The following is a 72,089-nucleotide window of genomic DNA, read 5'->3' as shown; positions in this document are numbered from 1 at the left end:
AGCATTTATTTTATCAAAGTAGTAATATTTCATAGCAAACAACAAATAGCCACAATTCATAGTGTTTTAGAAGGACAGTCATCAATTAAAAAAAAACAAAAGAAAAGAGGAATCTGAATAGTTTAAGTTGTATGCTACTCAAACATAACCACCAGGAAAATTATACTCAACCAAATGTATATTAGTTAACCAACAGAAGTCACTTAAGAATACTGGAAAAGAAATTTTGAACTACAGGGAATTATATGGTGAGCCATGGAACATGGATATATTATTAACAGGAAATTGGAGCTTAGCGAGTGAAGACATGATATGGATAATGACATACAAGGTGATACACATAGAATGTAGGTAGAGTAAGATGTTTTAAAACAGTGCAATGGTTGAATCAAAGCTAACTACTAACAAACCAACATCCAAGTGTGGAACAATTCAAAGGATTTCAGGACTAATTTGTTAAGCATAGACAAACAGAGATGAAGAGGGGAATTACAGGATATTACACTGTGCATGAATCATTTGCAAATCTCATTTTTTCAATATGATGACTCACAGCTTCCTTTAGATCTTAATTCTCAAGTATACAGGATCAGTTTAGTCACACAAATCACATTTTAGGCCACTATGATCATATATTGATTCTACAGAACCTTTTGCAAACAAATTTGGACCTTTCGACCAATAAACAAAACCCGGACAGGACTAAACTCAAGATACGCATACCTAATTGGGGTAATAACATCATTAACATGCCCAACAGCTCCCTTAACCAGACTTGCGTTCGTGAAAGCATTGTTAACCGAACATGATTTTATCATACTCTTCAAAGTAGGACATACCTGTAAGCTAGCGACATGACTTTAAGACTATCATTACTAGTTAATACCTGATACACTTAGTCATACATATAAGCAAGTTCGATGTCTCATCTAAACCAACTATCAGCAAACAACATGATTAATACACTAAACGAACATAGGGCTACACTGATCAAAAAATTAAATTAAGCTTCACTAACCACAGAAAATAATTTGTATGAACATCAAATAAAGACCTTAAGCCATATTTTCAAACGAAGAACACTGAATATACTCAATGAGCATCAACCATTATCAAAAGATAAATATAACTCCCTATTTTATGACATCAGGTATAAAAACTTTATCGCAGCACCAACTTGAAATTAAAATCACTTTAAATATGCAAACAGAGAATCCAAACAGACATCAGAAATCAAAGCGAACCAAAAAGTGGAAGGAAGGATTGCACTGACCTTTTGTTGGCGCAGTGAAATGGGGCGTCGAGGCCTCAAATCTACTCTCGTATTGACAGATTCGAAACTCGAGTCAAAAATTAAAGTGTTTTAATCCGTGTCCGATCAGTGTTCAATTCTCGAGTTTTATAACTCGACTTCGAAATAATAACAGAGCAAACAAAAAATGAAATGTTTAGGATTTCTAATCGATGTCAAGCAACTGTGGGATTTTTTCCGATCCCTTCTTTTTTCTCCCCCCTTTTATGGGGAAAATTGAGGAGAAAAGGGAGCGGTCGAAGAGGATGAGTGGAGGAGCGGGTGATGGTGATGGTGATGATGAAAGGGAGAAAGAGTAGGGTAGAGAGGAGGGAGGCGGCTGAAGTGGAGGAGTGGGGTCGGCGGTGTTGAGTGGGGCGGAGCGGGTGAGGAGCGTGGGAGAGAAGGAGAGGGAGGAGAGAGAAGGAGGCGGAAAAGAAGGAGAAAAGAAAGAGAAAGAGGAGGGAGAGCTGCGGCTGGTGAAGGAGATGTTGATGTAAGAATCTTCGGGCGAAGAAGTTGATGTAGTAGCCAATTTTGTTCTGACCGACAAACATGAATTTGAGAAAATATGGGTCAGGAGAATTGGTGGAAAATATTAGGAAGACCGAAGGAATTATGGAAAATTATGGCCGAATCTCAGTTTCGAGTTGCTTACATATCTCGGGCTGCACGAGAATCAGGCCATGTGTAGTTCGAAAGTTTTTGTGGATTCATAATCTTGCGGGGATTGTAGACAGGTGACGAGAACGTTTAGGAATGGAACATATGCTTATACCCTCCTAATTATAAACGTGGCGCGCAACACACCTTTAAGTAGGACTCTACTAGGCATGATGTAAATTCTCCAAAAATGCCCCAGTGTTGAGTTATGGAGACGCTGGGGATGTAGAAAGGAATATGAGATTGTGGAAAGAGTAGATTTAGTAGAGTTTTAGCGGAGGATGTGAAAGAGAAATTAACCTACGTATCACGTGTTTGTGGACATAGGTGGAATTGAGTTCGAGAGTAGATTTGTGACCTTTGCTTGTGAGTTTGATATTCCTCTTCAGCAAATTTGCCCCAGTTCACTGCGTAAGATAAAGTTCCACGTTGTGTTGCGTTTCTGCAGGTTGTACTTTCTGCCAAAACTGAAATTCCTGTCAAAATTAGTAATAAAGTTGAAAGTGTAAAATTATAAAGAGTGTAAAATGATAGTAAATATGAGTGCGGGAATGAAGATGAAGTTGTGTGGCCAATGTTCTCTCTGGTTGTCTCCAGGGACTTGAATGAATGCGTGATGCGTATGCTGAGGATGTGATAATATCTCTAGTTGCATTTGAAGATGATAGTGATAAGGTCTCCGGCTGTCTTCCGGAACTCGATGATAACTGATATCTGCGAATTTTAAGGTAAATTCATTAAAGTGGTAAAGTAGATGATGAAATAAAGGAATGAAGTAAAGAGTAAAATAAGTGTATAGCCGTTTGGCTTTATGCAGGTGAGGCCGTGTAGCCATGCGATGTCTCCGGTTGTCTTCGGGGACTTGATGATATGTCTTCGGTTGTCTTCGGGGACTTGATGCTGTCTCCGGTTGTCTTCGGGGACTTGATGATATGTCTCCGGTTGTCTTCGGGGACTTGATGCTATGTCTCCGGTTGTTTTCGGGGACTTGATGATATGTCTCCGGTTGTCTTCGGAGGCTTAATGATATGTCTCCGGTTGTTTTCGGGGACTTGATGCTACGTCTCCGGTTGTTTTCAGGGACTTGATGCTATGTCTCCGGTTGTCTTCGGGGACTTGATGCTACGTCTCCGGTTGTTTTCGGGGACTTGATGATATGTCTCCGGTTGTCTTCGGGGACTTGATACTATGTCTCCGATTGTCTTCGGGGACTTGATGCTACGTCTCCGGTTGTTTTCGGGGACTTGATGCTAATCCTGTAAAATTCAAGATAAATATGTGAATTCTTATTTTAGGGTAGAATGCCCCAATATGTCCTATTTTAGGGTGGACGAACCCAAGTATCCTATTTTAGGGTGGAAGAACCCGATATCCTATTTTAGGGTGGAAGAACCCAATATGTCCTATTTTAGGGTGGACGAACCCAATGTATCCTATTTTAGGGTGGAAGAACCCGATATCCTATTTTAGGGTGGAAGAACCCGATATGTGCTATTTTAGGGTGGACGAACCCAAGTATCCTATTTTAGGGTGGAAGAACCCGATATGTCCTATTTTAGGGTGGACGAACCCAAGTATGTCTCCGGTTGTTTTCGAGGACATGATGCATATGCCGTGTGAGGCATTTAAAGAAATTATATCCTATTAAAGGCGGACGAGCCTAAAATGCCCTATTAAAGGCGGACAATCCTAATGTGTCCTATTAAAGGCGGACGAGCCTAAAGTGTCCTATTAAAGGCGGACGAGCCTAATTGTCCTATTAAAGGCGGACGAGCCTAAAGTGTCCTATTAAAGGCGGACGGGCCTAAATACTGTGCGTTTGCGAACAATGAGGTTGTCCCTTTGTCGGGCATTTGAAAATAATAATGCAATGCGATGCGGTGTCTTTGCAGTGCGGGCATTTGAAAGCAGTAGTGCATATGCAGTGCGGTGCTTTTGAAGAAATGATGTCCTATTAAAGGCGGACGAGCCTAAAATGTCCTATTAAAGGCGGACGAGCCTAAAATGTATAGTTATCCTCGGGGTGTGATATTGATGCCTCCAGCAGTCTTGGGAGATGCCTTCAGCTGTCTTTGGAAACTTAACAATGATTCCTGCAAAGTTCAGAGTAAAATGGTTAAAGCTGGTAAAGTATATGATAAAATAATTGATAAAGTATGGAGTAAAGTGGTGGAATAGCCGTCTGGCTCATGATGTTGATGGTATCGTGACAGGCCAAATTTAGGACACGTAATCCTGATTTAATTCGCCTTCTATCTCGTCAACCTACAAAAACAGGTGTATAAAGTTATAAAATTATTTTGATAAAAATAAATTAAAAGATAAGGTTGGAAGTAAAGCCGTATGGTTTTTGAGGCGAGGCCACAATGGCCCTGATTGATAGACTTGACTGTTGATCTCGCGAGTTTAAGTGCCTGCACTCAAAGAAAAATTCTTAGTTTGGGAGGGGGAAGTTGATTCGTGTTGACTCGAAGCTTGACGTTGTTGGCTGCTCCATTCGTCTTGTTTGTTTGGATCTTGTGATCTCCGTACAAATCTCGGTAGATGACCAGTGGTGAAAAATGATTGAAAGAAAGTATTTCATTTGAAAGGTAGGTATGTAAGTATATGTATAAGGAAATGTAACCATATGTATATAAGTTGTGAAATATGTATATGTAAATGTATGTATGTAAGGAAAGATATATATGCAAATTAGTTGTAAAATATTCTGCCAATTTCGGATTGTGACACTTCTAAAGTAATTGGTTCATTATACTTCATGTCTGGTAGCCTTAATCTTGTTGATGCACAACTGTCCTTTTGTCTATATTTTTTTCAAAACATGCCCCAGTTTTGGGCTCAGAAGAGTATGCTAAATTTATGTTGCGGTGTGACCGAACCTTGTATAGGTTGCCTACGTATCCTTCCAAGGGAATCAGGTCGGAACGTAGTTCGTACATACATAAAATGGTCTGAAGTTTTCTAATAAAGGGACCGAACCCGATGTGGATTGCCTACGTATCCCACCAAGGGAATCAGGTCAGCGTAGTTCTGTTATATAAAAAGATTTGTTGAATTTTATCTAGATCTGTGTGTTGATAGTCTACGAATCCCGCCAAGGGAATCAGACCCTGTGTGGTTTTCTTTGTGTAATGATTTTTGTATTTTCTGTTATAGCGCAACCGAACCCTATGTGGGCTGCCTACATATCTCACCATGAGAATCAGGTCAGAACGTAGTTCGTATGCATAAGATATTTTGGACTTTTTGTTCTAAATGCAACCGAACCCTATGTGGGCTGCCTACGTATCCCCCATGGGAATCAGGTCGGAACGTAGTTCGTAATATAAACGGTAAAAGGTTTGTTGGATTTCTACCTAAATGTGACTGACCTGCATGTTAATAGTCTATGAATCCCACTGAGGGAATTAAGCCATGCGTTGTTCTCCTTACATAAGGATTTTTGAATTTTCTGTTATAACGCAACCGAACCCTATGTGGGTTGCCTACGTATCCCTCCATGGGAATCAGGTCAGCGTAGTTCGTACGTGTTGTTAAAGGAAAGGTTGCAAACTAGGTTGTCTTTCCTAATGTCTTCGTTTGATCACTTCTCAGATTGCTAGCTTTCAGGCTTATGTTATCACCTATCGTCTATTTCAATTCTTTTGAGCGGAATCTCGTCTTGTCCTCGAGTTTCTTTGTTACTCTCTCGGGATGTAGGTTGTCTTATTCGCACATTTCATGTCATAATCGTAGAGTTGGCAGATTTGATAATTATAGTAGAAAATAACAATAATAGATGATTAAGGAAAATTAGAAATGCATTCATAGTTTTCACGATTAAGCCTCCAAAAGATGAAGCAAAGCAAACAAAAGTTTTGAGCATGATTCAAGCCTTTAAAAATAAAAGTTCACCACATATTCAGTCTACCAAGACTCCTGGCGAGTCAGGGACGGAGTACAAGTCCAGTTCCTCAGAGTCTCTCCTGGTTCTTCACCCTGGATGGTTGGTGTCTCAGTAATTGTAGCAGCAATCTTCATTGGCACTTGTTTTCGGATCATTCCCACAGGCGCAACGAACGTTGATGACATGCCTCTCTCCATCTTTTCCAATTGGCGCAACGGCCTCCTTCCGATTTTTAACTTTTCGATAATTATCATGTTCACGTTGACGTTTTCGTGAGTAGGAAAAGGGATGGTGATCCCTATCGGGTCGAGCTCCAGTGAGCTGGATTGCCCCTTCCTTAATCAGGGCTTCAATTTTGTTTTTGAGGCCATAGCAATCCTCAGTGGCATGCCCAGCAACTCCAGAATGATATGCACAACGCTTGGAGCCATCGAACCATTTTGGAATAGGGTCGGGAATTTTCCCTTCAATAGGTTGTGCCATTCCTGCGACTTTCAGTCTTTCGAACAATTGAGCCAAAGGTTCAGCGAACCGAGTGTAATTACGGGTGTTTTTTATGACAGGGTTTGGACGGGCTCTATGTGTGGTAAGTGGTCGATTTTCTCGAACATGTGGGTTTTGATAGTGAGGTGCTCGAGGTTGGTGGTAATTTGCTTGGATGTTGTAGACAGGGTAATGGAATAGTGGAACTTAGTAGGGTTTGGCGTAGTGGTAAGGATAGAAAGGTTGTTGTGGATGGTCAGAGTATGTAATGGCTTGTTTTAGCGGAGTAATTGTAGGTGGTGGGTTAGTGTTGATGGGTAAAGGAATGTAAGGAGTATGACCTAGTGATTGGTTTGGTGGGTTGATGGGTGGTGGATCAGGACTAGCATGGGTAGTGCAGGTTGGAGGTAAGTTGTTGTGGGTAGGTATAGTGTTTTGCGGAGGAAAATGTTCAGGGGCTGGAGATTCAAGTGATGGAAAATGAGGCGGGTTTGGTGTGACGTTCCTAGGTTCAGGAGGTGAATTTTGGAGTGTGATGGACAAATTGGTCAAGTCCCTAACCCAATTTAGTTCTCCACGTAGATTCTCAATTTCTTGAGTCAGACGGGCGATATGTTCATCCCGTTGAATAGTAGTTCCGTGTTCGGAAGTCTCGGGCGGATCGCTAGAGATCACGATGTTTTCTACACCAGTTGGAATAGATGCGGCCGGATCAGACATAGTAATTTCATTTCCTTGAACAACCCAACTACGTTCAGGTAGCGATGACGTCTTTGACCTTGTGATGTAAGGATGGTCGGCCATCGAGTGTCAACACGAATCAACTCTCTTTTGGGAATAAGATAAAAGAAACATACAGTATAAACGATGTTAGTCTCATGAACATATCTAGGTAAAGTCATGATCACGTAAAGTCCAGTAAGGCATGTAGCAAATAATTTATCAAGTAGAGTTAAACAAGTTGTCAAACAGATGATTATATCAAAAAATAATAACGTGTCCTAAGATGTATGTGACCTCTTTGTGCCAGAGGTAGGCCTATCGTTTATTTGAAGGGTAAAGTGTGTCATAATACGTCATCCCATTGCTTTGATTGATTAAACAAATTCTATTTCCCCAAAATAAAGTACAAAAGTAGTGTAATATTTATTACATGTCAAATGAGTACAACATAAAGTGTTTCCTAATCTAAGTAAAGTAAATACAATTTCCTATGTCTAAATTTAAGCTCTGTTTTGTGATGTCATTGATCTTCGTCATTCATTGTATTCCAATGTAAATCCATACCTGTCATAGAAACGTTAATCATCCCTCCCTCCTAAAGCTTAATTAATTAAAGCAAATAGTCAATATTTAGGCACAGTTATCCTTCAAACATGCACATAAAGTATGACTAGTGTCACTCGGGGTCGTGAACCCGCTTGGACGTTTGGGTAAAGTCATCTAATGGATTTAATACACCAAGGGTATTAAACCTCCTAGGTAATGAAATGTATGCTCCTAATAAAGGGTGTTGGTTTAGCTCTATCTTAGGCTGACTAAGAGTGGGTTTACTAGACGTAAGGTTCCCGAGCGGACTACTCGAGTGAGAAGGCTACGCGGTCCCCGTTACTCGGGCACCCCGCGCATACGCCAACTCTCCTAAAATTTGAATTCTATGAAGAAATTTGCGGGTGCGCAAAACACACCTCGCGTGTACGTGTGATAGTGTGAGGTTTCCAGAAATGGAGGAAATATGAACGGAATGACAATTTATCAAAGCAGTAACACATAAACAGTTTATATCAAACAAACAATTGATAGCATGTAAAAAAAAAAAAAATAGTTAACAAATAAATAAAGTAATTTCAAATAAGCACACAAAGCCTAATTAAATCTAAGTCCGTTATGGTTAGAACCTAGGTTGATTCCCCAGCGGAGTCGCCAAGCTGTCACACCCCATTTTAACCTGAGTTAAATTAGAAGTACGACATATTGGAGATTCCTGTTTTTTGTTTATTTTGTTTTAAGGAGTCGCCACCTAATTATTTATGGTGAATTAGGACACCTAAAGTTTATTAAAGTTATTATCTAAAGTTGATATTATTGTAAAGTCTACCAAACCAAATGATTCTAGGTAAGGGTTCAATTAGTCTAAAGGGAAGGTATTAGGCATCCTTTAAGACCCATTAACAATGGTTAACCGACCGGACTTAGATTAATTAATTAAAGCTAAATATGTAGATGTAATATTTAAATATTTAAAAAAAATATCTTATAAGTATTGCTAAAGTTATAGATAGTAATAGAAAGTTATTTAAAATAAAACTTGTCGAAAAGTAATAGTCGTATAAAAGAGTTTAGTTATAAATGAGTTAATAGAAACAGGATGTGTAATGTTTATATGTATTTGAAGAAAATGACTAACAAATTTAAAAGTTATTTAATAAAGTTTTATAGAAAGACTATTAGTTCAACATATATTGTGCGAAGGTTGTTTTAAACAAATATGTATTTCAAATGTTAGAAAGGAACTAAAGTGAAAGAGTTATCCGTTGAAACTAGTTTGCCTTTCATTTTTTAGAATAAGCTAACGTTAGTATAAGCTTTGTGACGTTTTAAACTTCTAAGATAGTAAGCATGGATTATGATTCCTTTAGCCAAAATATGTAGTCGTGCTGTTTTTTTGAAAATCAATTGAAATAACAGTATAGGTATTATAAGTAGTTTTATCATAAAAAAAAGTGGAGATGAAATTTATGGAATTAATCGTTGGTTCTCCTTAAATTAACTACCCATGACTTCTAAAACTATCCATACTAATTTCCTACAATTCATCTAAGCTAAGGAAAAACAAAATAAAAGGAAGTGTTAGTCAGACAAACAAATACACCAAGATGATAGAATGGCGGAAATAGAACGGAGTTCAAATGGGTTTATCCCATTTTGGGATGTTGCTGCCTGCTGTTGTTGCTATGGGTTTCAGCTTCACCACTGTCGTATTAGATCCCGTTTACGCACAAAAGAATGCTGGATTAAGCCATGCCCAGTAGGCAATAGATGAAGATTGTGTGAGCAATGCAGGTTGTGGCCTCGAGTCCTAATAGAGGGACTCCTTGCGGCTCCATACACCATGTGAACAAAGAAAATAAAACAGGGAAAGCATTAGAGAAGCAATCTGATTGTCAAACACGAAAAAGAAAGAATGTAAACTAAAGCAAATTAGGACTAATATAAATCTTCAACTACCACATATATGTACTGACAATACATGTGAATGTAAGGAAGAGCAAACTGAGCGTTATTTACATAACAAAACTCAACGGATTTCAGACTTAATGACAGATTGAATATACTATGAAAACAGGACTCGGCAGATTCCAAACCAAGCGACAGATTGAAAACATTATGAAAGCAGCATCTTATAGACAGGCTGAAGCTCTAACTGAAAGCAAATTCAGGTCACACAAGAAGGCTACTACCAGGTTCATTCATACATCAAAAGAGAAAAAAAAAAAGATAAGGAATTAGTGTTCTAAACAGCGAACTGATACTAAAATTGATTTTGAACAAAACTAAACAACACAGATACATTTAGCTATTAGGCACCTGGTGTTAAAATACTCCAAGACAATCCACACTCTATTTTATCGGCTTTTAATAGAGTAGTAGGCTTAAGCACAAATCATCATTAAGCATATCTGAGAATATATTTAGGTTATAAAATAGAAGGAAAGGATCATACTCTATTCTAAACATAACCAGCATAAGAACTATCATATAATGACATTAGGCTCAGAAGGTAAACAAACAGACATGATAGATTGCTATAATTAGGATAGATTAACTAACATATAGCATTCGAGAGGATGAGAGAGGGAACAAAGAGAAGGGACTGGAATATAGGTAAAACAACCACAATCGTGAGAATTGGGCAGAAGGTTCAGCAGTTTATGTTCAGAGAAACAAAAGAGAAGAAGAACAATTGGAGAATATTTCTAAACATATGATGCATGATCAAAAGCAGGTCACAATACTAAGCAAGATGGAATGCCGTGGAGGCCATGTGATTGCATAGAACAAACATACAGTGTGTCTTAACTAGGACAAGAAGCAGGAGAGGAAATGGGACACCAGAAAAACAAGTCACAAAGGGGCAGGAATGCTATGCCAAAAATCAGAAGGAAACAGTAGCACAGGGCAGCATAGATGTGCAGCAGATTAGTATCATTTTTTCAAAAGAGAAACTTCAAACACAAAGCAAGGCAAAGCAGAGCATTCATCAGGGGATTGATAATCAACAAAGGTGCACAAACAACAGTTTTGTTTTCTTGATAAGCAATTTCAGTATTCTATCCTATTCTAATTCAAATAGCTCAACAAATAAGTACTGAGACTCCCTGATCACATAAATTAACATGAGCACCAATGAAGGAATCCAAACAGAGATGACACTAGTTAAAAGTTGGTTGAAACTACAGCAGTTCAAAAGGGCAGGGGACAGCAATTCAATACAAGACATTTATCAAGTAGGGCAATCTATTAACAATTTAGTGATTTTAATTTAATCAGGGACTGCCTATAGTTACTTAACAGCTTCTAAGCAAGCAGTAAGAAAAGAAATTAAACAAGTATAGTCGAAGTCATTGCAGCATACAGGGCAGTAACATGTACCAAACATGATGGCCATTTTGACCATAGGTAAGGCAGCTAATTTCCCCTCGAAGTGTAGCATTTATTTTATCAAAGTAGTAATATTTCATAGCAAACAACAAATAGCCACAATTCATAGTGTTTTAGAAGGACAGTCATCAATTAAAAAAAAACAAAAGAAAAGAGGAATCTGAATAGTTTAAGTTGTATGCTACTCAAACATAACCACCAGGAAAATTATACTCAACCAAGTGTATTTTAGTTAACCAACAAAAGTCACTTAAGAATACTGGAAAAGAAATTTTGAACTACAGGGAATTATATGGTGAGCCATGGAACATGGATATATTATTAACAGGAAATTGGAGCTTAGCGAGTGAAGACATGATATGGATAATGACATACAAGGTGATACACATAGAATGTAGGTAGAGTAAGATGTTTTAAAACAGTGCAATGGTTGAATCAAAGCTAACTGCTAACAAACCAACATCCAAGTGTGGAACAATTCAAAGGATTTCAGGACTAATTTGTTAAGCATAGACAAACAGAGATGAAGAGGGGAATTACAGGATATTACACTGTGCATGAATCATTTGCAAATCTCATTTTTTCAATATGATGACTCACAGCTTCCTTTAGATCTTAATTCTCAAGTATACAGGATCAGTTTAGTCACACAAATCACATTTTAGGCCACTATGATCATATATTGATTCTACAGAACCTTTTGCAAACAAATTTGGACCTTTCGACCAATAAACAAAACCCGGACAGGACTAAACTCAAGATACGCATACCTAATTGGGGTAATAACATCATTAACATGCCCAACAGCTCCCTTAACCAGACTTGCGTTCGTGAAAGCATTGTTAACCGAACATGATTTTATCATACTCTTCAAAGTAGGACATACCTGTAAGCTAGCGACATGACTTTAAGACTATCATTACTAGTTAATACCTGATACACTTAGTCATACATATAAGCAGGTTCGATGTCTCATCTAAACCAACTATCAGCAAACAACATGATTAATACACTAAACGAACATAGGGCTACACTGATCAAAAAATTAAATTAAGCTTCACTAACCACAGAAAATAATTCGTATGAACATCAAATAAAGACCTTAAGCCATATTTTCAAACGAAGAACACTGAATATACTCAATGAGCATCAACCATTATCAAAAGATAAATATAACTCCCTATTTTATGACATCAGGTATAAAAACTTTATCGTAGCACCAACTTGAAATTAAAATCACTTTAAATATGCAAACAGAGAATCCAAATAGACATCAGAAATCAAAGCGAACCAAAAAGTGGAAGGAAGGATTGCACTGACCTTTTGTTGGCGCAGTGAAATGGGGCGTCGAGGCCTCGAATCTACTCTCGTATTGACAGATTCGAAACTCGAGTAAAAAATTAAAGTGTTTTAATCCGTGTCCGATCAGTGTTCAATTCTCGAGTTTTATAACTCGACTTCGAAATAATAACAGAGCAAACAAAAAATGAAATGTTTAGGATTTCTAATCGATGTCAAGCAACTGTGGGATTTTTTCCGATCCCTTCTTTTTTCTCCCCCCTTTTATGGGGAAAATTGAGGAGAAAAGGGAGCGGTCGAAGAGGATGAGTGGAGGAGCGGGTGATGGTGATGGTGATGATGAAAGGGAGAAAGAGTAGGGTAGAGAGGAGGGCGGCGGCTGAAGTGGAGGAGTGGGGTCGGCGGTGTTGAGTGGGGCGGAGCGGGTGAGGAGCGTGGGAGAGAAGGAGAGGGAGGAGAGAGAAGGAGGCGGAAAAGAAGGAGAAAAGAAAGAGAAAGAGGAGGGAGAGCTGCGGCTGGTGAAGGAGAAAAGGAAAGAAGAAAGGAACCCTAGGGGTTCCCTTTTCTTCACGGACTCGGGTCGGGTCGGGTATAGTGGTAGTGGGCTGGTCTGTTGTTGTTTAGGATGTGGGCTGAATTATTTTGGGTAGGGGAATAATGTGGGCTGGTTATTTTAAAGCCATTAATTGGCTGAAAATTGTTGACCGTTCCTCCGCTAAAATATTTTGGGATTCTAATTTAATAAATGGTATAATATATATTATGTAAAGACAATTAATATGTAGAAGAATAAAGATTTTGCAAAAATATGGTCTTGTAATAAATTTAACGAGTCCAAACCCGAAAAAACGAAACGATGACTAACCGTTTAGAATCTGTGATAGAGTAATACTTATAATGTTGAAAAATAAAAGTAGCGATATTAATAGTAGTGAAAAATAAAGTATTTAGCTCGTCAGCAAATTTAGAAGCCCGAGTAAATAAAATTAAATAAAGGAGGGACAAAATTGGGTGTCAACAATATTGCATACTCCAAAATAAACTGGATAAGCAGTCACAAATAGAGGAAAATAGAACAGTTAATCGCAAGAGAAGAATGAAAATAAGAAGGGTAGAAATGCAACAAACATTCCCTTCCTTTCCCCTCCCTTTCTTGCTTTTGTTCAGATGGCTTTCAAGAGGGAAGGAGGAGTGAATTAAGAAGCAGATTCAAGCTCTATATTTCTTCTCGCTTCCCTTTTTCTCTCAGTTCGGATGCATTTTTTTAAGGAAGAGCGAGAGAGATGAATGAGAAGGAGGTGCAGATTTCAAGTCTAGCGGCAGTGTCGAGTCTTATAGCGAGACTGCTTGGACAGTGAGAGTGTTTTATGAAGACTTCATTTTTCTCCAAAGTGTACATGTAAAGGAAAAAAAGTGAAATAAAGATTAGCGATATAATCTTACGTTCCCGTAAGCGAACATAAAATGCACAACTAGTGTAATTAAATCACAACCACAAAAACGCTAAGGCATATTACCAATATAGGAGAAGATTCTTATACAAAATTTATCCCAACAAGATATATTTATTATTAAAACAACCTACCTCGTGTAAAGTCAAATTATTTGGTCATTAGAACAATTTGGCATGCCTTAAGTTAATAACCGAGTGAAGTACATATTATTTTCCTTACAGTAGTTGGATTAAAAAATGACAGGTTAGGCTCGACCTGAAATCTGAAGCATGAATTTTTATGTGAAAGATGAATCTAAAATACGACAATATCTTCCGCCAACAAAGAACACTTTCGGATTTTTCGCATACTAAACAAGACACATAACCCGTTCTTTCCATTCATGTTTTCCAAATTCAACTAGACTATGATGAGTAGGGCTGGGCATAAAATACCGAAAACTGAATTACCGAACCGAACTGGGGATTTCGGTTCGGTTTTCGAGAATAAAATTAAAAATACGGTATTTCGATTTCGGTATTCGGTTTTAGATAATAATACCGTTCGGTAATTCGGTAATTACCGAAATAAATAAAAGGCCCATTAAATTAATATACCCATCAGTGATTGTTCTGCTTCAGCCCATGCGTATTACTATTCAGCTTCAGCCCATACCTAAAAATTAAAATCCCTAATCTTTCAAGAACCATAGCTGACCGCCTCTCTCACACCATAGTCGACCAGTGACCACCCACCCCCACCGCCTTTCTCACACCATAGTCGACCGCCTCACTTTTGATGTTTGACGTGGTATATGTTATGCTTGCTTGTAGAAGAATAGTCTCACGGGGATGATAAATGCGGCCGTGTTTATAGAGACAATATTCATCCATTGATTTCTATTGACATTTCACTTGGTATAAGTTGTGGCCATTGAGAAACAGATGTGGCCATTGAGAAACAGACTCTCGATGTATGGTATATACGATTGCATTTTGGAGGACTCACACTGTTATCGAGCCATGCTTTTGTTCCCCTCAACCGATCCCAACAAAATAGTATTTAACTGGCGTGACCAGTAACTATGTTTGTAAATGAATAAGTTCTCATTCTAATGATTAAACTGCTAGTTGTAAGTTCCCCTTTTCACACTTTTGAGTCCTTGGATTTGCATTTCTCATTATGTTGGCTGTATTGAAGGTTCCAATATGATATATCTTAATTGCTATTACATGATGAACTGCAAGCTATGTTTTTGGAAAAGAAGGCTGCACTTGAAGCTAAATACCAGAAGCTGTATGAACCGTTGTACACAAAGGTGAAAAGCATAGTTAAACTTTGACCTATATCTGCATGTATCTTGACAATGAAATCAACTTCAATACAACAGAATTCGACTTCAATATGGTATTACCGAATACCGTACCATACCGAAGTTTGATTTACCGATTACCGAATTACCGAACCGAAGTTTGAAAGTTCGGTATTTGGTATCTACTTTCAATTACCGATTACCGAATTACCGAACCCGAAATTTAAAAATACCGAACCGAATACCGAACGCCCACCCCTAATGATGAGTTAACATTACGAGACAAAACTTAAGTGGAAGGAAACACACAGTTAATTAGACTAACACAAACAGAAATTTAAGAGCATGACTTCTAGCAAAACCAATGAACAAAAAATGATGGCTCCAACTCACAGTACCAAATATTTAAAATAAGCATGCTGGATAAATCTTTTAACGGAAAAATAGAAGAAACTAAAATCATATCACAATATGCACAGAGTCATAAATGTATCAAAAACTACAATCGGAAAAGAGAAGATAATTTGCTGACCTTTTTGTGGTGCAGTGAACGGGGCTTTGGATCTCCGATCTACGTTCGAACACGAACGATACTCAGATCCAAAGTCTTGACAGAGACAAAGAGGGAATGAAATAACTTAGTGCTTTGAGCAAAAACCAGGCAGTATTGAGAATGAAGAGGATTAATACTTTCAAATAGAGTGGAGGCAGCTCCAAAGCTTTTTCCAAATGGCTGCAATATGTTGGTATTTATAGACACAACTAGGGCTCTTAGAGTTGTGCTTTGGGCGGGATTTCGAAATAGAGTTCAAAATAGCCGTTTGAATATTAGCGAAGACAATGACAGAAAAGATGAAGAAAGTTCAGACGATCTCTGCCAGAGATTCAGTTTTTTGAAATATGGACGTTGTAAGATAGAAAAGAGCTTATCCATGTTGAAATAAGTCAAATGTTGCACGAAAATGGGGGAACCAACCTCTGTTCATGGCTGAAAAAGGTGAAATTTTTGTGTCAAAGAGGAAACGAGTGAGCTGGGACCATTTTCCAGAGAGGTGCGGCTGTTAGAGGAAAATAATGTAAACCCTAGAAATTGTTAGGGAATTCAAGGGTATAATGGGTATTTCGGATAGATTAGTGAGGGTAAAATAGGTAACTCATGATAATAAATTAAATATGGAAGAGGAGGGTGCTGGGCGTGTGCTGGGCATGTGTGAGGTGGGTCAAACGTGTGTATGGCGTGTGTTTATGACCGTTTGGCGCTTATATGGCACTTGCGTGGCGTCCACGTGGAAAGGAGGTATGAAAATGGGCTGTGTGGATTAGGCTCTTCTTTGGGCTAACATTGGCCTAATTAAGAATCAAATAATATATGGATTGGGTTAATGTGAAGGTCTTATAATCTTGGACTGAAATTACCTTCTTCCTTATATTTCTTTGGGCTTCTAAATTTAAATAAAAGGCTCTCTTTAATTAATTATATATTAACGCGTGCTAAAATATTACTTAATATAAAAATATATTTATTAGTACTCAAAATAAAAAATAAAATTATATGATATCGTAATAGTTGCGCTATAATATTTATAAAGTTTAAAAGTAAGTAAATGCAATCATTTAATTGCATATAATAAATGTAATGTCCTTTTGCGAAAGACGATTAAAATGTTAAAACGACATTATGATTATGATACCGAAATGACGATAATAAACACTAGTAATTATAGTAATGGTAATGGTAGTAGTAATAATAATAATGATACAACAACAACAACCCAGTGAAACCCACAATGTGGGGTCTGGGGAGGGTAGAGTGTACGCAAACCTTACTCCTACCAAGGTAAGACGGCTGTTTCCGAAAGACCCTCAACTCAATAAAAAGCATAAAAAGAGGTCAGATAAGGCTAAGAGATTCAAAGCGATATGGAAATGAAATAACACAAGTGACACAGATAACATAGGATAATCAAAGCACAGAAAATAACAGATAATAGCAGAAATCAGAGCACAAGAAATTATACTGCGATAATGCGACTACTAACAAGACAGGATAACGAGACTATGTACTAACCTTCTACCCTAATCTGGGTCCTCCAAACCCTCCTATCTAAGGTCATGTCCTCGGTAAGCTGTAACTGCGCCATGTCGTGTCTAATTACCTCTCCCCAATACTTCTTCGGCCTACCCCTACCTCGTCTGAAACCATCCATGGCCAACCTCTCACACCTCCGCACTGGGGCATCTGTGTCTCTCCTCTTCACATGCCCAAACCATCTTAATCTCGCTTCTCGCATCTTGTCTTCCACCGAGGCCACTCCCACCTTGTCCCGAATATCCTCATTCCTAATCCTGTCACTCCTGGTGTGGCCACACATCCATCTCAACATTCTCATCTCGGCAACTTTCATCTTTTGAACGTGAGATATCTTAACTGGCCAACACTCCGCCCCATACAACATAGTCGGTCTAACCACCACTTTGTATAACTTGCCCTTAAGTTGTGGTGGCACCTTCTTGTCACATAGCACTCCGGAAGCAAGCCTCCATTTCATCCACCCTGCCCCAATACGATGTGTGACATCATCATCAATCTCCCCGCTGCCTTGCATAATAGACCCAAGGTATTTGATTTATTACCAATTTAGAAGCTCGAAGAAATAAATCGAAAGAAAGGAGGGTCAAAATTGGGTGTCAACAGCGCACATATAGCTTTATGAAAAAATAAAGCAACTCGTTACTCCCTTCATTCCAATTTCATATGTCACTCTTTTAAAAGTCTCAAAACTTGACAACTTTTACTACTACACTAAATTGCGACATGCTTTCATACAGTCTAAACATCATAATATTTTAAGCTTCACACAACTTTCTTAAATGCTTAATATTATAATTAATACTCTTGGACATATAAAAGAATTCTTTTCGTCTCGTTTTAAGGCATTTAAGAGAGGTGATCGCACTAAAATAGAATAGAGGGAATAACATCGCATTGGGCCCGTTTTTAGCCTTGTCATGCACTGATCCCACATTCTCCTAGTTTTAACTTTAAATTTATATATTGTTAATTTATTATTTATCTCAGTCCCTTATATTGAATTCGCCACTGAAATTAATCATTTCTTTTATTTTGTGAGATGTTAAAATTCATGCGGATTGGCTAGAACACTATCTGGAAAAAATAACGAATAATTAAAAGATAGATTTTCTGGTACATGACGTTTGGAGGCTTAGCGCTCGTAGACTACCATTATTATTTGTGACTCGACATTTTGAATATTTTCTGGTGTTCATCATAATTAATTTGATGCTTCACAAACAAGGTTAGTTCCTTTGTCCATTATTCTTCTAATATTCTAATTCTCTGTTTGTTAGCCTTTTCTTTCATCTTGCTTGTTTGGAGTAGTTAGTTTATACTTGTTTTCCTTTCAAATTGTCATTTGCATGTTAAAGTTGTGTGTTATTTTCAAAGGTAAAAAAAAAATGGTATTCATATGGTATGAATGTAACTGTCTTTATTTCGTAGAGTCAAATCCTCTTGTTTAAAGGTTCTTCCTTTGTTTTTCTTTAAGTATAGATTCAAATATAGTACTTAAATTACTTTACTCTTTCCTCTATTTTCTCACCTAGAACAATTAGATAAATAATTAGTTTGCTTTATCACTTGAGTAGTTTAACTTATTCTTCATGCTTTAACGCTTAATCCCACATAGTTTTAAATCCGCCAGGACCCACATTTGTGGACCTCGAAAGGTGCTTAACACCTTCCTTTTGAGGTAATTTGAACTCTTACCCGATCTTTGGTTACGCAGACTAGTTTTAAACAGAGTTATTCGCATTAGTAATAGTAGTAGTAGTAGTAGTAGTAGTAGTAGTAGTAGTAGTAGTAGTAGTAGTAAATGGTGCCCTAACGCACCTTAGTTCGTTAGGTGGCGACTCTTCTCTTTTAAATTCACTAAAAGAGTTGTCACTTGTCCTGACCCGTCTTCCGCAAGGAAAATGGGGCGCGACAATATGAATACAAAAAAAAAAGTAGAAATGGGTAATAACTAAAAATCCAAACTTTGAAGTTAAAAAAAACACATAAATACAAAAAAAAAAAAAAAAAAAAAAAAAAAAAAACAAAGCCTTAGGTTGACTAACCAGATGAGTACGTTGTTTGCATCGAGCATTTTCAAATTTAACAAAAGTAGCTATTACAGCAACTCCAAATGCTATTCCAGTCACAACCCCTAAGCCTCTGTTTGGATGGTTGTTTCCCGTGGTTCATTAATGTACAGTATGGTATGGTATAGTATGTTGTTGTATTGTATTGTATTGTATTGTATTAATGAACACAATGTTTGGATAGACTGTATAGTTTGTTGTGGTTTAATAACATTTATATTGTTTAGTTTGAGTGTAAGGTACTGTATAATAACTTGTAAGTTTACTAAAATACCCTTAACAAAGAATAAAATAGGAAGGTGGGGGTAGTGGGTGGTAGGATGAAGGTGGGGGTAGTGGGTGGTAGGGTGGGGGTGAGTTGTTGCAGGGTGGGGTTGGGCGGTGGTGAGGGGTAGTGGGTGGTGTTTGGGGTGGATGGCAGAGGAGTGGGGTTGTTGGGGGTGGGGTGGGTAGTAGGCGGGGTGGGGTGAGTGGTAAGGTAGGTATGGGGTGGGGCAGGGATGGGGTGAGTGGTAGGGTAGGGGTAGGGTGGGATGGATGGTGGAGGGTGGGGCAGGGGTGGGGTAGGGGTGAGTGGTAGGTTGGGGGTGGGGTGGGGTGGATAGTGGGGGGTGGGGTATAATGGAGTATGAAATACATAACCACGAAAAAACCACCAAATCCGTGGTTATAAAAATTGAGACTTTTCATGGGTTATATAACCATGGAATGAATCACGGGTTTACAATACCAGACCACATAATTTTAAAAACAATGGAAATAAACATGGTTTCATAGAAAACCATACATTAATGAACCACGGGAAACCACCATCCAAACAGGGGTAAAATGAATGTCAATTTCAAACTTTCTTATCAAGTGATAACAATCTTGAACCAAAGTCTATATGGTTTTTACTATTTTGTTGTACTAATAAGTGGTTGTATGAATCACTTCTGTCAACAAATAGATAGCCTATTTTTTGTAGAGTCGCCTTTGGTAGGGAGTGCTTTACCCCGAAGCAGGTACTAGACACCGGGTGAAAAACCCAAAAAGAAAAAAGAAAAAAAAAATAGCTGCTATCCTCTCTGTGTATCCACTCAATTGTTTCAACAATGTCAAAGTTACTGAAAATAAATGATGAGGAATTGTGGCAACATCTTGAATATATAAAACAAAAGGTGAACCTATTGCTTAAGCACTGACATGAATCATCTGCATTGTATTTTCTGGTCCAACTTATTGCTCAAATATCATATTTTTCTCCATATTTGCTTCTAAATAGTCGAGATTCACCTCCATGTCTAAGTCACAGTTTAATGAGTAAAAATAACACATATAAGTTGCTATCAAGATATATACAAACAACAAACAGAAAATTTAAAAAACAACAGAAACAGAATAGTTCAATTAGACAACAAACTAAACCACGGGCTAAAGCATTATATTCATGGGATAATTCCAAAATTACTTATTATACAAAGACAAATTGGCTCTTTCAATCTTCAATTAAGTCCTCCGTCTCAACCTTCTCTTCTGTGCCCTTCTCATTTTCTTGGGAAAAGCGCCTTCAAGAAATTCCACAACCCAGTTTGGGTTACGAGCTTTAAACATGAGGCTCCACATGACAGTTCCAACAAAGTCCACAACTGTAGCCTATGACAACTGATTCCCATGTAAATCCACTCGCAAAATATGAATCATCTTCTTCATCCGACTCCAATGGCTAAGGAACATGTGATGGATCACTCGTTCCACATTGTTTTGATAAAGGAGGACCACATAAATCAATGTTGCCACCACATGAGTCATTTTCAAATGTGTTGAATTGTAGACCTCGAGGAATGCGTCCAACAAGAAGATTCTGAGAGAATTTTAACATTTCCAGAAATGTTAGTCTTGTCAATTCCTATGGAATCTTTCCAGTAAGTCGATTCCAAGAGAGATCTAATGCTTCAAGCATATTCAACTGTCCCAGTTCCATTGTAATATCACCTCTGAGATTGTTATGGGATAAATTGAGTAGCCTAAGTGAGCCAAGATCCTTTAGCGTTTTGGGAATCACACCTTCAAAATGGTTGCTTGAGAGATCTATGGTTGTCCTAATTGTGCTGATTCTTTCTAGCTCAATTTCCTAGCCTTTGATTACCAAACTCATTGAATCCTCGTACACTACATAAGTTTCTTCAAATTATTCCATATATCCGAAGTCACCTTTGTCTTTGCCATCTTTTATCATTGCTTTGAAGTTTTGCAAAACTTCTGCAGAAGTGAGCCACTAAACTCATTATGAAGGAGATCAAAAATCCGCAATTTGGGAAAGAAAAACTTCTGCTTAGTACTTATAGGTCCATGGAACTTGTTCAACTTTAATACAAGAAGTTGCAGCTCATCAAGAGTTCCTAGCCAAGCTGGAAATGTGCCATTTATAGCGTTAATTCCCATATCAAGGACTTCTAAACTAGAATAGTTGAGCAACGACACTGGGAGAGGTCCTTCAAAACGATTACCATTCAAGACAATGTTCATCAATAAAGTGCTCTGCCCACATAATAGTGGAAGACTCCCATTGAAATTATTCTTCCTCAAATCGAGAACCCCTAGCCCAGCCATGCTTCCTAAGCAATGTGGAACTGATTCACTAAAATTTTTATGTGATAAATCCAGTAATGTAAGGTTCATCAACTTACAGATAGAAGAAGCTAGATGACCATGAAGGAAGTTAAATTTAAGATCGAGATACTTTAGAGTAGGGTGATGAAGTTGTTCTATGTGTCCTGTAATTGAATTATGAGAAAGGTTTAGGTACTCCAATGAGTCCCACCTCATGCCGCTAAACCAGTTAGGGATTGGACCATGAATCTTATTGTTACAAAGATCCAAGTACTTAAGTGTTGTTGAATTTCTCAAGTGTGGAAAATCCTTCAGTTCACAAGATGATAAGAACAAATATGCTAGACTAGGAAAAGTGATATTTATTCACGCATCCTCAGTGGTGTTATTTGATGAAAGGTCAAGGAATTGAATAGGTTAGTGAGATTCTCAAGGGATTGAAGAATAGGACCACTGAGTTGATTATGACTTAAATACAATTGCTTTAGTGCTGGGTTTGTTTTGAGCTCATCAGCTACTCCACTGAATTGATTATGATCGAGACTCGGTGTATTTAAGGAAAGGAGGCTAAACACCCAAGAGGGTGTGCCATTCAGTGAGTTGTTAGACAAATTTAACCATTGAAGATTGAATAGCTTTGGAAGCATGCTGGCATTGCTAGGAAATGGGCCAGATAGGGAATTACTCGACGAGACTAATCTTTCAAGATGTGTCAACTTTAAAATTAAAGAGGGAAATATTGTGCCATTCAGTGAGTTGTCGACAAATACAATTCAACTAGCTCTTGGAGATTAGTGAAAACATTGGGAATTTTGCCTCCAAAGGAGTTAGATGAAAGATCTAAAAGTGTGAGCCGCTTCAGTTTAGAGATAGTTGAAGGAATAGGGCCACTGATATGAGTCTTACCTAAATATAACACCCTAATTTGGGTTAGGTTGCTAATGGAATTAGGAATCTGGCCAGTGAAATGATTACCATTTAAATCTAACTACCTAATTTGGGTTGGGCTACAATGGAATCAGGCAGTTCACCGGAAATGCCTACGTATGAAATATCCAACTCCAACAGAGTGTTGCTAGGGTGGATCTTTGGTAAAACTCCTTTGAGAAAAGAGTTACCTCCCAATTTGAGCCTTTCCAAGTTTGGCAGAAGAAAGAAGCTCTCTTTGAGAAAACCTTGAAAGTTGTTTTCTTCAAGATCCACGTACCTTAAAGGGGAAGACAAGTTCATAGGTATCGGAGATGAGATGTTGACATAAGAGAGAAACTACCTCCAGATTTGTGAAGTTTTGAAGCAGTGTTTTAAATGTTCTCAGATCAAGTTGGAAACAATACTAATAAGAATAATAATAACAAGAATCCGAAAGCTCAAGTGAAACCAAATTGGAAAGGTATGAGATCTTTGTTGGGATTTTACCACCAAATTGAGAGTAAGAAAGGTTGAGATACCTCAAATTCCTCAAGCGGCCAATGCCATTTGGAATTGAAGAAGGATAGAAGTCATTGTAAGCAAGGTTTAGTCTCTGGAGATGATGAAGTTGGAAGAGGCTGTTGTTGGGATTAATACTTGCCCTAATCCGACTACAACTTAGGTCCAAGCCAATAACGTACCCCGTTAACAAGTCACAAGTGACTCCATCCCAATTGCAGCAATCCCTACTCTCATTCCAAGACATTGTTTTCGGGAGAGAAGAAGTAACACATGAAGAATAAGGCTGGACGAGGTATATTTCAAAGGGATGCTTAAATTGAAGCAAAGCAGAAACTTCACTGGGTGAGCAAAGATGATGCAAGATGATGAAAAAAATCTTTGGCTCAGAAAGACAATATAGAGAAGTGAATAAAAGAAAAAAAGACTTGCCATTTTCTTTTGTTTGTTTTCAACAAATAACAAAATGTTCTTACAAAATCCATTATCACAATCCATACATATTTATAGCCATATTTAACCTACACTTCAAAAGTTTTCTACAGATTCTTCTAATAAATTAGGTAATTGGGACTTTTAATGTTGAAAAAAAAAATAGAAAACAAAATTGAATGAAATATTGTGCACATATTTAGGGGGTAAATTTCATACATGGTCGCACAACTTTGATTTTTTTCACTAAAGTCACTTAACTATGTTTTCTAACACAAAAGTCACGTATGCTGGAAAATCCAACTTCCGGTGGGTGATAAGATTTGACTATTTATTTATTTTTAACTTTTATTATTTTATTTATTTCTAGTTTAATATATATAAAATTAATTGAAAAAATTCAAACCGATTCGTTCCAAAACTCATATCTCACCGGTAATAATCTTTTACTCTTTTTTTTTTTAAAAAAAATAGGTCTAATAAATACAAATTCAATTAAAAAGAACCGATCTAACCCGAGCCGAACAAAATTCATATGCAAAATTAAAATATTCTTATTCTTATTTAGAGTTTTTCTTTATACGAAGCATACCATATGCTATATAGCCCCACTAGCACTAACTACTTGTGCTATCTTGTGTTATGTCAATTTCCAAAATTATACAGTATTTGTCTTGTCCAACTTTGGCATAAATGGAGAGAAAATGAGTCACATCACAATCACAAAACTTGTGATCCATGGATCATGAGCAGCCACTTGTTAGTCATATGTTCTACAAGACTTTTCAAAAGGGAGAAGACTAAACAAACTAATACTCCTTCAATCCTAATTTTCTCTAATGATGTGTTCGTTTCGACTTTTGAGGTCATAGACTAAACACCCAACATAGGTTCTGCAGAAAATTTCTCATCTTTATGCGTTAGCAAGATGATGTGACTTGGTCTCATTACGTATAACACACACTGCTGAGATATTTTCTATAAAACTTCTAACAAATTTTATGCAGAGACAGTTTGGCATATCATTTAGTTTTCCACAGACTTCTCAAAGAATAGAAACAAAGAAATTACATCAAATTTCCAAACACTAATCACTCAAGGATTCCAAAACTGCAACATACACCATTATGCTAATTGTGTGGGGTTCTATTACTAAAACAAATACAAAAATATTGCTTTCTTTAAGCTGCCTTTCTATTAGAATTTGACAATTAGCAGGCAGTGATGAAAACTATACTTTCATGGATCAGTTCTTTGCAACTAACAACTGTGCTATTCTTGGCCCATCAATATACTTTTCCACACGACTTTTCAAAGAAAGAAAGTATCTCTCGACTAAGTCCAGTGAGAAAGAGAAATGTACAATAAATGTTACACCCCGCACTTTCAGAGCATGAGCATGACATGTACATCACCATAGTAACGAAGTATCGGAGATGTCCCATGATGTTTTGGAAGGTACAACCTATGGAAAGTATGTAACAATGAAGTAAAGGATGAATTACGATCTCGTAAATCGTAATCGGGAAAGGCTATTTTGAAACACAAGAATATAGCCATTATCATGTATTATAAATGATAAATATCATGTATGAATAGTTTCGGAAGGTTTCCAGGTCAAGCAAATTGAAGAAAATAAGTTCGACGAAAATTTGAGAAATGTTGGGCAGATTTTTAGTCAACTTTGTAGGGGCATATCTCCTAGTATATTAGGAGTTTTAAGGTGTTTCAAAATCCTAAAATGAATTTTGGCGAATCTAGTTTCTAATGCAACAAACCGCTCATCGATGGGACATCGGAGTAGAGAATTATAGACGTTACAAACTGAGCTGACAAAGCTGAAACAGTACTGCTACAGTACAGTACTGTAGCTACAGTGATGCCGACTTTGCCACTTATAAAAGGGTCAAAATCCCTCTTTTTTGGTCATAAAATCTTCCAAAAATTTCCAGAAAATTCAGCAACTTAGGGGAGCAAAAATACAACACAAAAATGAGAATTTTGACCACAATTCAAGCAACGGAATATCAATCGAGGTCCGGGCAACGCGTAGACGCGATTATAATTTTGTTTGGTGTTGGAGTTAGCTTGGAGACAACAAAATGATGAATATTTTGCTACCTTCATAAAAATAAGGTATGAATTGTTGAATCTCCTTCTTTATCAATATGAATTAAGGAATAATTGCAAGAATAAAGGTTATAATTTGTTGTGTCGATGTTGTTGATTTATGGATTAGGTTTGAAGAGAATTTTGGGTGAAAATACATATATTTATCTTGTAGGATGTTGAGGGTGTTGTTATTGATGTTGTTGGTGTTAATTTCGGCTTTTTTACGGAAATAAAGTTATTAAATAGTTGTATCACAAGTTGGTTAGTTGAGAAATTTAGAAAACATCGTGTGGGATGTTTTAGGAGATATATTGGCATGGATAATGGTATTGATGATGTTGGTATTGTTGTTGTTTATTGGTTGTTGATATTATGATTTCGGGCTAGGCATATAAACAGGGGAGATGCTGCCCAAATTTCGACAGAATCTAAAAGGATTTTAATCAAGTGTTTAAGACGAGCGTGCGACGATGATCCTAACGATATGATGAATGGTTCTATATGTAGATTACGAGGCTAGCGATGATTTTAAGTGAATTACAAGACAGGAAGTAAGTTGAAAATAGAGGAATTATCTTCCAGGTATGTTAAGGCTCGTCCGTTTCTTTCAAGGCATGAATCCTATGATTATAACTCCATAAATGTGTTCATAGCCTCCTTATTTCCAAAAGTTAGATTTTCATGATTCCAAGGCATAACCCCTTCCTAACGATTCATGAATGTTTTCCAAAATGTTCGTATTACCTAAACCAGAGGTTTATGACTCCGTAAGTTTTTATGACAACAACGATGGATATGTTTTACAATGACAACGATGATGTCAAGGGTGAGAATATTTCTATGATGACTATGATGAGAATGATTTCATGTTTAATGGTTCCAAGTTTATGATTTTCAATGACAATATAAGAATGTTGAACTATTTCTTGATGTCTCAATTTTATTCATGGATGATGACTATTCTTTTTAAGATTCAAAAGAATATGAATTGATGCCTTATGAAATTTATGATCTTATTCTATGTTTTCTCTAAATGCTATTCTTCATTGATAGTCTCACCTTATAATAATTGTTCCTTCAAGGTGAGACAAAGCGACGATGATTATTCCATAATATAATCGGAGGTTACCGACCTTACGTCACTCCGATGTACTTATGGCTTTTACTTGGCTCTCATGCATGCTTTATATATATATATATATATATATATATATATATATATATATATATATATATATATATATATATATATATATATATATATATATATATATATGTATGTATGTATTTTCTTACACCGCGCCGCGCTATAGTCGGCCAGGCAGACACGTAGATGTGCACACCACTACAGTGGGCATGTTATGATATTGCCCCGGACGCGGGAGGCCTGGACGCAGGCTAATGATGATAACACCGAGCCTTGATGGTCGGGCATGATATTATATATGACACCGCGCCTTAATGGCCGGGCATGTTACTATGTATATGTATAAAAATGTTTTTTTTTAAAAGGATAAGCATGCATGACATCCGCCCTACGAGGCATTCAGATGTACAGGTTATCTCTCTTATTCCTTGTTACTTTTCATATCTATGTTATGTTGTTACTCATGCCTTACATACTCAGTACATTATTCGTACTGACGCCCCTTCTTGTGGGCGCTGCGTTTCATGCCACGCAGGTGTATACAGATGAGTAGAGGATATTGCTAGAAGATGTTCCAGCGGGATTGGCGAGCTCCATTTCTTTCCGGAGTGTTGCCGAGTCAGAGTATGTGTGTTATGGTATATTGATTTATGTTAGAGACTTTGCAGACAGAGTCACGTATATAGCCTGCCAGTCTAGTAAGCGGCTATTTAAGCCGATGTATTCAGTATGCACTACTTTACAGATTTCATATGATTACATTTTTACTTGGTTTAAGAAAGACGAAAATAATATTTTTCTGAAAGGTTTCCATCATGCATTTCAATTCATGACCTGAAAGTCTAGTGAGATTATGAGTATAACGAGAGCCAGTGGGTTCGCTCAACTCTAAGTAAGGGTCGGGTGCCCATCATACCCTATCAGTATTGGGGTGTGACTCGAAATTCAGAGGTTATGATCTTGTGTTACTCGAAAGGCCAAGAATCAGATCCTTAATTTCTTATTCAAAATCAGCCTCTAAACATCGTTGTAGAAGAAAATAGAGTTCTGCGCAGAAAGCTTCAGGGCACTGCGCTTTCTGTCCGCATCGCGGAAGGAAAGCGGAAGGCTTCAGGGCTTCTCGCTTTTCGTCCGCATCGCGGAAGAAAAGCGGAGACCTGCACAGAATGAAGTTGCGCTTTCCGTCCATATCGCGGAAGGAAAGTGGAAGGTCCCAGAACGTTGTGCTTTCCTTCCGCATCACGGAAGAAAGGCGGACCCCTGCGCAATTTTTCTTCGGTCCAGACCTATAATGGTATATACGTATGAATGAATGTAATGCACTATTCTACGGCATAAAGGAAGGAAGTTATTTGAATTGTGTCCAAAATATGTGGACATTTGACTTGATACCAGAATTCAATTACCAAAAGGGAAATAAGTCAGACTATGCGATGAGGGTGACTCTGACATTACATGAACTAGAGAAGTTGAAGGATCCCTAGGCTCGGCTAATTGACTACCATAGACAATCAATATTCGAATGTTACTGGTATATGAGAACATTCTTAGACGAATTAGAATGATTCCAAGTACAGAAGAAAGAATTGTACCAGCTTGAAGGAGTCAAAATTCGAAAGGAACTAATATAGCAAGGATGTACAAAGGGAAAAGTGAAATTGGACTAAATTCCTGTATATTATGAAACAGACAGGGGAAAAGAGGCATGACAAGATAATGGAGGCTGAGTAAATCGAAAGAAATAAGTTTTTGTCAAATATAATACGTTGTGTCCCGGGCTATGATTCGAATCGCTCATACCAGAGAAATTTTTGTTACAAGTAAATATGCAATAGAAGTACCCCGAAAAGGTAATGAAGGAAGTGAGAATGCCTACAAGTGATCAAGGATAAGTGCCAGGACAGACGGGATTACTAAAGAAAAATCGCGGCGTTGGAAGAGATGAGAGTTTTAAAAGAGAAATACTTATAAGAATCTCTATGATCGTCAAAAGAAAGAAAGACAGTATGCCTATGGATAGCATGACAACAAAAGTACCTGATACTAGAAAATATCTCGTGCGCCGTGAAATCGTAAATCACCGTTTATATTGAATTGCGAGAGTATATGTTACAGGACCATATGAATGATCGTCCTGATAGAATGGCTAGTAAAATGGTGCGGAGACGACAATAAATATTTGAAGAGTAATGGAAGCTAGTTAAGTCTCAATTAGCCGTCGGTATAGGAGAGCCAAGGACTTAAAGAGGGAAGCACACTTGTATTGAAAGGAATTTATGATTAAGTAAGATTTTATTTTAGTCTCCAGCTTATGAGTTATTTTGTAATGATGTTAAGATTAGAGGAGAAGAAATTGGAGGAATATTCAAACAAGGATTTGAAAATATTTTGAATAGTGGATTAGTATGTTGTAAGTATAATCTTGTGATAGGGGATAACAACGATGAAAAGAAAATATTGTATACAAGTGTATAAGGAATGGTGTTGAGGATTGTTATATCGGTCGAATGGAGTCCCATTTGAATATAGATTTTTTTGGCTATGTATTTTTGACGCATTGGATGAGTAATCTGAGGTAAAGTAATTAATGAGAATAATAAAACGTTGACAAAGAAATGCTATTGCAAGCCATCTGGGCGCTACCATAGGTGGAACTATGATGACATTGTAAGGAATCAAGGAGTTTGACAAAAGCATTAAAAAGGAGATGAGATGATATGTATGTGCAATCGTTTAATACCAAGAGCGTAATCTAAAGTAGCACTAGAGAAGCAAGCAAGAAAAGTGCCGCAGCTAAATAAGAAAGTGGCCAACTAGTAGGGAAATTGAGGGCTGCGAAATAGAAGGGACTGAGTCAACGGAAGGTGAAGTCGTGAAGACAAGATCGCAGGAGAGGAATTCAAGGATATAAATAAAAGAGATGGACATTTAAGGAATTAAGAGATCCGCTTGATTGATAAACCGAAATGACAGATAATTGCGTCAAACTATGGGAAAGACTTACTAAGTGATAATCAGGCAAAGGTTAAAAAGTAGAAGGAGAACCCCAAAGGAAATGATCAAAGGATATCACGTTCGATTGGAACAATCGAGTGACAATGAGACCTCGTGGAACAAGCAACATGAAGGATCTTATTGGAAAAAGAGATGAACGAAGGTTACGGACAAAGGAACGAATGAAAAGATCCGAATTTGTTGCATGACTAGGAATCTTGGTTATTTTTTGACAATTTTTTTAATTCACCCCTAAGTTATTAGCCGAACGAAGGATTAGAAACTTTAAGAGTAAATTGAAGGAAATGAATCATTAAAGAAGAGGTTTGAGAGGTTTTTGATATAAGTACACGAATTTCCATTAGTTAGCCAAGGGCCAGAAGTCCAATTGAAGGAAAAAGAAATTAAGCGAGCCATTTCGGTGTTAAACCAGTTGAAAGATAAAGTACCGCAAAGATTAATTCGACTGCTATAGAAAGCAAAGGATGCTAAAATATGACCAGTCTCGAGGTTATTTTAAGGGAGGAAGAATAAGAATAATTCAACTCCAAGGAGACAAAGGCTTGGGACATCTATAAAACGTACGAAAGATACGTGGAGATTGAAGAGAACGAGAATTCCCGAATAAAAAGAAGATGAGATCAAAATTGGATAAAGGTATGTGGTAAGCACGACAGGAAAGGGCATACAAGAATGTAAACAGCGAAGACTGAAGAGACAATGAAAGCGATAAAGCATGAAGAGTTAGTGGAAAGATAAATAATAAGAAAAAAAGGGATGTCCTTGAGTACAGGCATAAATTTTGGCCACAAAAGAAGAAGAATAGACTGAGCAATTTGGATAAATTCGGTTTCAAACGAGAAAGGAAGTAAAGTAATAACCGACAAATACGGGTAAAATCATTGACATCTACCTCAGAGCGAACTCTACCTCAACATTCGAGGAAGAATGTTTTTGAAGGGGGGAGGATGTTACACCCCGCACTTTCAAAGCATGAGCATGAGCATGACATGTACATCACCGTAGTAACAAAGTATCGGAGATGTCCCATGATGTTTTGGAAGGTACAACCTATGGAAAGTATGTAACAATGAAGTAAAGGATGAATTACGATCTCGTAAATCGTAATCGGGAAAGGCTATTTTGAAACACAATAATATGGCCATTATCATGTATTATAAATGATAAATATCATGTATGAAGAGTTTCGGAAGGTTTCGAGGTCAAGCAAATTGAAGAAAATAAGTTCGACGAAAATTTGAGAAATGTTGGGCAGATTTTTAGTCAACTTTGGAGGGGCATATCTCCTAGTATATTAGGAGTTTTAAGGTGTTTAAAAATCCTAAAATGAAGTTCGGCGAGTCTAGTTTCTAATGCAACAAACCTCTCATTGATGGGACATCGGAGTAGAGAATTATAGACGTTACAAACTGAGTTGACAAAGCTGAAACAGAACTGCTACAGTACTGCTACAGTACTGTAGCTACAGTGATGCCGACTTTGCCACTTATAAAAGGGTCAAAATCCCTCTTTTTTGGTCATAAGATCTTCCAAAAATTTCCAGACAATTCAGCAACTTAGGGGAGCAAAAATACCACAGAAAAGTGAGAATTTTGAGCAACATTCAAGCTACGGAATATCAATCGAGGTTCGGGCAACGCGTAGACGCGATTATAATTTCGTTTGGTGTTGGAGTTAGCTTGAGGGTGTTTTTATTGATGTTGTTGGTGTTAATTTCGGCTTCTTTACGGAAATAAAGTTATTAAATAGTTGTATCACAAGTTGGTTAGTTGAGAAATTTAGAAAACATCGTGTGGGATGTTTTAGGAGATATATTGGCATGGATAATGGTATTGATAATGTTGGTATTGTTGTTGTTGATTGGTTGTTGATATTATGATTTCGGGCTAGGCATATAAACAGGGGAGATGCTGCTCGAATTTCGACAGAATCTAAAAGGATTTTAATTAAGTGTTTAAGACGAGCGTGCGACGATGATCCTAACGATATGATGAATGGTTCTATATGTAGATTACGAGGCTAGCGATGATTTTAAGTGAATTACAAGACAGGAAGTAAGTTGAAAATAGAGGAATTATCTTCCAAGTATGTTAAGGCTCATCCCTTTCTTTCAAGGCATGAATCCTATGATTATAACTCCATAAATGTGTTCATAGCCTCCTTATTTCCAAAAGTTAGATTTTTCATGATTCCAAGGCATAACCCCTTCCTAACGATTCATGAATGTTTTCCAAAATGTTCGTATTACCTAAACCAGAGGTTTATGACTCCGTAAGCTTTTATGACAACAACGATGGATATGTTTTACAATGACAACGATGATGTCAAGGGTGAGAATATTTCTATGATGACTATGATGAGAATGATTTCATGTTTAATGGTTCCAAGTTTATGATTTTCAATGACGATATAAGAATGTTGAACTATTTCTTGATGTCTCAATTTTATTCATGGATGAAGACTATTCTTTTTAAGATTCCAAAAGAATATGAATTGATGCCTTATGAAATTTATGATCTTATTCTATGTTTTCTCTAAATGCTATTCTTCATTGATAGTCTCACCTTATAATAATTGTTCCTTCAAGGTGAGACAAAGCGATGATGATTATTCCATAATATAATCGGAGGTTACCGACCTTACGTCACTCCGATGTACTTATGGCTTTTACTTGGCTCTCATGCATGCTTTATATATATATATATATATATATATATATATATATATGTATTTTCTCACACCGCGCCGCGCTATAGTCGGTCGGGCAGGCACGTAGATGTGCACACCACTGCAGTGGGCATGTTATGATATTGCCCTGGACGCAAGCTAATGATGATAACACCGAGCCTTGATGGTCGGGCATGATATTATATATGACACCGCGCCTTAATGGCTGGGCATGTTACTATGTATATATATAAAAATGTTTTTTTAAAAGGCTAAGCATGCATGACATCCGCCTTACGAGGCATTCAGATGTACAGGTTATCTCTCTTATTCCTTGTTACTTTTCATATCTATGTTATGTTGTTACTCATGCCTTACATACTCAGTACATTATTCGTACTGACGCCCCTTCTTGTGGGCGCTGTGTTTCATGCCACGCAGGTGTATACAGATGAGTAGAGGATATTGCTAGAAGATGTTCCAGCGGGATTGGCGAGCTCCATTTCTTTCCGGAGTGTTGCCGAGTCAGAGTATGGGTGTTATGGTATATTGATTTATGTTAGACACTTTGCAAACAGAGTCACGTATATAGCCTGCTAGTCTAGTAAGCGGCTATTTAAGCCGATGTATTCAGTATGCACTACTTTACAGATTTCATATGATTACAGTTTTACTTGGTTTAAGAAAGACGAAAAGAATATTTTTCTAAAAGGTTTCCATCATTCATTTCAATTCATGACCTGAAAGTCCAGCGAGATTATGAGTATAACGAGAGCCAGTGGGTTCGCTCGACTCTAAGTAAGGGTCGGGTACCCATCATACCCTATCAGGATTGGGGTGTGACAATAAAGACATATGATGTAACTCCATTTCCTTCTCCGTCTACTAAGAGCATCTAAGAGAACTCAGTCTTCCTTATTTCTAAAGACCAATGGTAATTTATGACTATACATTTTCATCTACCAAGTTCAAAATCATACTCTTTTATATACCAAAATAATCTATTTCATGAATTGCTTTGATAGACTAGAGACATTATGTATCACAACTATAAAACTCCTAACTTAGGATCACCATCTAATTTCACGAGAGAGACTTGCTTACGCCAATATTAATGTTGAGGTTAGCACCATGCGCAATGCACACCGTAAGAAAATTTCTGCAAAACTAGTGGTCCATGGACAAGGATGTTCTGTAGTTTTCCGGAAGACTTTTCAAAGAAGAAAATTAGACTAGGAAGATTCCATCAAAATTTCCAAAAACTGGTCATTCGATGGTCCCACGAGAGAGTAGAAATGTGACTGGAGATAAAATTCTACTTCATATACATTGGATTCCAACTTGTTAATGAGATTGAAATATGCGTAACGCATACTTCAGAAATTTTCTGCATCTTCTAACGAATTTCCAAGATAGTGATGGTTTTAACATTCTCTTCTGCTATCTTCTAACTTGTGAATTGGGCTCAAATTGCATTGCATAAGAGCTGTAAAGAGGACTTAAAAAGCATGGATACAATCTTTATAAAGTATAGAACGGATCGAAATATACTTTGGTCAAATTCAATTACTTAATGCCATATTGGATTTTATACAAGTTTTTGCAAGCCTAAAAAATTCAATATGGCATTCAAGTCACTTTAGTTTCTTTATTTCCACATCCATTCACACAGTTTCGCTTCAAATAGAGCGAAGGGAGTAACTTAATATTCTTTTTCTTTTTTTTTTTTGTTCTTTTGAAGAGCACTTTTTTGCATGTCATGTCCATAATGACAGAGTTGATATATAGGTAGCCAAAATTCACAGTTTTAGCTTGCCTCCGCCTTTTAGTTCCTTTTAAGAATTGATAAAAGTTTCGTACAAAATTATGCATACTATCAGAGAATTAGAAGTAAAATAGACAAGTCAGAGACATAGCAAAGCACTAGTGTTATGTTCTCATCACTCATCATGAGCTTAAGATATCTGAAATTCTTGGTCACTTTGTTATTATTTTTTTTATCACACAGCCTACAACGGGATGATAAGCATGACACTCTTACAAACACAAAAAAGTGATGCACTTTCACCAGATAGATTGAATATCAACTAATCAGAAAAAAAAAATGAATGAAACATGCAGTTGCCGCGTTATCACTTCATTACTTGTACATTATCTTGGTAGATTTACCGTATCTACTCTTGTCATCGCATGAAACAAAATAAGAGAGGTCCAGAAATCCATAATGAAATTGGTTTAGGATTCTCCAATTGTTTTTTAAAATTCATTGAATGCACCAACCTTGCACGCACCCTATTTTAGGATGAATCCAAGGCAACGAGCTCGAGGTGATTCAATAAGACAATATTGAAAGCCTTCCATTTCTGCGAAATATCTTTTCGCCCCCTTGGAGAACTTCTTTCATCTCCAAAAGCCCCTTTGTTTTAGTGTGTCAACATGTTGTATCATCAACTCTATATAAACGTGTGATGGGTTCAAGACATTTCTGCACCGAGTTTTATTCCTTCACATCCTATCTGCTAGCTTTGAAGAAACTCGATACTATCGAGGATGGCAAGCAATTTTGCCCGATACAATGCCAATTTGAGGCAGTCATTGTTCATTGAGATCTGATTCAGATCCTATGTACTATTTCTTTTTTAATCAGATTTTTACCTTTTTATTTCTTTTATGCTTTGTTCATATTCAATGAGGACCATCTATTCTACATGTTGAGCATAAGATGCAAGGATAGGGAGGATGGGAGAAAGGAGAGGGGTGGGTGGCACTTGAAAGGGGCAGGGTAAATAGAAGGGGCACGGACTATGGGAGGGTGGAGTAGGGGCAAGTTGGAATGACGGAAAGGTAAGGCCGTAGAGGATGCTAGACGAAAACACGTTTTCTTCCTACCTTTCTAACGCTTAATGGACAGAGTTATCTGGTATCTGTAGCTGCTGGGAGGTAGCAGGTATCGCGTGGAATTAGCCAAGGTGTGTGTAAGCTGGCCCGGACACCCATTGTTATAATTAAAAAAAGGGTCATAGGGGATGCTGGCCTATAGGAGGATGGAAGTGAAGTGGCACTAAACGGGTCGAGAAAAGGCAGCTGTTATAGTAGGGTTAAATGGTACTTTGATGCAAATATACTACTTTTGACGGGAAAAATAAGAAAATCACTAGTTTTACGATAATTCTTAATAGGCAAAGGATAATGATACTTAGCTTATAAACGGTAAATGAAGGACAAAGTGCCAGATAATAGGGTCCAAAATATGATTTGAGTGCAACACTTAGTTATACATGGCTATTTTATTAGAACTGTTACTTCTAGAATGAGTTTTCTATTCAAAATGGAAATATATGTGACGGAAAGTAATATGTTGTGTATCTGCAGCAAATTCTTGATGAGCGATTTCTTGAACTGGAAAAGTTTGAAACCACCACTCAGGGCTTTCTTGAGGATATTTGTGCTGATTATTTTCGAAAAAGTTGCTGAGTTTTTGGGCTTTATGGTGCCAGAACTGTAAGTACTTGTATTCTTCTCTAAATTTCTTTTTCAACTTCTTCACCCCTCACAAGTCTGATATGTATGCATACAGACAAGGACCCCCCTACAATGTCCCTGAAATAGAGAGGTTACTTAATCGATTCTATTGTAGTACCACAAGGTGAGTGCTCTCTTTTCTCTGTCTTCACGGATCGTTTTCCCTTTTCCTTCCAAGTTTTTTTCTTCTTTTCCTCGTTTTTTTTTTTTTTTTTGGGTGGTCGGGAGTAGGGGTGTCAAAAGTTACTTGGACTAGAAAGCGGGTCATAACCCAACCTGCCCAATTCTTATAAAGTTTTAATTTTTTTTGTTTGTCCTATTATAATTTTTTAAGTACCTAATAAAACTATTTGTGTCTTTATTATTGCAATATATAACAGTAAGGGAAAGAATTTCAATGTTTAAAGAATAAAAGCAGGCTAGAAAGTGTACATATTTGATTGAGCAGTTTTTATTCCTAGTTCTGAGACTTGATCCTTCCTACACCCTTCCTAGAAGGTGGTAGGGGTTTGGGTACTCGTTACTTTTGCATTTTTTTTAAATTTTTTTGTACTAGAATTTTGGTTTGTCTGTGGTAATAATATTTAGTTTGTTGCCAAAAAAAAAAAAAAAAAAAAAAGATGTCTTTTTAAAAAGATTTTGACAAGGTTTCTCGTATGGGTCAATTTGAGCTACATATCAACCCAATTTTAGATGGGCTGAAATCAGTTGGGCTAAAACGGGCTTTAGCTAAACTTGAGTAGGTTGGGTGGGTCATGTTTTCATAGGCTAATTTTTTCACCCCTGGTTAGTATGTTCAAATGCAAAAGTATCAGGTGTTTTCTGATTAATGTCCATTCTACTCCGAATTGTTTTGTCTGACACTGGAACTCCGAATTCTTTGTCTGTCTGCTGCCAGTGTCTTCTGGTTTTTTTATATTGCCTAGTAACCGAGTCTGCTCTGTGTGTTTGCAATTTTGGAGCTGTAAAAGTGACATCAGATCAATATCATGAAGGATCGCCTGAAGCGTGGAGATTTTGAAGTGTAAGATCTACGGAGGAAATTTATGGCTCTATTATTTGCTGATGATTTGATTGTATTGACTTCAGAAATCTTAATAGGTCCAAGGTTGCATTTGAGGGTATTAAACGGGAAAATGAGCTTCTGCAGTCCAGACTGGAGAATTACTTCAAGGTTCTCTTAAAGATCGTATAAAAGTTTCTCATCCTTCTTATTTTTGTTGTCATTGTTTTTAATAACCGTGGCATCTGAGCCAACTTGAGCGCACCTCGACTAATTTCACGGGTCACCTGCCACCTTTCACCAGTAACTCTCTCCACCAAAGCTAGAACAGATGAAAGAATCACCTAGTGTTTTTGTCTCTTCTGAGATTTGAACCTGAGACCTCATAGTTCTCAACTCACTTCACTTTTTATTGTCATTACCATAATTTTTCCATCTCTATATCTCTTTCTCATTTTGGTCTTTTCAGAAGGAAGCAAGGTCCACCTGCTAAGATAGAGGACCGACATAAGTACGGGTATATGGATACTGACAGCGAGTAGGAAGTGGCATCTTGGTCAGCCAATGCCTTCAGAAATCAGTCTGTTAAGGTAATGGATGTGAGTGGATGTAGTAGAGAAATGAATGTGTGGAAATATATGGGTACACTAGGAAGCAACTTCAATCTGCTTTTTCTTTGTATCCCTATTTGTAGTGTTAAAAACTTGTGATCTGAAGTCTACTTTTGGTCATGTGACTCTGTAATCAATTTTCATGTTGCTTATGCAAGTTCGTTGAATAGTCTCTTTTTTATGGTCCTTTTCTCCAATTGCCATGTTGATGGTGAGATGGTTTTCTTGGGAGGGGGTGTTTGACGAGGAGAATTCGGTATGGCATTATAATGTGATGATAACCTATATTGCTCGAACTCTTCAGAGGTGTTTCAGGGTGAGTAAAGGAGGACAATGGTCCGAGTTTTCCCTAGGTAATTGTCTGAGTTGTGCTTCAGGGAACATATCTAACCACTTCTATTTTGCTTATATTCTATCCAATCTTTCTAAGATTGAAATTTGCAGACATGTTTTAGGAAGAAATATGTGGAACTTAAGTAGTGGTATGGTTAGGAATGAGCTTTGACCGACTCTTAATATGGAACTTAAAGTATGTCTGAATGTATACCAGACTAAATTACGGATTAAAGTATGGAAAGGTGGTTGTGAGGAAAATCAGCAGTCCTTTTGCAAACTATATGTTATACCCTGTAGTTTTGTGCGTGGAAATTCGTAGGTGTTGGCTGTTTTAAGTATGGACATTGGAGTTACCTCCAAGGATACATGAGATTAGATGCACTTCTCTTATGTTCATGAGGGTTTAAGTTCATATAATAAGCTATGGAAGGATTGAAGGGCAAGTGAATAAAGGAAATTAAATTTGTTGGAATTTTGAAGAAAATATGAGGGGCAATTTTGGCCCAACTTGGAGGAAGAATATCTTTTAGTATATGAGGAGTTTTGAGGTAAAGCAAAAGCCTAAAATAAAGTTCGTCGAGTCTAGTTTCCAACGCAACAAACTCCGACGTCGATACGACGTCGGAGTAGAGAATTATGGATGTTACAATTTAGGCAGGCAGAGCAGGGCGCGCTGCTACAGTGGCCCCGACTTTAGCACACTATATAAGGGGCAAAACCCCATTTTTTCTTCACAAAAAATTTCGCAAATGCTCTAGAAAGTTCATCAAACATATGAGAGCCTATATATCATATAAAAGTGAGGATTTTGAGTAATTTCAAGTTACGGAGTATTAATCGAGGTCCGGACAACGTGTAGTCGCGATTATAGTTTCGTTTTGTGTTGGAGTTGGCTTGGAAGCAAAGTAAATCTTGAAGATCTTCCTATTCTAGCAAGGATAAGGTATGAATATCTCTTTCTTAATATCGATTTAGGAATATTTACGAGAATAAGGGTTGTGGATTTTTGTGTTGGCGTTGTTGAGTATGGATTGAGAATTGAAGATAGTTTGAATGTAATTGTACATGTATATCTTATAGAATCTTGACAATATTGTGTTGATGTTGTTGGTATTGTTTGAGAGTTGTTTTGGTATTTGGAGGAAGTAGATAATATAGGGGAGATGCTGCCCAAATTTTCGTAACCCAAACTAGTATTTGATAACTAGTACGAGTAAATTAATGGGAAGCATGATGAAGGTATGATTAAAAATGTATTTCTCGCCATATAGGTTCAAGTGAGGGGCGAGCCTCGGAATAAAGGATCCCTTAAGTGGTGGCTTGGCGAATAAGGTATGTAGGGTGTTCGTTTCTCTCTCTTTCTTTGGCACGAATCCAACTAGAGTGTGAATATGAGCGTTCCATAATAAAATCACTCCATTCCTATGTCATGTAGCTCAACTCCTAATGCCTTAGTTATTTGATTGATTCTTGGTATATTATTATGTTCATCATCGTTAGGTTATTTCTTTGGATTCGACACGAATTCCATAATATAAATCGGAGGTTACTGACCTTACTTCACTCCGATAAAGTTTTAGCTTTCATATGAGCTCTCATGCATGCTATCTACATTATGTATATGTATATATCATATTTATGGATCGGGTCGTACGTTCCTGGGCACTAACATATTATATTTATGGATCGGGTCGTACGTTCCTCGGCACTAATATATTATATTTATGGATCGGGCCATACGTTCCTCGGCATTAACATATTATATTTATGGATCGGGCCGTACGTTCCTCGGCACTAACGTATATGGATCGGGCTGCACGTTCCGCAGCACTAACACTTATATGATATACATACATATATACATGTGCTTACTTACCTATGGTGTTAAGTTTCATGCAGTGCATATTGTAAGTTCTCAAATGACAGGTTACCTTTGCTCTATTTATATTCCCATCCTACTTATGGTATTGATCCCAGACTTACATACTCAGTACTTTTATCCGTACTGACGTCCCATTGCATGGGACGCTGCATTTCGTGTTGCAGGCTCTGACAGGGTTATTGAGGAGCGGTCACAGTAGGAATTTCCAGCTTCAACGGTGTCAGCAAGTGCCACTACTCCGGACTTGCTATCTTTTGGTACTTATCTGCTAGTGTAATAGATGTTTATATGTATACTCTTAGAGGCTCACGGACATAGTGGGGTATGTAAGCATGGTATATGGTCATGTTGGCATCGTTTTGGTCTGTGATACTTTTCTGTTAGCCTTGCCGGCTTTATGATATACATTATGTTGTGGCGACCTTATCGGTCCGCATATGTACATATGTGTTGAATGATCGGATATTTCTATGTTGGGCCTTTTCTGCGTGCAAGTGTTCTTTGAGTTATGGTATGTGGTGTTCAAAGTAACTGTTAAGTTAGGTGGTTTTCGGCCTACGGGTCGGAGCCCGTCATACTCCTCGTTGGGGGTGTGACACTAGATGTCTGAATTTGAAGTGGTTGGTTCATGTCATGGACTATTGTGCATACATGATATTCGGCTTAGTAATGCACTTTATGTGTACAATCCTTTTACAAGGGACTACAAACAGCTGTCTAGATCAGAAGAACTTCAGGGGAAAATGTTGGTTTATGGATTTGGTTTTAGTCCTACTACCAATGAGTACAAGGTGATCAAGATCATACATTATATTGACCCACGGGTCCATCATAAATCAGATGTTGAAGTAATTAATCTTGGTAGCAACAGATGGAGAAGTGTTGCGGAATTTGTTTACCAAATTAATTCAGATTCTCAAGGAATTATGTTAAAAGGGAAGATGCATTGGGTTACTTGGTTTGGACAGTATTGTGGACGTTTTCGTAATGATAGGCTCATTGTTTTCCTTTGATTTATCTGATGAGGAATTTGGAGAGGTACCAAAGGTTGATTTTGGTGTAGACATTGGTGAGGAATTTGGAGAGGAATTGCTGAGTTTCAACTACTAGTTCTTGGAGATTGTCTTGCCTAATTTTTTTCAGACAATTGTTCACGTGGGCTGCCTTAATTGGATTGATATCCCACCTGCAGATCTTCAGCAACGTTATATCATCAAACTTATCACAGACCTTTATTAAAAAGTTTAAACATTATATTAGCATGTTCTCTTAATGCCATTTCATTTTCGTTTTCATTCTTAGTACTTTGTTGTTTTAAAACAGTTCTGAATTTCAGTACATGTTTAAAATTTATGTGATCTTCTGAATGTATCAATCTATGCCTGATATCAAACTTGAACATTTCACACACAACAATAACAACAACAAAAACATACCCAGTGTAATTCCACAAGCGGGGTCTAGATGGTGGGGTGAAAGCAGACCTTACCCATACCTTGTGAGATAGAGAGGTTGTTCCCAATAGACCCTCGGCTCAACAAAGAGTTCCCAAAAACTATGGTGAACATTTCACACACACATACTGAAAATTATAGCATGTAAAACTAGTAGTCATAGCAGAAGCTCATTCTTAAAAGACACGATTGAGATGCCATAAAGAGAGAGTTTTGTAACTTCGAACATGCGCAATTCATTAGTTTTGTAAAACTTCAATTGATGGGAAGAGTCAACATATACATACCTTTTCAAGGACAAAGTTGAGTGCCTCGAGAGATAGATCATGGTACAACCAAATCAAAGTGAACCTATGCTAGAAAACTGAAATTTGAAGTGTATAGTAGGATATTTCAGAGAAATTGCTGATGCCTACAAGATACTGCAGTTCAAGTAAGAAACCAAATCAAGCAACTTCAAGAAGAAATGCACACTCCCTATAATCCTATCCGAGACAATAAAAGGCCTTCCACAAAGGAAATGAATCAGAATTATCACTAAAAGTCGCTCATCAAACCTATGACCACCTAAAACAATGTTATGGATCACTTTTGATCAGGGGCGGATCTACAGCCCATTAAGGGTGTTCACTCGAACACCCTCGGAAAAAAATTACACTATATATATAAGGTATTTTTATATGTTTTATGTACATATATAGATTTTGAACACAAGAATAGGGATTGGTTCAGTGGTTTACGGGTTCAAAATTCACCTTGAGGTTCCAAGTTCAAGCTTTGGGCACTACATTTTTATCTTTCGAACTCCCTCAGAGAATATCCTAGATCCGCCACTGCTTTTGATCCTACCAAATTTCTAACTTTTTGTTGAGAATCATCCTTTACGATGTGTTTAAACATATACAATTTGGATTTCAATACTGTTAGAATGATGAAAAAGGATCTCAGAGTTTACTTTCCAATTGCTTGGCCTTTGCTTCCATAACAGCTCCGGTATGCTCACATGATTTAGCATTGAAATTATCTATTTTGCTTGGTTCCTCACGAGAATGAACTTCCTTCAAAGATTCAAGAAGCCTGGTCGATGGTCGAACAGGTTTTCTGGTTTACTTGAGTTATCTTGGATTTGCAAGCCACACGTAGCCCCAGAGAACTTGTCAGGAATAGCAACATATTCTGACCTTTCGAACTTCTCTTTGACAAATGTTTTGGTTTTAGCCTGAGATGTCTCATCGAGATCATAGGAGTTGCATCAAGATTCCATATGCTTTGTGTCTTTGAGATAATGTTTTAGATCAGATCTTTCTACTATATGGAAGTTTATGCGTATGATTTTATTACTCATTTTTTTTTTCCTAATGTTCAGTTTGAATAGGAGTTGAAAGCTTTGACTGGAAATTGACATGTTTGCAAAGTTGCTTTCTTTGTTTTGCAAAGTTAATCCATTTCTTAAGCTCTTCCTTTCTTTTATGTTTTTCAATAATGGGCATCTATAAAATTTCAAAGGCATAATACATAAACAGGCATTCAAACTTGGCCTCAGCTAACAACTAAACACTCCAACTTTGAGCATGCAAGCGTCCAGCAGATATGGTAGGCCTTCTAAGAAGAGAAGTGGCAGTAGAAACTACCAAAGAAATCAAAACTCCAGATGGAAACCAGAACAGGAATATGAGACCAGATGATTAGCTTCCTACTCCTACTGAAACTTCAATCAGAAGATGTTAACAACTCCTGCATTTGATGTAAGACAATTATTAATTGAGAAGGCAAGAAGAGATATCCTCAGGAAAATGGAAGAGGTAAGGTTGGCTGCAGCTGTAGAGGCCGAGAAGAAGAGAAAGGAACATGCGGAATTTAATGAATCCAGTGAAAGAGCAGGTTCAGAAAATGCCTTTCATCATTCAAAACTGAGGAAAACTGGCTCCTGAATGATAAGCGTCCCGAACCCTGACTTACATTATTTTGACAACGATAGGCTTGTATTGTCTGATCCGCAAAGTCATCTCTGTGAATCCATTCAATATTCACATCAGCTACTTTAAACTGGCTGGATTCAGGTTTTACCAAATAAAAATACACAGATTCACTGCTACACCAGGTGAGCATCTCGGGGTGAATAGCAAGTGGAAAGTAAATCCTGAGATCCTTTTTCATAATCATCCTAACAGTATTCCAATTCAAAGAGTATAGGTTTAAATACACAGCAAAGGATGCTATAATTTTCAAGTGTGTTTTAAATGTTAAAGTTTGATATCAAGCATATATTGATACATTCAGAAGATCACATAATCTTTAAACATGTACTGAAACTCAGACAATTTTAACTATCAAGATTAACTCAGAACTATCATCATATTATATTAAAAGCGGGAAGCATCTTTGTGCAAAGTTGATTTACTAAAATGCCCTTAAAAAGTTAAATAATCTAATTACCCTTTATCTAAAACTCCAATTACCCCTTATCAAGGTAAAATTACTTATTAATTGACAGCCTAATTAATCACCTTTTGCTAACTATTCTTGTCGTTAATCATTTTGCCATAAGCACATATCCCGCGTCCTATTGTAACTGTTCTTTCTATTTATGTATGCATAATGAAACATTAAAATTCGTAAGGCTTTTCACCTCCTAAGCTCAAGTACAGCTTTACATTTCCTTCGTCTTTATGGCTTATACATATACATATACACATCCATTAAGATGGTCACTAATTAAAAATCAAGCAACCATTTGACCCGTAAATATTAATACACAAAATATATACATACTAGTGAATTTGTCCGCGCTTCGCGCGGTCGTACTTAAAAAAATATTTCATAAATCTACTTACAAAATTAATTCTATAAGTTGATCAAATCACCAATATAAGTATCTTAATTGACTTTAACTTTTCATGCTGCAATTTCCATTTTTCAAGCACCGTACATGTTGTATTTTTTCAAACTTCGATAAATGAGCTAATTAACATATGAAAAGTGGTTTCGTATATATTAATCAGTTTTATTTCTAAAAAAATGAAAAGAAGTTTGAATTGTTGTAGTAATAAATTAAAATTGGTAAATATAATATGATTTCATTGAGAAAAAAGAATATGAGAATTCACTATAGAACGGGGAGAAGAATCTTATCTTGGCTTATAATATGCCACATCATGTTGAGATCAACTTTGCAATACCTTTCTCACTTAAAGTATCTATAAAAAGAGCGTCCCATTATAAATTTCTATCATATTTATAAAATATAGATTTGAAACTTTCCAAGTTAATATGAAAGAACTCCTTAAATCATATAAATATTTTTTAATACGAAAGACGACAAAATTTAAAAAAAATATGAAAAATATATATATATAAAAAGAAGTAATAACGAATATTAAAAATGCATACCTAAGATGTCACCTACTTTTTTTTTCTTCCTCTAATGCCTAGATTACTTTTAGTATTTTGTTTCTTAGTATAAATTATGCACTATTATGTTTCATAATACTTAAGATCATTTTCATTCTGTCAAATAAAATTATAAGAAAAGGAAAAAGGACAAAAAAGAAAAAGAAATGAAATAAAAAAGGTAAAAGATAATATATGTGTTCCGTCTTTGATGGAATCAAATCCCTTAATTTCTAATATTTGCCTTTTTTTCCCCTTCCATTTATTTTTTTCCTTTCTTTAGTGTAATTTATTTTTTCAGCTTAACTTAAGAAATTATCTCACTTCTAAAGCATTTAAACAATAAAATAAAAAATTAATACTACAGAATAGATTTTTATATTTCAAGAATATAGTACTAATTACTAAGTAATTAACATAAAAATATATCCTGTCTTTTAAACAAAGAAAAATAAATTAGCTTGGAAATATTAGATGGCAAGAGAATGGTAAGTTATTTAAGATTTTGTTTTCCATATATATACATTATTGAAAGAAAAGAAAAGGAAGTAAAATTGAAAGGAAACCAAAATTAAAGGGAAGAAAATTTTGACTTCTAAATACCAGAACCCGTCAATGACGAAATTAATTTTGTATCTTCTATCTTACTCCAACTTCGTATACTTTCTTTGGTCTTCTTCTTTCTCTTTTTTTTTTTTTTTTTTAATTTTTAATTTTTTATTTCCGTGAATTAGTGCTTCCATCTATATTCTTTTTCCTTTTCCGTTTGCTCTTTTCCTTATTCCCTCCCATCAATTCTGTTTTAGTTACCCAGGCAATTCCTGTTATTTGTCATCCTAATTTTCTGTAAAATTCCATAAATTATTTTCGTACCATTTTAGATATATTATACATTTTGTATATAAAAGAGGAGAATGAAAAGAACACAATTTGCAAGGAAACGTACAAAGTTTGTTTGTATTGTTCATCTTTCGTTGTTGGTAACTTGGTGCAAACTCCTTGCTTATTATAGACACTTTGATGTTGTGATAAAGTTCCTTTCTACTCCACCCAACCTGCAAGAATGAGCACATGACCATTAGGCCGTGAATAACTTTTAGCTATCATACTTTTTGGAATGTTTTATGATTCTCTTTCACTTTAAATATTTTTGCCCTTCAGATTGATCTTTTATGTAGAAGAAATAACTGTTGATCTCCTCACGTTATGAAGCAACTCTTTATTTCTCTTTTAATTCTTTGTCATTTTAATGTTGTAACTGTAGCTATTAAAAATGTTATAATTGTAGCTAAAATAATGATCTATTTTCTTTCTTTTATCTCTATGCAGAAAAAACTCAAAAAAATCCAAAAAAAGGAGAAAAAAGATAAATATGAATGCTGGCCATAGAGAGGTGCCACATCACCTTGTCTATGCCTAGCTTTATACTATATATAGATTAGAACAACTTTATTTATCTTTGTTTCCCATCAATACGCTCATCGTTTCCATAACTTATAGTACTAATGAAGAGTGTAAAAGTCACAATTATTACTATAATCTTTAACCATTTCATTATTTTTATTTATGATGAGAAGTCTAAGAGTAACTATCATAATTATACAAACCTTTCATATTTTTATTAATGCTGAAAAAGAATCCTATGAATTCCCACACATCACTATATAAATATCTCTCATACTTCTGTTTCTTTCCACTGCTTCGTACTTTACGGCTTAATTTCATTGTTTTAATTTTATTGGAAATTTTAATATGTGTTTATTTATGGGTTATACTTTTTATAATATAACCTTCACATCCTCTTCTTTTCCTAAATCGCTTCTTCCTCTCCATCATCTTCAGTTTTACGTACTTATGAAGCTAATAGTTTGTTTTCCTATATTTATTGGTTTTGGTTGCTATGCTAATAGTTTTCATATATGCAGAGTTATATTTCCCTTTTAATGCTTCACAATAATTACGATAGAATCATCTCGCTTTCATTTACTTCTTTATTATTTTTTAATATTTATGTGTTTGAGTCAAAGGAAAATTCATAGGGCTTATTACAATGTTGGATTGATCATGATAGGATTGAAAGTGTGCATTAGTCAGCATAATTATTCATTTTTATGAGGTAAATATTTTTATTATATGCATGTCTTTATATATGTTTGAGTATATATTTGTCTTTAAATAGTATTATATATATGCCATGTATCATCAGGTTTACAAGATCTTCTAACTTCAGATTATGAGTTATCATTATTTGTTTGTATGTTTTGATTTCTTATTTTTAAGCTCAAAGAAAGTTAGAAAATATGTGAATCATTAAAAATTTATCATTTGCAAAATAAAATTTATATCAAGTATTTTGGGATAAACATGCAACACACGTTTCCAGAGACTAGTTTTAAAAAAATGAGCAACAAAGTACAAAGAATGGAAAACAAAATGAAATGGCATTAAGAGGACATACTAATACAAAGGTATAGTAGTAGGACATAATACTAATATATGTTTAAACATATATGACTAAGCTTTTCAACAAGAAGGTATTTGACAAGTTTGATGATCTAATTTTGCTGAAGATCTGTCAGTGGGATATCAATCCAATTAAGGCAACCCACATGAACAATTGTTTGAAAAAAAATTAGGCATTCCTCGAAACCTTAATGTCCTAAAAACACCATTTTGAGGATCATATAAAACCATATATCCACCTTTGCACTCGAGCAAGAGCTTTCCATTCTTCAACAGACATACAACTTTCACGAATGGCTGCACATATTGTAGGACAGAATTTGGTGTTGGTGTATAAGCTCCAATTTTGAACTCCTTTACCCAAGACTCTTTCACATTGTATTCTCTCATTACCCAAATTTCTAATCCTCCCTCATTAAAGCGATGCGAAATTAGAGCAACAGCAAGCCAACCTCCAAGAACTGCTAGTTGAAACTGAACAATTCTTGGGTCTACACCAAAATCAATTTTTGGTACCTCTCCAAATACCTCATATGCTAAATCAAACGAAACGACAAGCCTATCAGAACGTCCGTAATACATTCCAAATAGAGTCAGCCAATGCATCTTCCCATTTAACATAATTGCTTTTGCACTTGAATCAATCCTGTAACCAACTTTCCCAATACTTCTCCATCTGTTGCCACCAAAAGTAAGTACTTCAGCATCTGAAATACAAATTGGATAGTTCTTGATCTTGATCAACTTGTACTCTTTCGTAATAGGATGAAAACCAAACCAGAAAACCAATTCTTGTACGTGAGGTTCTACTGATATAGGCAGCTCTTTGTAGTCCCTTGTAAAAGGATTGTACACATAAAGTGAATCACTAATCAGACAATCCCATATGCACAATAGTCCATGACATGAACCAATCACTTCAAATACTAGCGTAGAGTTTGCAAAAGAGTTGCTGATTTTCCTCATAACCGCTTCTTCCGTACCATGATCAGAAAATTCAAGAAAGTAAAGCTGATTAGGCTTGTGAAAGATAATGCAAGGATCGGTCTTTACTGCACGAGACAGGTGCAAATTCACTAGCTCTGGATCATGAGACAAGTTGTAAAACGATTTTCGACCAAACGTGAATTGAAGTAAAGATGTTATGGGAAGCCTGGAAACAATGTCAAGGACAAATTCTTCAGACAGGCGATCAAATCCATATCTGGAGGGAGCTTCATCAGCTTGACAATTTTGTTTCTTGGCTTGTGTATCCATAACACAAACAAATCAATAGGTACACAAAGATAAGTATAAACAAAAGAAGTAGGAAGCCTCGATATATATTTAGGAACTCTCTAATTGCTAATTCTTATTTATAGCCACTAATATGTTGTTGAGGATATCTGTTGGAATTAATTCACTTTACTTTCTCCAACTGTCTTCTAGTTTTTCAAGAGCATCTTTTAGGAACTTGTAATGCATTTAGTGCTAACTTTAGATTAAACGTAATTCAGTTCTTTTGGTAAAAGAAAAAAAAGTCAAATAGCCACTTGGTTATTTGTTACACCCTCCGTTCCATATTACTTGTTCACTTTCTCTTTTACACGTCTCTTAAGAAATCATAAATAAGAAGGATATTTTTTTCTAATTTACCCTTCTTACTCTTTTTAATACGCTCTTTATGTGCCTTATCCAGCAATACCAATTATGCTTCAAACTAATAAACTCAAGTTGTTGAAGTATGGGCAATTCGCAGGATTGCCCTTCCTTTGGGATGGTCTTTAGTTTTTGCCCCTCAAAATGTTGGTCTTTAACTTTTGCCCTTCGCGTTGCAATCTTGAGCTTCGCATAGAAATCATGAGTTTCTGGGTTCGAACCCCCGCTCAGGCATAAAATTAAAAAAAAAAAATCGCAAAGCGCACAAGCCTTGGGTCGCGTGTATGTCGGACCCGGCATACACTTCTTAAAGAATAACTAAAGTTATGCCGGACCCGGCATAACTATAAGTTCCGCCTTATAAGGCAAAGTTTATGCCTTAAGGAAAAGTTCCGCCTTAGGGGCATACTTTTAGTTATGCCTTAACTAAAAGTCTGCCCCATGAGGCATAACCAAAAGTATGCCCCGTAAGACGAAACTTTTCCTTAAGGTATAACTAAAAGTTTACCTTATAAGGCAAAGTCTATGTCTTAAGGAAAAGTTATGTCTTATGGGGCATACTTTTAGTTATGCCTTAATTAAAAGTCTGCCCCATAAGGCATAACTAAACTATGTCTTAAGGAAAAGTTCTGCCTTATAGGCAGACTTTTAGTTAAGGCTTAACTAAAAGTCTGCCCCATAAGGCATAACTAACCATGTCTTAAGGAAAAGTTCTGTCTTATAGGCAGACTTTTAGTTAAGGCTTAACTTAAAGTCTGCAACATAAGGCATAAGTATATTGGGTTCAGCATAACTTTCGTTATTCCTTAACAAGTGTATGCCAGGTTCGGTATATACTGTTGACACCCAATTTTGTCCCACCTTTCCTCCGAAATATCTATTTACGCTTCTAGAATTTTTGGCAACTTTAAAAAATAATTATTTATACTTTACTACAATTATTAGCTTTTATTAATACCGGCGTTTCACTATTCTTTTGCAGTCACTAGCTATAATTATTTTTGTTACTACTAGCACTTACCTTTATAATTATTATTATTATTATTATTATTACTATTATGATTATGATGATGATTATTATTATTATTATTATTATTATTATTATCATTATCATTATTTTTTGTTATTATTATTATTACCAGTATTATTATAATTCGCATTATAATCATTTCAGCATTTTTTACCATCTTATGCACACGCATCGCATTTATTTTTGCGCAGTTAAATAATAGCATTTATTTACTGTTGAACTTTTAAAATATTATCGCACGGCTATTTACGACGTCATATAATTTTATTTTTTATCTGAGTATTAATAAATACATACTTTTAGATTAGGTAATATTTTAACACACGTTAGCATATAGTCAATTAAAACGGGTCTTTTATTTAAATTTAGAAGTCCATAATCAATCCCAAATTACTTGGGTTAAAACCTATTTTATATGAAATTAGCCCACATTTTTATTCAGCAACCAGCCCAATTCGTTAATAACCAGCCCATACTCTAAGTTCAACCGACCCAGTCCACTAACCCAAAATATACGGTGACCCGACCCGCCCTGTTCAACAAATGAACATTAGGGTTATATTGTTTATCGCCCAACGCCGCACCCCCTCCGTTTCTCTCTCTTCCCGCTTCTCTCTCTCTCTCCTCACTCTCTCTCTTTTCTTCGACACAAATGGAAAAACTACAGTCGCCTTTCACCTTCCCCAGGCCATGCATGGCCAAATTCGGGAATGAATTTAATGCCCCATTCGGATTCAACCGTTGAAAAAGGGTAAGGTTTTGTTTTCTTCTTCCCTCCCCTCTGCCTCAAATCTGAGCAGCCCTTAATGAGTCTTGTCATTTTTGCGAGTTCAAATCTGTATTTTTTCCGCTCCCTTTCACTTTCGGGTACAAGATTTTAATTGATTTTTGTCTTCTTCATCTGTTTTTCTGATCGAGGACGGAAAAAGGGCCTAACGTTGTTGACCGGAAACCCGGCCCAAGATTTCAAATCTTTGAACTCCAAAACCCTAGAAGTTCTTCCTATAAATAATCTCTTTGGGAGGTCAATTAAAAACAAAGTTCGGGAGCCGCACAAAAATTCCTCTAAAAAAATAGGTTTTCAGCTGCCGAAACTCCCTAAAATATAAGACTTTTTAGCCACACAAATCCCCCCTAAAAAAGAAGAGTTCTTTTAAGCTGTCTAAAAATCCCTCTAAAATATTAGTTTTCTTTTGTAGCAGTCACAATATCGCCTAATATCGATTCAAAATACTAAACATTTTTCCTTTTTCGCTGTTTCGGACCCGAGTGGTACCAACTAAGGAGTTTGTGGTGTTTCGAGGCAGATCGGAGACTCGAAGCCTCGCTTCGCTGCACCCGAAGCAGGTGATTCTCCTTTCCCTTTTATGTCTTTGTTTTACTTTTCGATTTAGTGGTTCTGTGTTAGTTCAAGTACTGCTTTTTATGTGATTTGTGTAGATAGTCTGAATATCTGTGTATGTGTTAGATTGATTGGTTTCCTGTTTTGTTAAGTTTACTAGGCACCATTTGTGGTAATTAGTCCCCTGTTTGGTTCAGTTTCTTTTCTGGTAGTTACTTTCTTGCTTTGGTTTGGTTTAATATGCTTTAAGTTTGGTTGCATGTTTTTTGTTGTTCAGTAGACTTAAGACATTTAGTCTGTTTAGCATGACTGGTTGTTAGCCTGGTCCGTTTTAAGCATGTCTTTGGGCATTATATGAATATGATTTGTCTAGTTTAAACGCGTGTCCTGTGTTAATATACTACCATGGTAAGAGTAGTTAGTCGATTATTACGTAATAAGGTCTAAGCATGATTGGATTCAGTTTGGTTAGGCATAATAGTTTAATCATCCTGCCTTTATCTTGCTGCTTATTTGAGTAAAATGGACTAAAGGACATAAGAAATAAACTTGTTTCAAGCTTAGGCGTGAATTCTATTAACCCGAGAATTCGGAGTATATGTATGAATTGTAGAATATGGCATAATGAATTAGTCCGTTGTATTTGAACCTGGCATCCCATCTCTGTGTCTGTAAATATGTCCATTTGCAAATATGAATATCTTTGTCGAATACCACTGCTGTGTGTGAATCAGTGTTGATGTCAATAAGCATGTTTATGTTTTAATTCAGTCTTTTGTTAATTTGAAACTGCTTTGCATAAAGTTTGGTCAGTTGAGTTGAAATAATAACATGGTCAAGATATTGTTGTTTCCTGAATCTCACTGTTTTAAGCCCAGTCTCTCGGCCTCCTTTATCATCTGGGTATGTCATTCAATTTATATTGTATTAGATGTAGTCCCTAGTTAGTTTGGGCAGAACAGTGGCTTAAATGGTTTGAGTGCGGTGTTGTTAAAATCTGAATCTGTTGAAACCTTCTTTAACTCGAGTGGAGATTTGGAGACACAAAAGACCACCCTATTTTTTTAACGCAGCTGTTTTCCCTTATACGATTCCCTGCATGCAAGCATTCCTCTAAACATGATCAGCCCCTTTCAAATGGTATAATTTCAGTCGGGTTTGTGGGATTAGGTGCTGTCTAGGCTTCAATGAATGCTGAAATGATTCTTTCTGGAAACAACTAAAATATGAACTGAAATGCGATGATGTTTTGCTATAGCTTTAGTATGGTAAGTCACTGGCAGTGATGATATTTTGCTACAAATATTAGTGTTCTGCTTTGTTAATGTAAAGAATATGAGCTGGAAACTGTGCCTGAATGCCATAAAATCCCTCCTGAATTCAGTAGATATTTGTATGTCAGGTTTGGACTTGGTAGGTATCATGAATTGGCAGCACACCCTTTTTTTTTTTAACTATGCACGTGCAACATATACAAAATGCCTTATTTGAATTCTTCAAATGGTTGGATATTGTGAATATTCTTAGTCTATATCATGTGTATTTTCGTGTGAGTAAACATGTATTAGCAAATCCCGTGTATAGTTTATTAGCAGTTTGGTTGTTTAAATCTTATGCGCTGTTGCAAATATATTTCAGTTGAAATATGTATATAAATGTATATTTGAAGTATGTTCATGAAAAATACATTAATAGGGAGGTTAGATTGGTCATTATGGATCAAGCTTGAACCCTCCCCGGTGTTAGCCATGCCTGGGATTCATGAAATCCCTTGGAACTTGTGCAACATCGGGAAGACGGGGGTAAAAGCTTTCCGATATTGACCTTCTATACATCCTTATGGGTGTGTATACATGAGATATACTTAAAATATACATAGAATATACACAATCTGCTGATTTGTTTTGAGTTTATATTTCATATGTTTAACATCATTCATTGATCGTATACTAATCCTTTTCTTTCGTTTTATGCATGACCATCGCGCACGAGTCCAAGGGACTCGTTTTCCTCCGCCTTCGATGCTGGGCGAAAAGCCCAGCGCGACCTTTCTCGAGTCCAGCCCAAACCCGCAACGGAATAAAAAAATATTCTGGGCTAAGCCCATACAGCAGCAACAGGCCACGACCCTACAATGAAAATTACTGGGCCGAAGCCCAATAGTAGCATGATCATGGCAGTCTTGAAAATGGGCTGAGCCCATTTAACTTACTTGCTCCTCTATTTTATCTTTTTGCATTTAACTTGTATGACTAATACTTTGTTTTGCTAATTTAGATGAACCTTAGCGACATTAGTGGGTTTTAGCTTTAATAACGGTTAGTTAATGTAAGGAAAATTAACGATTAATTCCATAAGTTTCATCCTCTTTATTTTACTTATAGTATTTATCTTCATTAGAATAATTGATTTTCAAAATAACTTGGCTACATACTTTGAGTTAAGGGAATCATGTTTTATTTTACTATCTTAAAAATTTTCAAAGCGTCTCTAATATGTAAATATTAATCCAAGTATATTTTATAAGCATTTTTTTTAGACTGATCTGATTATACATATTTTTAGCCAAGCATAGTTAAATAAAGTTAAAGAAAGAGAGAAAGAAAACTCATGCCCTTTTCATCATATTAAAAAGATAAGTCTAGACTTTTCTACATCACCATATTCATATAAATATTTTTTATCTGAAGTTCAAAATTGCTAAATTTCTTCTTAAAAGCTACTATTTATAGGCAAATTGTTATATTTCCTACAAGTCTTATTTTGAATGGCATTTACTATATTTTCATATAAGGTCTTAGCAATATTTTTAAGCTTTATTTTAAATAGCATTTAAAATCTTCTTTTATGCGAGTTATTATATTTTCTACAAGTGTTATCTTAAATAGCATTATTATTGCTTTCATTTAAAGTCTAAACAGCATTTATAAGTCTTATTTTAAAATAGCGTTTAAAGTCTTCTTTTGTACAAATTATTATATTTTCTGTAAATCTTAGCTAACATTATTTTCCTTTAAAACTTTAGCAATACTTGTAAGTCATTCCTAAAATTTAAGCACTATATTTAATCTTAATTAATTAACCTAAGTTTGGCCGGATAACCGTAGTTAACGGATCCTAGAGGATGCCTAACCCCTTCCCTTTAGGATAATTAGAATCCTTACCTAGAATCGTAAGTTAAGCAGACCATTAACGGGGTTTAGTTAGCTTCACCTTAGTTAATACTTAGGTGTCCTAATTCACCTTAAAATCAATTAGGTGGCAACTCCTTAAATAAAGCAATGAAGGAATCTCCAATATGTTGTACTCTATTTCAACCCGTTTAAATGGGGGTATAACATACACGCGACCCAAGCCTTGTCTTGCAATATTTTTTTTTTATTATTTATGCCTGAGCGGAGGTTCGAACCCAGAACCTCATGTATAAGGCCATTTTTCAAGCAAAGGCCAAAACTTAAAGACCACAAATATGAAGGGCAACATTTAAAGACCACCCCAAAAGAAGGGCAATCTGCGCAATTTTTTGTTGAGGTATCCAGATCATTTATGCAAAACTGACTTATTGTTAATGGAGTAGCATAGAGCATATGTGAATTTTTCATTGCACTTATCCTTTCATCGAAAATCTTTTCAGACTGATAATTTTGAGAACATTTCAACGTGAAATTCTTTTGGAGCGAAATATTACTACATGAAAATTGCTTGAATACTATATGAAAATGGAACAAGTCCCACCTAAATTCCGTATAAAAAGAATGATTTGTATGCTTAAATCATAAAATAAACATGGCAACAAGACAAGTCATCAAATTTTATCCCAAATTGTAGTTTCCTCAAGAACATTTCTATAGGAGTATAAAAGATGAAAATGGGCCGGAGTTCAGAATTTAGGCAATCAATGCACTTTCTTGACTAAATTCATGTGTACATGAAATAGATTAACGATGGAGAAACTTTCTTGGAACTTTACAGTATTTATGCATGTGATCAGTACTGTTTACACTTACAAAAAGAATTAATTTTATAAAGAATTAATTTTAAGGTAAAACGGGAAAAATTTAATTAATTTTAATTTTGTTTTGTAAATTGACAATTTCGTAATGTGGACGAGTAATATGAGACTGAGGGAGTAGTGCTTTTGACCGGCTATTAAACGTAACTATTAAACGTAAGTACTGGAGTATTTGGTTTAACCAAATATATACTTCGAGAATAAGCATTCACAAACAAGCGCTATTAGGTAAAGAAAATCAACGCCACGCTATATGACTTTCTTTGTAAATTTTCTATTTCTTACTCTGTCTATGTCATTTTATTTATCATGGTTATTAAAAATAATTAATTAAAATACTTGTTATTTTAGAAAATCAAGGATAGAATTAATTTTTTTTTTCACCTTTGCCCTGATCATAATAAATGTAGAGAGAAATTAATGTGGTGAAAGGAAAGTAATCTACTAAATTAAGATCAGAAAAATAAATAAGAGTAATTTAATCAAATTATCATTTTAGTTAATATTTTCTTATAGGTCGTACAAAAAGCAAAAATAATCCGGAGGGAGAAGCAATCAAAGCCTACATATCTATGAATCAGTTGATCGTGCTCGACTAGTTCAAGCATACAAAAGACCTTGCATCTTTTTTATCTCTCCCGTATTTTATTTATAGAAGTATTTTATATTTACGATACGATATTTTATGAAAAAATGACTTTGTCCCGTATTTTCAGATGAGAACTGAAGGATCTTTCTTTTTTGCATGTCTATCTTCCAAACACACCAAGCTGCTTTAAAATTATATCAAATGCAGTAAGTAAGCAGGTTCTTCTTCTTCATTGATTCTTCTCTTGAATGCTGTGATGTTCTTTTTTCCTTGTACGTGCAATATTTGTTCAAGACAAATATTGTACTAGTGAATTTTTGGATCTAAGATAGATTATGCGGGTTCAATTGGACATATTGTTCTTTGTTTGAACTATGTATATTTATGCAATGTATATAATATAACACATACGTATAATAAATCATATTAATTGTGATAATTTTAAGTTATGAACTTTTGTTATAGTAAAATGCAACTTTAGTCAGACCTCTCTATAACTTATCACTATTTCTAGCAGCATCCTGTTAATTATAACCAATCATCATACACGTATTTTGGTTTCTTTTACATTTTTCGCCCTTATTTAAGTTTGCTACTATTTTGTTTTCTTTAGCTAAAGAGAATGGACATTGAAAAAATGCAGGTCCAAGCTAGGGAATATCGACCATGTACTTCCCAACAGTGGGTTTTAAATTGGATGGCTGATTTCAAATTACACATGTATGAGAATATTTTTAGGAAAGGAATCATATATCAAGAAAAGAATCATAATTTTATAGGTGAAAAAAAAATAAAAAAATTGCAATATAGAGACTGTAAATAAAATTGCAATACAGCGGGAGGAAGTGGTAGAGGAGAGAAATAGAAATGAAAAAGAAAAAAAAAAGTGGGATTAAAATGAGCCACATGGTGATTCATAGTGCTAAACATCTCAAAAGCTTCAGCTGTTAGCAAATAAGGGCGTATTTGAGCTCCGTATTTGAGCTCCTTTCTTAAGATAGGGACTTATTTCACCACAACTTAGTGATGGATAACGTTAGAGCATAGTCCAGGGATAAATTTGAATTGTTTTCCTTAAAATTAAAAGCCACCTCAAGCCAGTAAGGAAGACTACTAGAGATAGGGGCAAAATTAAGACAAAAATAATAATAAAGACCTTTATGAGTCAATAGGTTAACGAAGGATACTGATATAACAAATCAACTATGATAGGGACGTTTTTCGGCCTTGTCCCATGCAACAAGGAAAGTTTTGAGAAGCATAAGTAAAATTACCAGTTCTCCATTTATTCTAAAATTTTATAATAGGACAATATAATGGATTTTATTTAATGGGTTCATTACCAATTACTTTTCCTTTAAAATAAGAGTGATTTAACACTGATATAACTTTTTTTTGCGCCGATTTCCCTTCATTTGGGGTGGTCTTTAATTTTGCCCTTCAAATCTGTGGTCTTTAATTTTTGTCCTTCACCTAATATCTCGAGATTCTGGGTTCGAACCCCGGCTCGGTTAAAAAAAAAAAAAGAAAAAAAAGAGGAATTATACCTTGCAATTTTTTTAAAAAACATTTTGACTGAGCGGGGGTTCGAATCCAAAACTAAAGAATTTTTAGCGAAGAGTAAAAATTAAAGACCACCAATTTGAGGAACAAAAATTAAAGACCACCCCAACCCTGCAAATTGCCCCTGATATAACGCAATCATTCAATTTGTTGATAACATTGCTGTAAAAACCATAGCAAGACCCTTTCATGGACTCTGAAGTCCAACTTGTTCACTTGGGCTAGTAGAAGTTCTATTCAGAAAAACCATTTGTTTCCATCTTATAGTACTTTGGCCTAATAGTGCATAGTGTAGCTAAGTAAACTCAATTTTTTGCGCAGATTGTCCTTCAAACGCGCTGGTCTTTAATTTTTGTCCCTCAATTTGCTAGTCTTTGATCGAACCCCACCTTAGTCAAAAACAAATTGCAAAGCAAGGTTTTGTGAAAGTTAAGCCTTATAAGGTTTAACTTAGTTATGTTGTTGTTCCAAGTTAGGCCTTATAAGGCATAACTTCTATAGTTCTAAGTTATGAAAAGTTATCCCACACAAGGCATAACTTGCCTTACGAATGTTTTTTTTTTCACTCCACTGGGATTCTACGGCCTAACTTTTACCCGAATAGGTCTAATTTGCTATGAAATTCTGTCTTGTGAATTTTATTTTTATTATATTCTACTGGAGTTCGAACCCAAGATCTCAAGGCCATTCTCAGTCATTTAAAGTGCCGAAGGACAAAATTAAAGACCAGCAAATTAAGGGACAAATATTAAAGACCAACCCCGAATAAGAGCATTTGTGAGAATGACCCAAGTAAACTTGGCCCTTTCTAGTCTTGCTCAACTTCTTTTCATTGGACGAAGTAAGTAAATAGTCATCTGCTATCAAATATTAGTTACTATTTTAAAAGCTATTAATATTTAGCCACATTTTTTACAAGAAAAAAGTTTTGAATAAAATCCCCAAACTAAAATACAGAACAATTCTAGTAAACTGTGCTGGAACTCAAAGAATTGACAAGTGGGACTCAAAGAATGATTCTCGGGGGTCAAAAGTTGTTGGAGTTTCAAAATCACTAAGAGATTTTTCATTCATGGTATTCAAACTTTTATAAGCTCAAAACCAAGGAAAAATTTATAGGGTGAGAACCAGAAAAGGCCATAAATAGTCCCTTATCTATGAGAGTAGGTCTAAAATGGTCCCTTAACTATATACTTACCGGTTTTAGTCCTTTAACTATTCAAAAACTTATCAAATTTGATCTCCATCTATTTTTTTATACAAACAACGAACAAACTCATAAACTTTCATGAAATTAATCGTTAAACCATTCCTAAGACCTATATTTCTCTCTCCCTGCTTCTTTTTCCTCAAGTTCATTCTTTAACCTCAACTTTTTTCCTCAAGTTCTCTCTCGCGTTTCGTAACTCGCGGACTGCGTCGGTTAAAACCGACCCAGTCTGTCGGTTTTGTTAAAAATAAAAAAAATAAAAAAAACTGACAGGTCTCAAGTCGTTTTTTTTTTTTTTTTTTTTTGAAAATTAAAGAATGAAATGTAGGAACTTGGAGTCAAACCCGGGTATGTTCCTTGGCATTAAAGGGCTTTACCACGAGACCACTGATATTTTTTGTTCATATACTTACATTGATTTAATTTTATACCGTTTTTTTGATCTAAAAACCGACGGCTCCGTCTCCGTTGTTTTTATATATATAAAAAAAAAAACCGATGGACTCCATCGGTTTATTTTAGAAAATTATATAACAAATAATTATATTTTTTCGCGCATTTTTGTGCAAAACAATAATCAACGCAGTCCGTCGGTTTTCTTTAAAAAAAAAGATTTAAAAAAATTATTAAAAAAACCGACAGAATCTGTCAATCTTTCCATCGGTTTTTTTTCGTCCGTTTTTACCAGTTTTTTAGTAGTGTTTGAAAAGAATGGCTAGTGCCTGAGTTTGTCTTTTCGAATTTTAGAGACTCGAGAGCGACACCAGTGCTAGAATGCTCTTTTTTTTTTTTTTTTTTTTTTTAAACAAGAGGAACTTGAGGAAAAGGAAGCAAGGAGAGAACAATATAGGTCTGAGGAATGGTCTAATTATTAATCTCTGGTCTAATGATTAATCTCACGAAGGTTTATGAGTTTGTACGCTGTTTGTATAAAAAAGTAGATGGAGACCAAATTTGATAAGTTTTTTTGATAGTTAAAGGACTAAAACCAGTAAATTTATAGTTAAGGGACCATTTTGAACCTACTCACATAGATAAGGGACTATTTATGGCCTTTTCTCGGGTGAGAACCTTTATAAGTTATAGGTAAAGGTGTTTTTGTTCGAATTTTATTTACACATTAAAGTGTAGCTATTTCTCTATTACTTTTCAAATGATGGCTAAAAATCCATAGCAGGCTCCAAAACTGGTCATTCCACTAAATTTACCTTTTTATCGAAGGGTACTATTTTTCAATTTATTTATGGCATGTTTTTCTGGTCCTAAGAATCCTTGAGGTATGTGCCAAAACTCATAATTTCTTTTTTAATTTCGTGTACAGTTAAATATCGTTATATAAAACAAAAGTGATGGAGTAAAATTAGTCCAACAATCAACATTTGGACTAGGAGGGCTAGGAGAGATTTTTTTTTTTTTTAAATAAATAAAAGTTAACCTCACATATAAGAGTACAAGCAAAGGGGACTAGGCCTTACCTTACTAATCTTAATGAGGTAACAAAACCTCTACTAACTAACAAACATGAAGAAAATAAGAGCTAGAGAAAACTTGATATTCTATCATCATCACAGAGTTTATAATACACTCTATGATGATATTACAAATGAGGATACTTAAGTAATGTAAAAATATAAAAGCCAAGAATAAAGTTGAGTTATCAACCTCAAACTTCATTTTATATATGTATGAACTAAAAAAGATAGTTTGCCCGTCTAAAGTAACCTGAAGTACTTTTCTCTTGTCTTCTTCTTCAAATTTGTCCAACAACACTTGATAGTTCATCACTTCTTCTTGGATTTGTTGAATCTTGTTAAAGTTGTTGAAACTGTCATATGATTTTGCTTTGTTAGTCGCATAGGTAGATGCCTCGGAACAAATTCATCTATCACCTTGCCATCCCAACTATGTTGTCTTCCATGTATCTTCTTTTTGCTTTTGTTGCTTCCACTTCTTTGTTGCCTAGGTGAGAGATCCCCATCATTGGCCATCTTATCAAAGCATAAGTCCAGCATATCATCCTCATCATCCCCATCGAACATATCATCCTCATCATCCAATATCATTAGTTGTATTTGGACTAAATCCTGAAACGACAGCTCCTGGCTTATGACTCTTTGGCAATACTCCCATATCCTTGGTGGAGAGAATCCAAAATGCTCAGAATGTTCAATTTTAATGATGAGAAAGGCTTAATTGGACTTGCCCTTTCAATGTGGCCAATTTATTGTCTCACAAAAATCATCTTTTCAGCACCATCAAAAGGTGTTTTTCTTGATTTCTCCCCCCCCCCCCCCCCCCCCCCCCCAAGAATCCATCTTACAGCAGCATAGCCAAGTTGATATCTTGGAAAATATCAATGAATTGAATGAGGAAGACAATTTGATAGAGAATCTGGACATATCCATGAAAAAAATTAAGGAATTGAAATTCATGCATGAGTTGATTTACACAATTATATTAACTTAATTCACTGATGTATAATAGGGTCAAAAAGTTTTTTGTTTTTATTTTAAGAATTATGGCAATATGGTTTAGAGCATAGGAGCATATTTTCGCACACAAGACTGTAGTCAATGAATTAGGTTGAGAATTATGAGGTTTAAGGTTTAAGTATCAACAGAGGCAAACATTTTAGGTTATTTTTCTCATCTGTGCAAGCCTTAGTGGACAGAATTATCTAGCACTTGTGCTGATGGGATGTAACAAATATCTCGTAAAATTAATTAAGGTGTGTGCAAGCAGGGGCGGATCTACATGTTGTCGAGGGTGTTCATACAGTGTATATATAGGGTAAATTTTCTGTGTTTATGTGCATATATTAACTTTTGAACACCTTGAATAAATTATATTTAGCTTTTTTTTTTTCGAACACCCTGAATGAAAATTCTAGATCCGCCACTGTGTGCAAGATGACCTAAACAACACGGTTACAGAAGAAAAAAGCAAAGGATCAAATTGTTTTCATTTTTCCTCTATTGCTGTGAATAATAGAGTTTGCATATGCCTTTTCATTTACCATTTAATTAGCACTTGTACTCTGGTGGCCATATGTTTTATTAGTCTTAGGATTTAACTTAGATACGATGGTGTAAAATTATTTATACTATTAGTGTATTTAATATGTTATAACAAGCAATTTGTTACCTTTTTTAGGTTACTAGTTTCACTTTTTATGAATAAGCATATATAATTATTTTAAATCACCTAATAGTATAAAAATTCTTTTAATATACTATCAATATATAGAATTTAAAGGAGGCTTGATCGGTAAATAAGATTACTCAAGTTGCATTGCTTTCTGTCCCAATCCTTCTTTTTGATGTCCTTTAACCTTATCAAATATTCCAAATATTTTTGAAATTTTAGTCAATCTTGAGTCACATCTCAGCAGTCTTTAAGATCTAGGTCATTTGTTCTGATTCACTTTAATTATTGATTATTTTGAAAGTTAAGGCAATCCAACAAAACGAACTGATTCAGTTCAGCAAATATCTCTATGGCATTATTTAGTAACTCTAAACAAAAGACTAAAGGCTCCTATGAAGATAGGTTACGTTGTCAAATTATGATCGAGAATTTTGTCTTTTAAAGTGCTAGTCGCATAGGGTGATCGGGTCAGGTCGAGGCAAAAAAAATTTGATGACTGAAGCTTCATAACTTCAGAAAGGAGAATGAGGGAAACAAGGGATATGCATGGACATGAATTGGTTGATATTTGGAAAAAAAAGTGTTTGAAATTTATAAGTTGAACATGAAAACACATATGGAATTTTGTGAATGAAAACTTTAAAAACTCCTAAAACTAATTTTTAAAACTTTAAATGAAAAATTGACCTAAATAGCATCCCGGCCCACATAATTACTTGAACTTAAAATAGCCAACGAATGTATAGTATATGTATAATTCATGTATAATATGTGTATAAATATATATAATCAATGTATGATCTACATACACCGGTTAGAAAAAGTAACAATGTAAATCAGGCTGGCTATTTGTGTAAACATTTGAAATAATGGAACAATTTGATAAACAAACAGTTATTTGAGCACTGATCAAAATTTACATGAAAGTTTTTTATTTTATTTTTTCTGGTGGTGGTGGTTTGGGAGGGGGGGGGGGGGGGAGTTTAACATCCCTTGTTCGATACCACATTGTGACGCGATTAAATTCGGATTCGCGTGGAAAAGTCCCGTGTTGAAGGTTAATTAAAATTTTCACAACGAAAGCGGCTTCATACCTGATACTAATTCGAACTAGTGATCTTTTTATTTCCAGTACTCTTTTGATCTTCTTGATAAACGAACACTTTTTCCTACTTTTTAGTCTCTTTCCCTGTCTTTTCCCAAGAGCTTTCTGAGTACTAATCAAAATTTACATGCTGATCTTCTTGCTTTTGAGTCCCTTGGTGAGTCGCTCTCAAATTAAATTAAAAAAAGACCAATGACTTCATATGGTATTTAGGGTATTGTTGCTTTTTATACTAATAAAATTGATTAAAAAATTGTACCCTCACTCTATTTGGTCACCTGAAAGAGAATTACAGTCTACAAATAATCGTCCATAATAAGTAAAATAAGTAACAGGAAAAATAAGGCAAATTTTTTCATGGCAGAATCCTACTACAACATGTTTAAATTCATTGATAATATAATTATTTCTTACCTTGCCAGTAGTTAAATCCTCCATCGCATTATTTTACTGGTTATCTTATATATGTGGCTTGATAAGGAGAATTATATGTTGCGATGGATTAAAAAAATACATGCTCAACACATGTAACATAAACTCTTATTCCTTTTGTCAAAATTTATGTGGTGGTGTCTAACTGAACATGAAGTGTAAGAAAGAAAGGAAAACTTTTTAAATTTAATGTCTAAAAAATCATTTTTGTGATCATCAATCATCTAATTAAAGGTAAAACGAGAATTTTAATGTTAAATCATTTCTACGAGCATAATCATATACTGCCACAGCTAGATGACCATATTCTACAGAAAAAGAATATATATGTATGGAGAAACCCACCCACCCACCCCCCACCCCCCATATATACAAATAAATTATATATTCATGGATAATTTTTCTGAACTTCCTAATGTTTTTGTGGGACTTAGTGTGACTTGTTTGTCTGTAAAAGGTATGTGCTCATATTTTTCCACCACGACGTCCATAAAGGGAGTATGACATTTCTTTGGGACAGACTAAAAAGAAAATATGCACCATAAATAATTAAGAAAGTACTGCATTCTTTTCAAAATTCACTAAAGAATAAAAAAGAAAATTTACAATATTTGAAAGGTTAGGCTGCATTTGTTGCCCTTGGTGAGACACGTATATTTGTTATCAAATAGAAAGTAGAAACAAAACTGATGGGCCTATTATAGCTCTAAGGATTCTTCTACAATGATTTTGTGATCTTGTGCCATAAGGCCATGTCCCGAAAAACTGCTACACGTTATGGGAAAATGCCTCTGTTGTATGATACTATATATTAACGAATTACATAGTGAGTATATTGGCTATACGACAAGGTAGTATGGTACATGGGGTCACTATCAACATGATTTTCTTTCATAAAATATGTTACGGCGTGTGAGCAAACTCTCGTATTGATAACTGAAAGAAAAAGTAAGCAACTTATAAAGTTATGGATGCTTTTAATCGTGTGTGGTCTTCTAGAAATTCTAGAAAAAATTGTGCGGACTTGACCGGAAGCGGATAGTATCACAAACACGAGCTCATGCAGCATGCAGGTACTGGGTTCAATTGAAACCCGTACTTTTGATGTGGAGAATAAATTTATGTGTAAATTTTTTACTAAATTTGCAATAAATTATAGATCTTAACCCATAATATGAAAAATCCACTAGGTTCAATTCTAAAAACCGTAAATTTTTTACCAATTGAGTTTAAATATTTGATCCGTCTGTGACCATACAATATAAAAAATATCTTTTGTGGTGTTATAGCCCAACATTATACCTAATCTCCCCAACTCCATGGTTCCTCTTATTTGGATGTTTTCTCAGTGATACTACTATATTTCAGCATCTCCAAAGGAAAAAAACAAACGTCTATAACTCTAAAATGGTATATATGGTAAAAATCGGATTTATGCTAGACCGATGAGATCGGGAATCGAGGGAAGAAAGAAACAAGCATGAGCGTGAAGACTTTCTTTCGGACCGGAGGTATCGCACTAGAAGTGGTTGATCAGAAGAAAGCGAAGGAAATCGTTTGGTCCAGTTTCTCCATAGCCGAGTTGATCGTGGCCGTTAGTCCGGGTGTTCAGTTACACAATTGCCACGCGTCAAGACCGTTCTGCCACATTGTACTGCCAATCGTACGGGTATCAGACCGTACGACCCAACCTTATCCTTTTAGGGTTTTCTTTAGTCAAAAGGGTTTTATGTTGTATAGAAGGCCCATAAGGCAAAACTATAAATAGGAAGTATTTCCCTACTTTCAATGGTTAGCTTTTTCAGATCTAGAACATTGTAATAGCAAAATATACAAAATCTCTCCCTCTCTCTCTCTCTCTCTCTGATATTGGTCCGGATTTGTGTGTTCTTCTTTAGCTTTATTTACTCATCCAATACTTACATATTATTTAATACATATATTTGATATAAATCATCAATTTCGATCTATTTGCTCACGGCAATCACACATATAGACACATATCTGTTACAGCGAATCCGTATATATTTCCTACCAACCAAATAGATTAAAGTTCATCCACATATCCTATACCTCACTTACAAATTCAATTGATTATCTAAATTCGGGGTAAACAGTTTGGCGCCCACCATGGGGCATAGGATAATAGTGGTCTTTGATCTTGGTTTCTATCTCCTACCCGTTAGGATCGAAAAAATCTTTTGTTCGTCCCTGTGAAAACGGACCAAATGGCAAACAATGGACAATCTGGTCACGTCAATAACAATGAGATTGTGGCCGAAAATGAAGATAGTGCGCCACGAGAATTACCAGCAAATCCCGTCGACCCAAACCCCGTTAATTCGAGGGAGGACCTCAACCAGCAAAACACCGTGAATCAGGAGAATGCCGCCCCGCCGGCCACCGAACCTTTAAATACTCACAATTCAATTACTTTGCTCCGGACACAAGGCCGGAAAGTGTTGGATACCCCAGATGATAATATTAACTTACGTTTAATTTTTGAAATGTTGCAGGAACAGAGGGCAGCTATTGCCGAACAAGGAGTCGCAATAGCCCAGTTGCAAAGCAAAAATGATAAAACGACCCCGGAGAGGACGAAAGGTGTTGCCGAACCCAGAAGGGACGAGACGCGGATGGTTGAGAGTGAAAGTGCAAGAGGGGGGGTGAATTATTAAAACTTTTCGCTCTGTTAGTCGACTGGGTTAAACCAGTAGTCGACTACCTACTCAGTGAATATTAAGGTAAGGTGCAGAAATTAAATGACACACGTATTTTATACTGGTTCAGATTCAATGTGAATCCTAGTCCAGTCCCCTTGGGTTGCAAGGGTGATCTCTGCAGCTCTTTTATAAGATTTGGTACAATAATGGTTTTGAATGAAGTTCCTACGTCTACACTCAAAACACTCTTATTCTTTTTGATACAAGGCCTCACAAACTATAACTCTCTTTTCTCTCTTGTTACACTATGAATCACTCAGACTAACAATGTTTGTTTGAAAGTAAAGTAGAGAAATGGAGGTAATGAGACAATTGCATAAGTCTTGCGTTTGTGAAGCAACCCTTTTATAGTGTTTTAGGCTCTTCAGGCAGAGAGTTCAACCCAAGGGATTTGATCCTTGGAAATGGAATCAGAGATCCTATTTCCAAGAATAAGGCTGAGCTGTTGCTGCTTTCCTTGTGCGTCGAGGCAGCAGCAGATTTCTTACAGCTCATGAGATATGCCTTTGATACTTTTCCTTCTAGAAACGATTTGATGCTGCCGAAATATTTCCTCTCTATTGTGCAGATGTGTTTTCCTTTTCTTGAAAGATATGCGGCTGAAGATTACAGCTGTTTGCCCTAACCACGTTTGGGCTAGGAAGCCATTTGTCAAGTGAGCCCAGCTCGTTGGGGCTGTTCTGTGGGCTTCCAATTTGTTGGGGCTGTTTTGTGGGCTCACATATATTCCTTATGTGATTTAATTACAATACCTGCACAAGTAAAATTGTCATCATAAAAACTTGACACTAACAACCTCCCCCTTTTTGAGGATGACAATTTTAGACAAAGTGTAGTCAACTTCCCTGTAACGGATGCTCCCCCTGAATAGGTGGAGGCTCCCCCTGACTAGTCGAATAGTCTTTGTAGGCTCCCCCTGAGCAGTTGACTGTCATTATTCTCCCCCTTTGGCATCACTCAAAAAACAACACAACAAGACAAAGGCAGAGGCAAAGAACCAGCAAACAACACAACAAAACAAGCAAAATCAAAGGACAAATAGCAAAGAAAGCAACTAGCAGCACTGCTAAGCACAAGTTCCACAAAAACATTGTTTAAACAGTTAAAAAGAACTAAAAACCATTCTTGACGGTGGAAGACTGGACTACGAAGAAAGTAGGCTAATGTATTCACAATAGCATTCTTCATGTCCGTCAGCGGGGTAGTAAGACGTTCAGGCATAGCAGCAACACTAGCTTGAAGCTTGGTGGACAGTTTGACCGCTTCCTTAATAACAACATCCAGTTTCAGCCTCAGCTTAGAGACATCAGCACCTGTTTCCTTAGTCACATCACGAATCTTCTCTACTTGAAACAATGTGGATGCCATTAAGTCTTTGATGGACTCAATTTTTTCATCCATAGCAGAAAGTTTGGCGAGAAGTTCTTCGTAGCATTCAGTGGAGATAGCAGAGGGATCTGATTTTTTCCCTTTGGTGGAGGGACCAGGTTGAGATGCCTCATAGACATCCTTTAACAGCCAGGAATCATTGCTCAAAACATATCCCATGCTACCAAACGCCCTAGAGTTGTAGCATTGCTTAACTGGAGTGATGGGATAGTCGACTAAGTCGATTTTATGGACTTCTAGTATGCGGGAGATAAGCATACCATATGGGAGACTAGAGGGATTTGAGGCGCACTCAATCATGTAATTGATAACAATGGAGGACAAATTAATTTTTTTCTTGGACAGAAGGCAAAATGCAAAAATAGCATCACGCTGGGAGACAGTAGAGTAGGACCCAGCACGAGGAACAATGGTAGTCGCAACCATATGAGCAAGCACACGAGCCTCAAATGAGATATTGGATGGACCAATTTGAGTAGGAACAGAGGTGGAATTTGAGAGGGTTTTTTTAACATCGTCAAAAGACACTTCAAGAGATTCAGGCCAAAAAAAATTGGGTAATTCCGAAAAACCAGAGCAGGTGCAACCAAAAATAGAGTCAAGAATAGAGCAATTTAGCATAATATGAGTGCCAAGAACCAATGTTTCAAGTTCATTAGCTTTAGAAGACCTAAGATTGGCATAGAACATGCGAACAGGAATTTCATAGACATGAGGAGGGGTTTTAAAAAAGTTTTACCATCCTTGATAGACAAATAATTGTTTAACCTTACAACTTAGAGAGAGCATAAGGTCAAGATCGACATTCCTACCAGAAACGATTGTTTTGTCCTCAAGAGACGAGAACAGTGCCTGATGATGGTCATCCCAAAATTTCTTTCGAAGATCAAGAGGTTTATCACAGATTGTTTTAAGTTTCTTGGAGGAGGTGGAGCATGCAGCCTCAGAAAGGGCTCGCTTACCAAGATTACATATGGGAACTGAGTCGGAGTCATCAGAGGAAGCAGGGACATCGGAGATGATGGGGTCATGAGGAGGAGAGGGAAGATGCTTACCCATTTCCTGGAGCCTTGAGCTTTGACGGGTGGAGGGAGTAGGTGTTTTCGCATTTTTCGCCATTGAAGAGATGGGAAGATGAATGGAAGGTTTGGAAGAGAAAGGTGAGGAGAAAGGTGAAAAGGGTTTTTGGGGATACGGGTAAGAGGTTTTATGGAAAAGCAAAAGGTTTTATGGAAAAGGTAAAAAGTAAATATTGGAAGATGGGAATGTCATAAATTTGATGGGAATATAATTTATGGCAAAGATTTGAGTAGCCGAAAATCTTGGCACGGTTTGTTAAGAATTTAGACAGATTTATCAATAATTCCCAAAGAGCTTCTTAGCATGCAGAAACGTTCCTCTAGAAGGGGTTTAGTAAAAATATCAGCTAGCTGGTTTTCAGTGTTAACAAAAACTATTTCAAAATCTCCCTGAGCAACATGATTTCTGATAAAATGATGCTTAATATCTATATGCTTGGCCCTAGAATGATGCACATGATTTTTAGATAGACAGATAGCACTCGAATTATCACAGAATATTTTTACAGGTTTAAAAAACAAGTCATAATCACTTAGTTGATAAGACATCCAAATTAGCTGTGTGCAGCATTGACCAACAGCTATATATTCAGCCTCAGTAGTAGATAAAGAGACCGATCCCTATTTTTTGCTATTCCAGGAAATAAGAGATTTTCCTAGAAGCTGGCAAGTACCACTGGTACTTTTTCTATCATCTTTATCACCTGCAAAATCTGCATCTGAAAAACCTTCAAGCGTAAAATCAGTGGTGTTAGGATACCATAAACCATAGTTAGTTGTTCCATGAAGATATCTAATGATATGTTTAACGGCAGTAAGATGAGATTCCTTTGGAACAGCTTGGAATCTAGCACACCTGCACACACTGAACATAATATTTGGTCGACTAGCAGTTAAATAAAGCAACGATCCAATTATACCGCGATACTTGGTTTCATCAACAGGTTTTCCTTGTTCATCCTTATCAAGAGAGCAAGTAGGACTCATTGGAGTTCCCATACCTTTTGAGTCAGACATCCCAAATTTTTGGACGAGTTCTTTAGCATACTTAGCTTGACATATAAATATTCCAGTGTCAGTTTGATGGATTTGTAGTCCCAAGACGAATTTTAATTCTCCCATCATACTCATTTCGAACTCGCTTTGCATAAGATCAGAAAATTCCTTGCACATAGAGGGGTTAGAACTTCCAAAAATAATATCATCAACATATATTTGTATGATAAGATTTCCTAAGGAAGATCGTTTAATGAAAAGAGTTGTATCGATCTTTCCTCGAAAAACTCCATGGCTTACCAAGAAGGAGCTTAAGCGATCATACCTTGCCCTAGGTGCTTGTTTAAGACCATATAAAGCTTTACTTAATTTAAAAACGTGGTAAGGAAATTTTAAGTTTTCAAAACCTGGCGGCTGTTTGACGTATACCTCTTCTTCAATGAATCCATTTATGAAAGCGCTTTTGACATCCATTTGAAAAAGTTTGAATTTTTTTAAAAGCATATGCAAGCAAAATTCTTATGGATTCCAACCTGGCAACAGGAGCAAAAGTTTCATCATAGTCAACACCTTCCTGTTGTGAATATCCTTGAGCAACGAGTCGGGCTTTGTTTCTAACTACTTCTCCAGCCTCATTTAGCTTGTTTCTGTATACCCATTTTGTGCCAATGATTGAAGCATTCTCAGGTTTGGGAACTAGATTCCACACTTTGTTCTTTTCAAATTGATCAAGTTCCTCTTCCATAGCCTTGACCCAGTATTCATCTTTTAAGGCATCACCAACTTTCTTTGGTTCGCATTGAGAAATAAGAGCAAGATTTACATTATTTTTAGTAGATGCTCTAGTTTTTATTCCTTCATGGATGTCTCCAATAACAAATTTCTTTGGATAGTCAGGTTTACTTCTCCATTCGTTTGGAACTGCTCCAATAGTAACATCAGTCGACTGAGGTTCATCAGAAGTCGACTCACAGGGTACCTTTTCTTCAGTGGGTTTTGTAACCACTGCAGTAAGTATTTGACTGTCTTCTTCATCTGCAATTTTCCTTTTCCCGGCCAAGTTATTAGTATCATCAAATACAACATGAATAGACTCTTCAATAGATAAAGTACGTTTGTTATAAATTCTATAAGATCTACTAGTGGGAGAGTAACCAAGAAATATATCTTCATCACTTCGAGGATCAAACTTACCATGATTTTCTTTCCCATTATTGTGAACAAAACACTTACATCCAAAAGGATGAAAGTAGCTAATATTTGGTTTCTTACCCGTCCATAGCTCATACGGAGTTTTCTTAAGAATTGGTCTAATTAGGCATCTATTCAAAATATGACACGCTGTACTTACCGCTTCTGCCCAAAAGTGATGTGGTAGGCTTGTTTCTATGATCATTGTTCTTGCCATATCTTGAAGGGTTCTGTTCTTTCGTTCAACTACACCATTTTGTTGCAGAGACCGAGGTGAGAAAAAATTGTGTGTGTATCCTTGATCATTACAGAATTCCTCAAAAGCTTTATTTTCAAATTCTCCTCCATGATCACTTCTAATGGAAGTGATGTAATATCCCTTCTCACGCTGAATTTTCTCACAAAAAAAACTTAAAATTTTTTAAAGTATCATCTTTATGAGCAAGAAATATTACCCAAGTAAAACGAGAGAAGTCATCTATTATAACAAATGCGTACCTTTTTCCTCCAATGCTAGTAGTTCTAGTAGGACCCACTAAATCCATATGAAGTAATTGCAGGGGTTTTGATGTAGACACAATATCTTTAGAACTAAAGGAGTTTCTAGTTTGTTTACCTTTTTGACACGAATCGCATAAGTGATCTTTTGTGTAGTTGAGTTTTGGCAATCCTATTACAAGATCATGTCTTGCTAGTTTTTCAATTAATCGCATACTAGCATGCCCAAGCTTCTTGTGCCACATCCACGGATCTTCTCCCATTGATGCCAGGCATATATGACCTTTAGGATTTTTGATAGAGTCCAGAGTGTACACATTTTTAATTCTGCTTCCGGGAAGAATCTTTGTTCCAGAGGAGTCTTCTATGACACAACCTGATTTACTAAATCTTATCTCAAGATCTGAATCGCATAGCTGACTTACACTTAACAAGTTATACATAAGTCCCTTCACCAACCAAACATTTGAAATGTCACAGGAATTATTGAAAGCAATAGTACCAATACCAATTACCATTCCAGTTGAATTGTCTCCAAAAGTTACCAATCCTCCATCAAAGTCAGCGACTGATTTGAATAGATTTTTGTCGCCTGTCATATGTCTTGAACATGCACTGTCTAGATACCATTTCCCCTTTTTCTTTTTCTTGTGGTGTTCCTACAAGACAAAATTTTTATTCTTGTTTAGGTACCCAAGAGTTCTTGGGTCCTTGATGGTTAGTTTCAAAATATTTGATTTTCTTGGGTTTCCATATCCAACCAGGTGCAGTTGAAAAACGAAATCTACAGTTATAATAGTTATGCCCAAGTTTTCCACAGCAAAAACACGTTTGAAAAGATTTTCTTTCCACAGTATAGGAATCGGCTGAACTATGCATTCAAGATTTCCTTTCAGTT

General features: G+C 36.1%; 2 protein-coding genes across 2 annotated transcripts; both read right to left on the bottom strand.

Annotated features, from left to right (window-relative positions):
• Positions 1 to 21,407: 21,407 nt before the first annotated feature.
• Positions 21,408 to 23,460, bottom strand: LOC132637919 (receptor-like protein 33). The gene is made up of 3 exons (XM_060354932.1): positions 23,234 to 23,460; positions 22,904 to 22,992; positions 21,408 to 21,949 (listed from the first exon to the last, which is right to left on the bottom strand). Exons 1-3 carry the CDS (start codon positions 23,458 to 23,460, stop codon positions 21,408 to 21,410), a joined length of 858 nt encoding a protein of 285 aa, XP_060210915.1.
• Positions 23,461 to 42,454: 18,994 nt separating this feature from the next.
• Positions 42,455 to 48,504, bottom strand: LOC132637918 (F-box protein At3g07870-like). Its single transcript, XM_060354931.1, has 3 exons — positions 47,435 to 48,504; positions 43,354 to 43,558; positions 42,455 to 42,613 (listed from the first exon to the last, which is right to left on the bottom strand). Exons 1-3 carry the CDS (start codon positions 48,502 to 48,504, stop codon positions 42,455 to 42,457), a joined length of 1,434 nt encoding a protein of 477 aa, XP_060210914.1.
• Between the last annotated feature and the right edge of the window lie 23,585 nt (positions 48,505 to 72,089).

Source organism: Lycium barbarum, chromosome 4, assembly GCF_019175385.1.
Source record: "Lycium barbarum isolate Lr01 chromosome 4, ASM1917538v2, whole genome shotgun sequence".
NCBI classification, from domain to species: Eukaryota; Viridiplantae; Streptophyta; class Magnoliopsida; order Solanales; family Solanaceae; genus Lycium; species Lycium barbarum.
Note: the sequence above shows the minus strand (reverse complement) of the source record. Positions and strands in the feature narration are given on the sequence as shown.

Bases quoted from the DNA above. Each gene is read 5' to 3' on its own strand.
- LOC132637918 (XM_060354931.1), bottom strand. From the start codon at position 48,504: ATGGATACACAAGCCAAGAAACAAAATTGTCAAGCTGATGAAGCTCCC. The intron at 43,559-47,434 runs GTTTCGAGGAAT...GAATACTGTTAG, and splicing joins GGTGTTTTTAGGACATTAAG to GATGATTATGAAAAAGGATC. The intron at 42,614-43,353 runs GTAAGTCAGGGT...GAGACATCTCAG, and splicing joins CCTATCGTTGTCAAAATAAT to GCTAAAACCAAAACATTTGT.
- LOC132637919 (XM_060354932.1), bottom strand. From the start codon at position 23,460: ATGTCTTGGAATGAGAGTAGGGATTGCTGCAATTGGGATGGAGTCACT. The intron at 22,993-23,233 runs GTATCTCAACCT...TTCCCCTTTAAG, and splicing joins GGCCGCTTGAGGAATTTGAG to GTACGTGGATCTTGAAGAAA. The intron at 21,950-22,903 runs GTAACTCTTTTC...ATTCAATTACAG, and splicing joins GGAAAGGCTCAAATTGGGAG to GACACATAGAACAACTTCAT.